The 72,089-nt window shown below is 41.4% G+C and overlaps 1 pseudogene; it reads right to left on the bottom strand.

The window, feature by feature from the left end:
• Positions 1 to 24,315: 24,315 nt before the first annotated feature.
• Positions 24,316 to 24,453, bottom strand: LOC144764480 (U2 spliceosomal RNA; annotated as a pseudogene).
• Between the last annotated feature and the right edge of the window lie 47,636 nt (positions 24,454 to 72,089).

Raw genomic sequence — 72,089 nt, 5'->3', positions numbered from 1 at the left:
TAAAATTTAGTTACTTCTATAATTTTGTTATTTTTGCATGTTTATTTAGTTTGCAGAATCGTACATAACTGGTTTTCCCATTCCACAACAAGAGATGATAAATGCTGCTTTTCTGCAGGATTACAGACTCTTTATTGCAATGAAGCTCATGGAGTTCTCAGGTTAGAGCGAATTAATTTTCAACATTTCTTTTGACAAATGAACCGCTCTACTTTTCTATTTTTAAGTTTACATTTTCTATGTATTTGGGGTTTTCTGCAAATTTCAATGAAGCACAGACTGATTGTTGTTGTTTACACTGTCTCTACTGTTAATTTTTTTATCACTCCTGTCACTAACTTAACGTTTAATTCTTTACACGTTTGTACAGTAGCTCCTTAAATGCGGAATTGTTTGTCTGCCTTCAAATTTAGATTCCGTCGATGATGTCTGTGGTGGATGTAATCGTACCTCCTCAAGTCTTCTGCCCAAGTCTACCGTCCTATGCAATGAGTGCCGCAGATGGATTCATTTGCAATGCATTAAAGTTGACACATCTTCGTTGCCTCCTTCTCGAGGTTTCATTTGTATCAAATGCCTTTGAAAAAACAGGGTATTTATGTAATTTATCATGTTTTTGCAAGTCAGCTGTACATCAACATGTTGTCAAGTCTCAATCCCCGTTCTTTTGTCAGTAGTAAGAAAGTTTACTTCTTTCTTTACTGTTCTTTGGCATTTGCTATAGTTTACTTCTAAATCCATGATTGAAAAATGGTGAGTGAATTTTTTAATATATACTTGGTATTACTTTTTCACTCAATTACATTTTAATCCACATTTTAAAACAACACCCCTTATCGACAGTAGGTACTGTGTGCTTTTAGGAATTTTAAGTGACCTATTTCTATCAGTCATACGGTGCTTGCCTTATGTTCCAGCCTACCTGTTGATAGAAGCGTGATGACCTGATCTCCAACAAAGTCACCATGCCCTCTTTGCAACATGTACACACAAAGAATAAGTATATTTATAATCTTAAGGTGTCTGTATGGGCGGCACACTACAACAATGCTAAAAGGTAGTCATTCTGTGTTTTCCATGTGTTATGCAGTTCCTTACTGTTTATTGACTTTTAACTTGCCTCAGCCCTAAAATCTACCTGGAGAAGTCCCAAAAATGGGTTAATGCAAAATTTGTACTGGAACTATTGGAGTGATACCGAAACCTCCACGCCACTGCTCCTTACATACAATTTCTATGTCTCGCAATTTCAGTTTTGACTTATCGTATAGCCTCTTCAAAATTTGTACTCTGAGCCACCTCTCAAAGAATATAATTTTTGTATCCCACTGAAATACAGTTATGTTTTAACCTTAAATTGTAACACATAATCTGCTTATCCTTAAATGTGACTGCATCACTTTCACCGTGATCAGTCCCTCTATTTACAGTTGACAAACCAGTCATGTAAAGCCGTGTGCAAAGAGTTCTAGTCAACATTAGACATCTTTTTATGTCAATGACAGCCCGCCAACAAAATATCTCCAAAATTCATTTAAACCTCATAACCAATAAGAATCTTGAATAGGCAGTCTGGATGGAAATGTTGACGTAGAAATTGCTCATTATTTCCAGCATTTATTTTGTGTTGTTAATTCACAACATAAATATGTTAAAATATCATATATCGTCTAATGACAAAAAAAGTTTACACAATTAAGTCGTGGCCAAACAGCACACAAATTTGAAGTTAGATTTTGGTGATATCTAAAATTGTGTATCATATATAAATGGTACGCATAACCTAATAAATCCTTAAAAAAGACATCTTTGCTCAATTTACATATATAAAATGTCAGCCAACGTCCATTTAGTAGACAAATGCTATATTAAATGTTAATGTTGTTATGAAATGCAGTTGATATGTAATACTATAATTTAAAAAAAATAGGGAAAATGATACAGTTTGTTATACCAAAAAATGTGTTTAACAGCCAAGACATTACACATACACTGTTTTTTTTTAACCTTTAAAGTTTTGGTTTCAAATCAAACAGCAAATTTCTGTATATACTTTTCAAATCACACATTGCTTTTATGGCAATCTTAATATGATATTGATGAATGTACTAATTCAGACATCATACCTGTAAGCATGGGGAACTCAAGAAATAAGTTTACACACTGTTTGGCAACCAATGGATGCATTATGAAATGATAGTGTTGTCCTTGTATGGTAAATCGGAGATATTTCCTGTGTGCGGTGGGTATCGGTATGTGGAAGTAAGCGTCTGAGCTCCAAATTTGCCAGGTAGTCTCCTTGTCACAGCAGTGGCACTACATTTTGCAGTGTGACCTTTTTAGGGCTCTGAGGTCTAATAATGGTCTTATTGACTTATTATTTTTCAGGATTAGGGAGTACAGTGAGTATACCCCTCTACCCTGATCTACTAATGATACTAGTGTTATAGACCTTTTTTGCAGCATAAGGCTAACCTTTGCCTGCAACAATTATTGGCCGCTGATTGCTTGGTCTTTACGGCTGTCTTTTGGTGCATCCCACATTGTTTGTCAGCTTCTTCGATAACCTTCGAGGGCATTGTTTCACAGCTTCTTCTATAGCCTTCGAGGCCAGACCTCAAATAATTGATAGTGGGATCTCCCACTATATTAACGAGGGCCTCACACTATTTCAAACGCCGGCCGTGTCTTCTTGACCCCGGCAAGAGTCTCTATTTAATGTGCTTAATCCAATTCCACATGTTGCAGTCAATTCAACACGTCTATTAAACCTGTCGACATTTTTCAACATTTAAAGTGATTGTAAGTGGGATCTCCCACTATATTAACGAGGGCCTCACACTATTTCAAACGCCGGCCGTGTCTTCTTGACCCCGGCGAGAGTCTCTATTTAATGTACTTAATCCAATTCCACATGTTTCAGTCAATTCAACACATGTCTATTAAACCTGTGGACATTTTTCAACATTTAAAGTAATTGTAAGTGGGATCTCCCACTATATTAACGAGGGCCTTCACCTCTAGAATACACTATTTCAAACGCCGGCCGTGTCTTCTTGACCCCGGCGAGAGTCTCTATTTAATGTGCTTAATCCAATTCCACATGTTGCAGTCAATTCAACACATGTCTATTAAACCTGTCGACATTTTTCAACATTTAAAGTGATTGCAAGTGGGATCTCCCACTATATTAACGAGGGCCTTCACCTCTAGAATACACTATTTCAAACGCCGGCCGTGTCTTCTTGACCCCGGCGAGAGTCTCTATTTAATGTGCTTAATCCAATTCCACATGTTGCAGTCAATTCAACACATGTCTATTAAACCTGTCGACATTTTTCAACATTTAAAATAATTGATTGCTTGTTCTCTACGATAGTCTTTTTTTCAAGTTTGTAGACCTCCACCTGTTTAATTGGTCAGATTGAGATATGCGTGTGTCCCGTATCCTCTCCCTTTTAACCTTTGTCTGCGGGGGGCAGCTACTTATTGTCATGCGGTACTTGTTCGCCATTATTTCCCTCAGTATATGTCAATTTGTTGTAGGCTTACCTCTGGCTGGAGCTGTCCAAATCCTTCTGGGCCTGTACCTTTATTGTCAGTTTCATTTTTTTTTGTTCATTTTTCATTATTACACTTTTATTGTTTTACATTGCCAAGCACAGCTGAGGCAGTCACAAACTTCATGATCATTTTGGACAACTTGAGGCCAGAGGTTTATTCATTCCTGGAAAACAGGATAGAAGAAGACATTAGGAATCTTCCAGCTCATTCAGAGCTGTGTTTGCCTATTCTATAAATTCAAACTCGAGACCCTTTTCTGAGAAGTGTTTCTTCATTTGGTTTCAATTCAAAGTACAGCCCCTGTCTTAGCTGCTTACTGTCCATTTAGTGATCCAGTGTTCAAAGTACAAAGTACAGGCCCCTACCGGGCCTGTACTTTGATGTTCTGATTGACAAAGTACAGGCCCCTCCTGGGCCTGTACTTTTATTGTTTTCCATTGCCAAGCATAGCTGAGGCATTCACAAACTTCATGATCATTTTGGACAACTTGAGGCCAGAGGTTTATTCGTTCCTGGAAAACAGGATAGAAGAAGACATTAGGAGTCTTCCAGCTCATTCAGAGCTGTGTTTGCCTATTCTATAAATTCAAACTCGAGACCCTTTTCTGAGAAGTGTTTCTTCATTTGGTTTCAATTCAAAGTACAGCCCCTGTCTTAGCTGTTTACTGTCCATTTAGTGATCCAGTGTTCAAAGTACAGGCCCCTATCGGGCCTGTACTTTGATGTTCTGATTGACAAAGTACAGGCCCCTCCTGGGCCTGTACTTTTATTGTTTTCCATTGCCAAGCACAGCTGAGGCATTCACAAACTTCATGATCATTTTGGACAACTTGAGGCCAGAGGTTTATTCGTTCCTGGAAAACAGGATAGAAGAAGACATTAGGAGTCTTCCAGCTCATTCAGAGCTGTGTTTGCCTATTCTATAAATTCAAATCGAGAGCCTTTTCTGAGAAGTGTTTCTTCATTTGGTTTCAATTCAAAGTACAGCCCCTGTCTTAGCTGTTTACTGTCCATTTAGTGATCCAGTGTTCAAAGTACAAAGTACAGGCCCCTACTGGGCCTGTACTTTGATGTTCTGATTGACAAAGTACAGGCCCCTCATGTACTTTTATTAATTTTCATTCACAAGCACAGCTTGTCAGCAGATATTTACCACTTCTGGTTCCATGTATTCAGACTGGACACAATAACAGCACCTCGGTTGAGTCTGTCCGATATCTGCTCTTCCCTCTGCAGTGTCTTCACTGTGCTTCATAAAGATCCGTCTGTCCCCCGGGCAACTGGTCTCAGTTGCACTCCCACGATGCTATCAAAAGAAAGCAAGTCATTTGTATGAAATGTTTCTTTTCTATTTTCTGCAACGGTAACTTCCGCTATAGTCTTTGACAGTAGGACGCTTTTCCTAACCAGGCTCCTGCCCGCATCTTAGCCTCATGTTCAAGGCAGATCACAGTATTCTGTGACAATGGTTTGACTATGACTTCTTTGCACCCGCCAGTGGAACTCCATTCATCTCGACAGAGGCGCTCATCACTTTCAAGATCGGATCTGAGAAACTGCCCTTAGCCAGCCTTATAAGTTGTGTGTGAAAGGTTATTCTCCGACCTGTTCTCAGCGTCCCTCTTTCTTCACAGATTCTTGTGGTGTATTGCTAAATGCTGCGCGCTTGCACTCCAGGCAGCCGCACCTGGCTATCTGGTTCCATTGGATGTGACTCCTGTGTATTTTTTTTTTAAACTCGATAAAATCGTTGAGTATTTTTGATGAACCTAAGTCAGCATCCCCCGAAGTCAACACATCGATTTCAAATTACAGTGACTGTAATTCTAGATATTAAAAGAACCGTCCCATTCTAAGCTGTGTTTGAACATTCTTTCAATTCTAACAACAGACCCTTTCTGGGCTGTGTTTGTTTAATATTGTTTTGACTTAAACTACAGGCCCTTCCTTGGTTGTGTTTCGGTATTTTAAAGTGAAAATACTGGCCATTTATGATGCCTCTTTTGAAATTACAAAGTACAGGTCCCTTCTGGGCCTGTACTTTTGTTGTCGTCATTTTGGCTCTTGTTGGTCCATTTTTGTGTTCCATGGTGGGGGCCAGCACATTTGTTGTCTGCAGTCTTGTCCGCCTTCTTGGCTTCAAGCTCTTTTTTCAAGGTTTATTGCGAATCGGTCAATGCCACAGTTCACGGATCCAATAATGGATGTATCTCTGGGCCACTGAAGTATTGGTCTTACCAGCTGGCTTTAATCCTGGTTTAAAAGAAACAAGTATTGATGGAAATGCAGTCACTAATGCAATTGGATGATCCTTTGCTGACCATCTTGGTCGTATACTATCAATCACCGTCAATGGGAATCTCACGCCCTGTAATCAAAATCATTGGACACGTAACACACACTCCTCACAAGTACTGACCTGTCCATAACCTAACATAATGATATTGTTTGTTTTTAGGTTAATTCATACTAATGTGGGCTGATGGGTTGGTGATCCTTGTCAGGCAACCTGTCAGATGTTCACCTTCTGCTCGAACCATCCGATAGGCAACAGTACACTATATTTATGAAATGTTTTTTTAAAAATATGTTTTAGTTGCACATTCAGTCTTTGTGGTTGTATGCAAGTGTGGATTGCTCTATATATTTTTTTCTTTCCCAAAACTCCTCACAAGTACTGACCTGTCCATACAGCCTAACATTACTTTTGGTTTTACCTTTCACCAGTTCATTTTCTCTATTATTATACACCATTTTTACGATGTCAAACACTGCCCCTGCTTCATATTCAATGTGCACATTTAGGGTCTCATTAGGATGGCGGATGGACTTGCGTCCATCCACCACTCTAGAGGAGGAGGGACCATCCGCAGGGGCTGCGGCAGTCCCTCCAGTGCAATCAGGATGTGACCGCCAGGGTGGCGGTCACATCCTCTTATTTTAACATCGCGGTGGTTGCAGCTTCAAGCTGCACCCGCCGCAATGTTAAAAAAACGTGCACTGAATATGCGTGCACACAGCGGCAGGCACCGCACGGTGCTTGCTTCTTTGTTGGCGCAGATGCAATGGGGTACCATAGGTACCCCCATGTGCACCCTCCTTCACCCAGGGGGCCCGCAAAGGGCCCCCGAAGTGAAGGTCCGTATGCTTTTCCACGACGGAAAACGCGCCGCAGAAAAGCATACATTTTATGCCATGCTAATATGGCTGGCGGTGTCTGAGACACCGCCATGCATGTTCCAGCTTTTCCGCCGCGGTTGTAAGCCAACCGCGGCTGAAAAGCGGCGGACGGAAACCAGGACCCACCAGCCATCCTAATGTGGCGGTGGGTCTTTGGTGAGTCCGCATAGGCAGCTAGTTATTGTCATGAGTTACTTGTACGGCTTTATTTCTACCAGCTCTTTTTTGTCCACCTGACTCTTCGTCCTTCGAGGTAAGCAAGTCTTGCTGTACTCTTCGAATGACAGGCTCCTTTAAGACAACCACTTTTGGTGTAGCACATCTTTGAGAAATAACGTGTGTAAAGCTTCCCTCAGTATATGTCAATTTGCTGTATGCTTATCTCTGGCTGGAGCGGTCCAAATCCTTTTAAAATTAGTGTCAGTTCAATGAATGGGTATGCAACTAGTTGCTGGAAAGGTCCCCAGGGTCCAAGTTGCCCATTTGTGTCCAGATTTTTTACTTTTTATCATAAATAAACGAGAGATTTTTAATCCAGTTGAAAACTATTTTACATATTTTATGATTCAATGCTGGAATCTGGAAGCTTGAATCATGTGGGTTAGCAAAGAATCTCACAGGTAACACTTACTCTATATCCGCCAAGTCCACTTCAAATATTAATTTTATATGAGGTGCTATTTTGGCATCTGGCTGTCCTTTCGTGCCTTAAGCCCATTCAGATTCAATTGACACGTAAGCCTTTTCGCCTTATATCATGGTTAGAAGGGCTTCATCCTACCGTATAATGTAAGCAAGCAAGGTCATTTATTGAGAACAACCTTCTATGAAGTCTTGGCATAATAGTTAACATTTGTTTTGTCATGCTGTTCACTCCGCTGCCTGTTTCATTCTTTGATCGGTGCTTCTTCTCCCCTCAATCCATTCATGGCATTTGTTCAACTGTCAAGGGTCGAGTCACCTTGAAGTAAAAGACAGGTTTTATTTTGATTGCACTTACCTGTTGGGAGACCTGGTGATGTGAATGTACGTTTCTGTTGCAGTGGTTTTCTGTATATTTTTACATGGAGTTTGTTAACTTTCACCATTGACAACCTCCCTGTCTATTTAATGGGCTTAATCCAGTTCCAGCTGATACGATACTGTTCCACTTCCCAGAGAATTATGATTGGAGACCTCTTCTCAGACAGCCTACTCCTTGTTTTCCTGATTCCCAAAAGTATACTGATTAATGTTCATCAGCTGTTCCATTGTGTTTAGATCAGGCAATGTGTCACTTTGTTATTCTTTATAAAGTTGTATAATGTCATCCACTGACATGTCGATCTCCTTCATAGCTGCGGACTCACCATCGCCCTGCTCCATTATTTCTTGACTTCCAGGTATTTTTTTCTACTTCTTCTGCCGCCAAGAGTCACTGTTCTTTCTTGGCTTTGTACAGTCAGAAGACGCTTCAACATCGTTGTGTTAACGGGATCACGGTCGACGGGATCTCCGTTGAGCTGTGTCCCGTTTCCCTGCCCAGGATCCATTTTTGTGACCCATGCCAGGGGTCAGCTATTTTGCCAGATGTTCCAGTGGCCACATTGTGGCCTTCCTGCTTTTGTCTGTTCACCTTGATATTCCTTCTAGGGCATCAACATAGATGGAGATTTGTTCTATATTTTTAATGATACGAAGAGGAAAGTTGTTGTTTTTGTTGAAGCTGGTATAAAAATATTTCATGATTTTCATTCGTCGACTCTTGCCGTCCATTCTGGTATCAGTAAAGCACACAAAAGCATTGGCTCCCGTAGCTTTGTGCCCGATATGTCAACTGATATTAAAGAATGTGTGACGTCATAAGGTGCTAATTTGCAAAGTACAGGCCCCTTCCAGGCCTGTACTTTTATTGTCTGATTTCCAAAGTACAGGCCCCTTCTGGGCCTGTACTTTTATTGTCCAATTTCCAAAGTACAGGCCCCTTCTGGGCCTGTACTTTTATTGTCTGATTTCCAAAGTACAGGCCCCTTCTGGGCCTGTACTTTTATTGTCCAATTTCCAAAGTACAGGCCCCTTCTGGGCGTGTACTTTTATTGTCCAATTTCCAAAGTACAGGACCCTTCTGGGCCTGTACTTTGATTGTCTGATTTCCAAAGTACAGGTCCAGAAGGGGCCTGTACTTTTAATGTCGAGGTGTGTTCCGTTCCCCTGCTGGGAGCCATTTTTGGGCTCCAGCTATTTTGTTGTCTGGGCGCTTGGCCGCCTTCTTGTCTTCGAGCTCTTTGTGAAGGTTTATTGTAAATCTGTGTACGCCAGACATTTTTTTTCAACTTCTTCTTCAGCCTTCGAGGGCATCAAACGTTGCTGTACTTTGCCATGTAGTCTAAGGGAATAAGACGGTTCTTCGTCTACATGTGTGTCCCGTTCCCCTGCCCGGGACCCTTGATGGGCTTCTGGGTGGGGGTCAGCTAATTCTTCAAATATCCAACTTGTCCGCCTTCTTTACTCTCTGGTGATCCTTTTTGATTTTTTGTTCACTCAATCGCCATGTACTGGGATCACCGTCTAATGCAACACTCTAAATTACTCCTGTTGTTCCACATCCAGTTGTGTTGATGTCAGCAGATATTTACCACTTCTGGTTCCATGTATTCAGACTGGACACAATAACAGCAATTGAGGGTCTCTTCTTGACCCCAGCGTGAATCTTTGCATTCATTCGACTGTCCTCGTTGACCCCAGTCTGAGTCTGAGCACTCTCCCATCGCAGCACCTCGGTTGAGTCTGTCCGATATCTGCTACTCCCTCTGCAGTGTCTTCACTGTACTTCATAAAGGTCCTATCAAAACAAAGCAGGCCATGTGTATGAAATGTTTGTTTTCTACTTTCATTCATTTTCACCTTAGTCTTTTTTGTTTTCTGCATAGGTAACTTCCGCTATAGTCTTGGACAGTAGGACGCTTTTCCTAACCAGGCTCCTGCCCGCATCTTAGCCTCATTTTCAAGGCAGATCACAGTATTCGGTGACAGTGGTTTGACTGTGACTTCTTTGCACCCGCCAGTGGAACTCCATTCATCTCGGCAGAGGCGCTCATCACTTTCAAGATCAGATCTTTGAAGCCGCCCTTAGCCTGCCTTATAAGTTGTGTGTGAAAGGTTAATCTCCGAGCTGTTCTCATCCTCCCTCTTTCTTCACAGATTCTTGTGGTGTATTGCTAAATGCTGCGCGCTTGCACTCCAGGCAGCCACACCTGGCTATCTGGTTCCGTTCGATGTGGCTCGTGTGTTTTCCTCTTTTCAAAACTGCATAAAATCGTTGAGTTTTGACATGAACCTAACTCAGCATCCCCAGAATGCAACACATCGATTTCAAAGTACAGTGCTGTAATTCTAGACATTTAAAGTACCGGCCCATTCTAAGCTGTGTTTGTCTATTTTTTCAATTCATACTACTAATGCCTTTCTGGGCTTTGTTTGTTTATTATTCTTTTGATTCAAACCACAGGCCCTTCCTTGGCTGTGTTTCCGTATTGTAAAGTGAAAGTACTGACAATTTATGATGCCTCTTTTGAAATTTCAAAGTACAGGCCCCTTCTGGGCCTGTACTTTTGTTGTCAACATTCTTCCTGTTTTTGGTCCATTTCTGGGCTCCAGGGCGGGGGGCAGCAAATTTGTTGTCTGGAGTCTTGGCCGCCTTCTTGGCTGCCTTCTTGGCTTCAAGATCTTTTAAAAGGTTTAGTGTAAATCTGTGTACGGAAGAGTTGAAGGGTCCATAAATGACTCAATGATGCAAATCCATGCCAGATCGTGTACAGACAAACAATCCCATGACTGGGACCCAACACTCCAATCAGTTTTGTGCAAGTATTTAGTCTTAGTTGGAGTTTGCTATTCAGCTCAAAACAACATATCTGTGTAGTCAGGTTGGAAATCAAACAGGACACATTATATCCATTATTTTTTTCGCAGGTGTCAGTACTCTATGTGCTGATGCTAAATTGGTCTGCCGCCACGAGTCACTGTTCTTTTATGGCTTGTACGGTCATAAGACGTTTCAATATCGGTGTGTGTGAACGTGATGACTGTCAACTTTCAACATTTACTGTCTCCTTGATGTATATTATTTTTTAATTTGCGTCGACCTCTTCCAATTTCTAAAACTCGACGTCAATCTTTTCAATGTTGAATGTCTTCTCCTTCACATGTACATCAATCACTGTTATGTTGATTTGTTCCTGGTTCCTCCCTGTTTGATATCATCCTGTTCTGCTTCCATGTATTCACACTGGACACAATGACAACAATCGGGAGTCTCTTCTTGACCTCAGTGTGAGTCTTTGCGTTCAGTCGACTCTCCTTGTTGACCCCAGTGTGCCTGCTGTATTGCCACAAAAAACAAAAATTTAAGGCGGCACACACTTCATCTTCATGCCTTATCAACCAATCATAGACTAATTTACTCGTGACACAAGTGGCTCAGATGGTCCAGATTCCCCTCTTCACCAGTAAGCACTATACCTAGCAGGGGTGGTAGACGTCTGGACACCATTACCAACAACGTTTCAACCATAGCACTAAGTACAGTTTAGCAACATGAATCTTAATAGGTTGACTGTGCTGTGCATTATTACGGAGTCTATTGGTTTGTTGCAGAATCATAGCCTAATTGATAGTTGTTTTCCTCGCACCAGATGTTGGTGTCGACTTGACACCTTTTGGTGTCCTTGCAGTGACATCGGCGCTCTTCCTGGGGACGTGCCCACCGTTGTGCGCTATCTTGTGATTCTTTTTTGCTCATTTTGTTCTGTGTTCCATATTCCTTTGCAATATTCAATGAAGTTTTTTAGACACTGAGTGAGTCAACGTGTCTTTTTAGATAATTGCCCACGTATGTGCAACAGGTTGTACTGCCTCATCTTTAATGCGGAGGTGGGAGGGTTTGGTAATCAATCCTGCAAGATGTTCAAGTTGCAGAATGAAAATGAGTAGGATTCCAACAATATAGGGTGACAACAAACAGAATGCAGGTGAGTCGGTCACAAAATCACTGACCACACGCAGAAAAGCCTACCAGGGTGGAGCACAAAAAGAGTGACTCGGGGTGAAAGGAAAACACATTGCAGAATATGTTTTTTAAAAACTCCTAAATGAAGAAGCGGTCAATAGCTTTTTACTCTGTATGCAGTATACTAAACTGTGTGTTGTGGAGTGTACATTGTTGTATGGTTATCTTGGTCCACTCGTGGAAGAAACGAGGTAACCTGCCTCCTAGTGAAGTTGCATATTCTGGAATGCCATCAAGGTGTGTCTCACCCCCCCACCGCCTTGAGTCTTTTTGGGACTCTTTGGAGGGGGAACGGGAGAAGCATTTTTGGCCGCTAGATTCTTGAACTTGGCGGCTGTCTTATTGGCCAACTTCTTGGAGCCCAGCTCTTTTTTGTTCACCTTGAATAAACTAGAGGCCTGGTTACTCCCGTTTTGCTCCGAGTTTCTTGTAGTGTTGTCTAATGAGGCGCGCTCCCCATCCACTCAGGCTATCTGGTTTGGTCGGATGTGGCTCTGACCCTGGGGCAGACTTTTACAATCCACCTGCCTACTTGCATTTTCCATTATCTTTAAAAAAATTATTCCATTTTTCCATGCCACCTTTTTGATAAAAATGGGTTAGTCATTAATGTAATTTGATGATCCTTTGCTGACCTTCTTGGTCGCATCGTATCAATCACCGTCGACAGATTTTGATGCAAACATGCCGATGTGCGTCGACACCTTCTTTTTATTTCTCTATCAAATGCTACACCTGTATCAGATTGTGAGTTAACTATGCTTATGAAGGAAGTTGAACATCATGGTTGCTTGGCACAATCTATGCACTCCCAGTGATCAAAATCATTGGACACTTAACGCACACTCCTCACAAGTACTGACCTGTCCATAACCTAACATAATGATGTTGTTTGTTTTGAGGTTAATTCAGACTTATGTAGGCTGATGGGTTGGTGATCCTTGTCAGGCGACCTGTCAGATGTTCCCCTTCTGCTTGAAGGATCCGATAGGCAACAGTACACTATATTTATGAAATGAATTTTTAAAAATATGTTTTACTTGCACATTCAGTCTTTATGGTTGTATGCAACAGTGGCTTGCTCTAAATATACAAGGACACTTATCGTACCACTTTACCAGGTAAATATTAAATAGTTTTATTGTACTGTCTGTCTGTCAACATTTACTTTTATGATCCCTGTGAGATGTTCAGCTCCTTGGCAGCGGGGCCAGCTTTCTGGGCCACTGGATTCTTGGTCTTGCCAGCTGCCTTTAATCCTGCTTTAAAATACACTAGTATTGATGGACATGCGTGATGCTTCAGGTGCGTCAAGTTTGTACACTTTGACCACAGCATGAGCATTTTTTGAGCTTATTGGCTTGTTGCCCTTGATTGTGCTTCCCATGCAGTGTTTGACAAAGACTTTGGAAATTTTGATTCATCATCTTTGATGAATGACAACAGTAATGCCCATCTATGTGTAGATGATGCCAAGAAATTATATATTTTTTGAACAATTCAGAAATTTTCAGTGTGTAAACAAGAATTCAACTGCTGTTCTAGCAACAAGATTCAGGGAAAGAAATAGCTCAGTAACATATTCCAAACAGATGGCACAACAAGTGATTGTTGTGGCATTGTCTGATGCTACCTGCTCCATCATTTTAAGCGTACTCAAGAGAGTAGACCCATCCTAAGGCAGATTCTTAATCTTCCATTGATATTCTTCTATTATAAAAAAGGTTTCCGACCTGTGTGGCGCATCTGCCCAATATCGGCGGGCAGACAGGTTGTTGACACCCTCTTTTGTTGTAATCCAAGTCATTTTCATTGTTCATCTTGAACATCTTGCTGGATTCACCAGCAAACCCACCCACCACCGCAATAAAGATGAGACTGGAGAAGATGTTGCACATACGTGGACAATAATAAAAAAAGACACCTTGTAGAAGGCATATTATCAGGGAATTTATCTCCATTTTTTGGGCTTTAAAAACCCAAAATGCAGAGATAAAACTCCCTCCCTATCAGTAACAGTGTGCTAACATGCGAATACGCATGTTAGCACCCTTTTTCTTTCGCTTCACTTTGCATCTCTAAAGAGATGCAAAGATGGCGTTACAGAGAAAAAAATTAGGAGAACTGTTGATATGCGACATTTCAACTATTATCAAGAATTAGCAACTTTTGTAAATATTGGCGCTAAACCCAAATATCTCCAAAAGCTAACACCATACCTGAGCTGTTCTTAGCCATGTTATCCAATGGAAGGTGGATGACATGGCTAAAAACATTACCTCTGTAATGCATGAATATCATTGATTTTTCAAAGTTATTGATGCATGTGCCCTATTTTTGTTGCTTTTGCGATAAACATTGAATATAGCAAGGTTTATCTGCGAGAATTTCTGGCAATGCTTAGCGTAAAACAATTTGTCGCTAAGTATCGCAAGCGATAAATATAGGTTAATGTTGGTAATATGCCCCTAGGTGTGTAAAAGACTTCCTTGAATGTTCCAACAGAATCGAAAATGGGTAAAAAAACAAACAAAAATAAAGCCCAATGGTGGGAGAGACTAAAGGAAGAATGCCGATGTCACGGGAAGTACAGCAAAAGGTGTGACGTTGACGTCCACATCTGGTACAAGTTAAAAATAAGATTTGGCTACGATTCCACAGCCAACTACTGGACCCCGTAATAATGCAGAACACAGGAAACATATTATGATTCATGTTAGTGCTGTAGTTGAGACGTTGTTGGCAATGGAGTCCAGACGTTTACCAAACCTGCTAGGTATAGTGCTTACTGGTGATGAGGAGAATCTGGACCATCTGAGCCACTTGGGTGATGATTTATTCAGTCTTTGATTGGCTGATAAGGCATGAAAATGTGGTGTGCGGCCTTACATTTTTGGTGTACGTGTGGCAATACTGCAGGCATACAATTTCTTATATACCAGGTAAGATCTTCAGCCCCTTTTTCCACATGAATTGTATTATAGGGGAAATATCTAAAAAGTGATGGTATTCAGCTATGCTTTACACTTTCAATCGCAATGAAGTGGTGGCCAATATTGCCTTGAATTTATAGGCTGAATTGTTTGTCTTTAATTTCATCTAAAGTGACAATGTAGAACGGCAGAGAAGACAATGACATTATTTTTAATTGCTCCGGGGTGATTACAGTATAAGTACACAGATATCCACTAATACAGAAGTAATGCTACAGATGTGTGCTCTTAACACATTGCGAAAGTAAAGGATTTATAGTAAACGACAACTTTAATAATTAGGTACTTAGTTTCAATGAACGCCAGTATTTGTCAGCGAAAGAATAGTTTCAAATTTCGATCAAGGTGCGTGTATATTATAAAAGGTGGATCATAAAAACAAGAATAATTTTTTTTTAAATTAATAGATACCCTTGACTAGATTAACTTTCATGCTCGAGTCATAAGGAATAATCTTGTTGAGCAAGCTAATTGAGAGAGATAGCTAACAGTAAGAACCTGCATAACACATTTGAAACGGCCATGGCTACCTCTGTAGACTCCATTTGGAAGTGAGTACCTCTAGACGCCATTTGGAAGTGAAAGTGCACTTGATTTTTGAATTAAGCCATGCTTCTTCGCACCAGTTTCCGATGGTATTTCTACATGGATCTACTTACACTTTCGGCATCAGTGTTTTAGGGCTAGATGGATACTTACAGAGAACAATTGACATACAGGACAAATTTATCCTATTTAAATCTATCAGGTTAAAAAAGTTGTCCAGTTTTTAAAAGTATTGAAAATATCTATGTAACTCAACTGAATCTGAATACGACATCTGAATAGTTACTCAAAAAGCAGAATAACATTAATTGCCCGGCAATATAGAGGACAACACTTGCATAGATTGCTTAACATTAAAGTACAAGGATTTATTTACAAGCATTAAAGATTATTTATGTCTACAGATAAATGTAAGTGATGAAAATATACGTAACTTAAGTGTTTACATACATTTTTTTAAAGTACACTTCAATGTCTTAGTGATTTATCAGTGTCATATATAATGTCATCAGTCAGTGCTATGTCAGGGCTGCACCCTACAGTTAGGGAAGAGGTGTGGCACCACGTAGGGTGACTGACTCCGGAATCTGGGGATCACAGATCGATCAGCTGCAGGAGATTAGGCCAGCACCATGTGACTGTGAGCAATAGCTTCCTTTATCTTACAGACGGCCCCCAGCGTCCCTTCCGTGTGATTTTGCGTTTAGCAAATGTGAATTATTATTATTATAGTTGCCAAGTTTCCATGTTTCATTTACTAACATATACATAGAAGAATATTTAAGTGTTCATAATTCAATTGTCACCATCTCAATACATTGATGCTAACAAAAGAATGTAGGCCCTTGAAAAAATATCAGGAGACAGCGACCATGTTAATGTACAGCCGAACATGCAAAACAAATACTTACTGTGTAAGTAATTTTTAACATATGTAACATATATCAGTACTAACGAAAGATGACACTAAATGACCATTCTGAAACATTGAAACTATTTTGACCTGTTCTGTACTGTTGTTTCAGTGTTTGTGGACATCATGTTTAGAAATTAAAACTAAACTGGAACAGTACAGAATTTACAAAAATAGTAATTAGTATTTGTGGGCCCACAAATTTTGGTGTGAAGTACAGAATTTGATTTTTAAATGTTACTGTTGGCATTGCAAAGTTTTAAACAATTGTGACTTTTGATACATTCTCAACAATTCTTTACTGTAATGTTTGTATTTGTGATGTATGATGTAAAATATATTTCATATTTATTATGCTAATAAAATGAATTTAATTGGTACATGTGGAAATTATTTAAAAAAATGAAATAAAGAATGATAAAAAATAAATATTGTGACTTCATTGTCAAGTCTTTTCGTACGCAATATGCATGGAGATGGTGCATTCATTTGTTGTGAAACGCACAAACACAAGAGTAGACTGCAACTAAAGAACATTGCAGAAAGGTGAAAAGAAACTACTTTAATAATTTTGGGATTAATATGGCATGCAGAGCTAGCATATAAAGTTGCTTCACATCCTTCTTTGTTTTTAACGAGAAGGGTTGATGAGGTCTTTCAAAAACAATTTGCAAGAAAAATGCAAAAAAAAAAACAGGAAAAACTCTGCATGAACAATGCCCATTGGAGGCATTTTCAGGGTGGGTACGCACAAGGTGGTGTCTAATAATGAATATAAAGTGGTGGATCCAACATGCACTGAGAGGGCAACGACAGAAGAATTATACAGATTTGGACTGTGAGGAGAAAACACTGGACGAGTAACAGGTTAAGTCAACAAATTTGATGGAGTAGTTTCTTAGCAGTCAGTAAAGTTCTGTACTAAGGGTATCTCTGTTATAGTCACAGGATGAAAAATAACTTCAATGAAGACAACTTGACAGAGTAATTTAGATTACGCAAGGGGTCCATACAAATAGGCAGGACTATTCATTAGATTACAAGTATAACAGAGATAACCCTGGTACAGAACTGTCATTACAGATAACAAAGTACTGCATAAGCCTTTGAAAAAGAGGTGGCAAGAGAATGCTGGAAGGTCCGTGGGTGGTGAAGGCTCAGTCTATTAATCTGTGTCCTACCTACTATGTGGAAAATGTAACACACAGTAGCAACCAAAGACTGTTACTTTATGTAACACCAACATTTTTTAGGTTGTAGGAAGTGAATGTAAATGGGTAAAGTACATGTGCACAAATGTACTGGTGTGTTCAGAACTATGGGTAGAGCATGGAAGAGCCAATGTCCTACATTAAACATAAAACGAAGCAAAACTGCATGAAAAGGTAAGACGATCTTCTACAGAAAGCGGAAAATCGGCTGAAGAAGTGTACAAAAGTACAACAAACACAATGTGGAACAGATTGCGATGACAGGTGCAAAAGAACTAAGAAAATGCGGTGTTCCAAAAAAAAAGAGAAAGGTAGAATATCATAAATGCCAAGCACACTGGGGGGTAATAATGTAGTATTACAAAGAAATGTAAGTGCAAAAAGTATATGTCCCAATGTTTCAGGAGCAGCAAAGGAGGTGCAGCAACACTATCAACGCACAATCCCAAAATACAACAGGCCTGTATAAGCTCCAATTTGAGTTTAAGGGGTACAGAGAACCACAGGGAGCAAAAACACTGTCTGCTCAGCAAAAACCACAATGAAAGCATAGTCAACGCACAGTAGCAAACTAGAATATGCCTGTATGAGCTCCCTTTCCAGCTGAAATTATACCTGCCCCCAATCAACTCAAGCCAATCCCTAGTCAACACACACAAAAACCATGGTGAGCAGAAATAGTAGCTGCTCACAGTGAACACCAGCCAAACACTAGTGAACACACACTAAAAACCAGGAACAGGACTATATAAGATCCGTTTTCATTTTGGGGGGGTACAAAAAAGCTTGGTGAGCAGAAATAGTAACTGCCCCCAAATCAACGCAAGCCAAACACTAGTCCACGCACAGTAAAAAGCTAGAACAGACCTGTATAAGCTCCCTTTTCACTTAGGTAAAAAAAAACTCAGTGAGCTGAAATAATACCTGCTCCCCAATCAACGCAACCCAAACTCTTGTAGACACACACTTAAAAGATAGAACGGACCTTTATAAGCTCCCATTTTGACTTAGGGTGTACAGAAAAGCAAACCAGGAACAGCCATGTAAAAGCTCGCTTTTGATTTAGGAGGGACACACTAACCACGGTGAGCACAAATACTACCTGCTCTCCAGTAACGCCAGCCGAACCCTAGCTAAAATACAATAAAAGCACATAAAAGGCCTGTATAAGCTCCCTTTTTATTTAGAGGGTACAAAAAACAACAATAAGGAGAAATACAAGCAGAACACAATCAATGCTAGCCGAACACTAGTGAACACACAGTAAAAACCAAGAACAGCCCTGTATAAGCACCCTTTAGACTTAGGAGGGAGCCAATAACCACGGTGAGCAAAAATATTACCTGCTCACCAGTAACGCCAGCCGAACCCTAGCAAATCTACAACAACGTACAACAGTACTGTATAAGCTGCATTTTTGACTTAAGGGGTTAAGAAAAACACGGTGAGCAGAAATACTAGCTGCTCACAATACACAACAGCCAAAACCTAGTGAACTCACAGTAAAAACCAGGAACAAAAACTCACTTTTGAATTAGGAGGGACACAATAACCACGGTGAGCAGAAATACTATCTGGTCACCAGTAACGCCAGCCGAACCCTAGCCAAAGTACAATAAAAACAAAAAAAGGCCTGTATAAGCTCCATTTTTGATTTTGGGGGTACAAAGAACTACAGTGAGGAGAAATACTAGCTGCTCACAATGAACACAAGCCAAACCCTAATTAACACACAGTAAAAATTTGGAACAGGCTTGTAAAAGCACCCTTTTGTCTTAGGAGGGACACAAGAACCACGTAGAGCAGAATCATCACATGCTCACCAGTAAAGCCAGCCAAACAAAATTCTTGAACAGGCATTTTGTAAACTCCCTTTTTGACTTGGGGAGTAAAGAAAACCACGGTGAGCAGAAAAAGTACCTGTTCACAATGAACACCAGCCGAAACCTAGCGAACTCACAATAAAAACAGAAACAGGCCTGTAGAAGGTCCCTTTTAACTTAGGATGGACACATTAACCACGGTTAGCAGATATACTAACTGCTCACCAGTAACGCCAGCCGAACCCTAGCCAACGTACAATAAAAACCGAGAACCGGCCTGTATAAGCTCCTTTTTATATCTTAGGGGGGGGAAGAAAACCACAGTGAGCACAATTACTAGCTGCTCACAATGAACACCAGCCAAACCCTGGTGAACACACACTAATAAACAGGAACACATCTGTATGAGCACCCTTTTGACTTACCTAAGAACTAGCTGAAACACCCTGAAATCACGTCCTAAAAGCACGGAAAAATAGAAAACACTCCATTATCGCAAACTCTAAATTGGCCAAACACACCCTTCACTTCAACACAAAAATCAAAAGAAATACCCACACCTGACACACCAGACAATCCACACTACCTACATCTCACCCAAGCCTCGTCCCCCCAGCGCAACTGAAAGACCCCCAAAACAATTTCTTCATGTGCGCCAAAACGCCCACTGGATTGCAAATCGTAACCCCGCACAAACATTGCTATTTTCAACACTACCACTGCTCTGATACTCTTCAAACTTGTCTAGACACTAGTTCCAGCGATTACCAACAATACCACCAAAAAACCACAAAATACATCCACTGGAACAAGTACAACTTTTGACCTGAAAACACGCCCCCCTGCAAAAACCAAAAAGGACCGTAAAACAGGCAAATCTAGACCGAAAAACTAAGAAATCCCTCAAAACCTTCCCTACACCAATATGCACGAAACAGAACAGGGCCCTGAGCCCTAGACTCAGGGAACACTACTTAATCACCCCCAAAGCACTAAAAAACAGGAAAAAAGACACATTAAATCCCGTAAAAACACTAAAAAACAGTCACAATCACAGAAACCTAGACCTGAGCCCTAAACCCCTGCAGCCTAGCCCTGAAACCTAGCACACAGCCCGGAAAAGAGCCCTAAACGCGAAAACGGAGACATAAACACCGTACCAGAGCCCAGTCTAAAAACACGCTCAAAACACACCTTCCCTTCCTTCGATTTTGTTCTAAATACTTTCAACCCAAAGTAAAAATTCCCAACCCTCAGCCCTTCTCTCATAATCAATTAATATATAGCTAAAACACACGACAATCGCGCCCTGAAAAAACACAAAATCAGACTTTAACCGGCTTAAGACCACAAAACAAGTGGAAACGCACTAAGAAACTAGACCCACAACACCCCCTTCCCCTGCATCAAATTTCTTCAAACGACTTTTAATCAAAACTAGACATTCACAATTAGGATCCCAGCCCTGTCACTCCACACACGAGTAGCTGGAACACACTACATTCAAGCCGTCAACATTGACAATTAAAACATGCCTACGCCTCAAATCCCGTCAAAATGCCCTTCCACACTAGGGCCAAAACACCACTTCCAGCCACCCTTTCTCTTAAAAACAATTACTACCAACAAACAACATCCCAAACTATCAGCCCAGCTCGCATACTCCGCTAAGAACTAGCTGCAACACACACCAATCGTGTCCCGAAAACACGCCAAAATTGGAAACAGACAAGGCCTCAAATTGCGTTTCTCAAAATATCAAAAATATACAAACCTCCTTCAATTTTCTTAAACACTTTTCAGCAAAAAAAAAACACTCCCAACTCTCACCCTATCTCACCAAATCAGCTAAGATGTAGATGGAACACACTGCTGTAGCCCCCTCAAAACACGCAAAAATCCAAACCCGAACATTTTACTAAATTCGACATTTGACAAACACACCCTTCCGTGCCAGTTAAAAATCCCAAAAATTAGGCACACCAGCCAAAACACTGCCCATACCACTCATCCAAGCCCCGTCCTCCTAGCGCAAATAGAACACCCCAAAACAATTTCTCCAAGCACCCAAAACGCACATTGCATAACATTGCAAATCGCGCCTTCGACAAGAAATGCTTTTTGAGCACTTGCAATGCTTGAATCATCTTCCAGATTACAAGGAAACTAGTTGGAGCGATTACCAACAATCTCAACAATTATCAACAAAATCCATCCACTAGAAAGGGTACGAATTTTCACCCAAACACACGCCCCCCAAAATAAACATCAAAAACGTCCCAAAATTCGACAAAATCTGGACCAAAAAATGCCAAAATCCATGAAAATCTTGCCAACCTCAATATGCACGAACCTGTGTCGGGCACTGAACCCTAGAATCCGTGAACCCTACTTAATATGACCCAAAGCCCTAAAAAAACGCATTTTCACCCACTTAAACAGACCTAAAAACGAGCCACAAACGAAAACAGCCCTCAACTTAAAAACTTAACATAATTAAAAAGAAGGATTAAAACAATATGTGAGAAATAACTTGCTTTAAACCATGCAAATGACATGTTTTCAAAATTAGTTGCATCAATTTATAAGAATGGCTGGCGTAAATCCACTTGTAGAAACTAATGGCGGACGTGGGTAAACACATCGACCGTCTCCCAGAAAATACAACGTACTACGAACAACTCCTCCCACGTCACTTACTTTGCCAGAATTTAGATAATTAAAATGGTCGAATTAAAGAATATATGAAAAATTAAATTATTCAAAATTAGGCAAATGAAATGTTAACAAAATTATTTCCATCTATTTTTAAAAATATTGCTCGCAATAACAACTGTTGCAAAGAAATGGCGGATGTGTGTAAGCACATCAAACATCTAACAGAAGCTGCAACGAACAATGAGAACTAAACAATTGGTCGCGTTAAACACTTTTGCAAAGAAAGAACAGTGTTCCATAATCCGCTGCCCCCCGTGTGGCAGTGCCCCCCCTGTTTTGCGCATGCGTACGCATGCGTACATTACGGCCGATGACGTGGTACCACGCCCACCATCATTCCGTGTCATCATCATTGCGCATGCTCCGTTCAAACATGGCTCGCTTCTCGGGCAGACAGCGCCCGCGGGGTCCTTGTGCCGACACAGCCCATCTCCGTACAAGCAGGACCCCCCACCTGCAGGCCGGTATTAAAGCTGCTACATATTTATTTAAAATGTAAACCGTGTACCCGGGAAGCGTGTTAAACAAATTATTATACGAATGATCACAGTGCATGTTGCGATGCTAAGCTGCCTGCATTACAACATCAGCGTGCCTCTTGCAAGACCCCTCTCCCTTTCCTGCTGTAATCAAATCTCCATCATAAATGGTGATTAATATGACATTCATTAACATGAATTTAGAACTGTTCCAGCCTCGTACACAGCCTCGGGCTGCTGGCGGGGATACAGTGTGTGGCTGCACCCCCTACGTCACGGGGCGGAGAAGGGCAGAGAACACCGCAGGAGACGGTTGCTTTGCACTGTATCCCCGTGTGTGGCTGCACACGTACAAGCTACAAAGAAACAATGAACAACTCCTCCCCCGTGACGTAGGGGGAGGCAAAGCGCAATGGGGGAACGACGGAGAATAGCTCGGTTCTGAGAATAGCTGCACCCCGTGACGTAGGGGGTACAGAGCCACATGGGGATACGATGCTTCTCGGAACACCGGGCCCGGCTGGGCCAGCTGGCTCCATGCAGAATCCGCAACAATGTTGCAAGTCGTCCCCGGTGTCTGGAAGCTCTGCTCTGCAGCTGCGGGCTCCTGCTCCAAAGAAGCCCCCTAGGTCTCCCACAGGCTCGAGGCTTCAGCCAGGTCCCGGGCAAGCCAGGAGTCGCAGGCCCGTCCTCTCCGCCGTAGGGGTGCCCTAGTGACCTCTCGCCAACGATGCTCTGCCCACCTCACCCTAGGAGAGTCAGCCTTGCCCCGGTCAAGCCAGGGAACGAAGGCCCAGGCCCAACAGGATCAGTGGAACAGAGAGTCTCTGTCTGCAGCTCCCCTCACTCTTCTGGACGCAGCCTGGCTCCGGTCAAGCCAGAGATATGCGGGCCCAGCCCTTCAGGGATCAGGGTTCACTCCCAAACCTTCAGCACCAACCAACCACTACACTTGATCTTAGCCAAAAGGCCTCCCGAAGCAATCTACCAGGCTGACCCGGACCGGGGTCGTCCCTCGCACCATCGCTGGCCGCCCTTTCGCCTCTTTTTCTGACTCCCAGCAAGAGCTCAGCATGTCTGGGTGGAAAGGAGGCCCCGGCCTCCAGAGTCCTCCTCGGCTGTCGCCTCATTAGGCATCACTTAGCATACCTACGTTGTCCTCTTTCTAGTATTTGCATGCCCTGCCCCTTCCTGTGCACAGCTTTCAGCCGGCAGTCCGGAAAGCCTGGCAGCCAGGATGCCCTTGACAGATCCCTGACCGGAAGTGGTTGGCCCCTCGCCTTCGCTTGCCCAGGACACTGCTGCCCTGCAGCCTAAGGCCTATAGATAAGGCGTGGCCGTTCAGGGACAGGCGGTGCGGGCAGAGAAGGAGAAGGACTCTGTATTTTTCTTCTTGCTCAGAGAAGCCAAGGGCAGTGTTCACTTGCCTGCCTGCCTGCCTCCCTCCCTCCCTCCATCCATCCTACTGACTTGCTCTGAACCTTCCTCCTTTCGTTTCCCAGTGAAATGGATCCAAAAACCAATGAAACTCTGCTGCTGGAAAATCAGTCTTTTTCCCACGTTTGTCTCTTTTCAAAGTGCAGCGTCTAAATGGAGATGGGAAAAAAGAGGTTTTTTTAAAAAAAAAATACGCGAAAATTAAATAAATAAATAAATAAAGCACGGCCCGGGTGCCGCAAAGTGGCAAATACGTCAAACAAATACATAAATAAGGCAAGACCCGGTGACCAGTTTGCTTTTATTCACACGCAAACACAGTAGCGCAACTTTACAGGGTTTGGTAGTGAAGCGCTGTTTTCGTTTTCTCGTCTATTTTTCAACAGCATTGTTTTCCCCGGGTGGAGAAGTGCATCATTCCTGGAGGTACTGCATTACCAGGTTGATGCGTGGAGTGGGCAGAGCAAGCTCCTATTCCATCTCCCTGTTCCAAAATCAGATATTAAACTGATAAGAACAGATTATTTTGTTTGTAAAAATATTCTTTATTTAAAATTTCGGAGTGTGCAGATACATTTCAACCAATCCCATAGGGTGGTAAACATTTTGACCTGTTTAGGTAATGCACGCAGGTGCACGCAGGCATTTACCTAACGGTTTTCCATCGAGATTATTTTAAAATTGGAGAACACTTTTATGCTAAAGTGTTTCCGTAAGACATTCAGGTTACCCAATCTGCCCATTGCTTTTGTTTCCGATCTTCTGCTTTCTCTTTACCCATAAGTTTAATGTCTGAGTAGTAGTAGGTCATCAATTTATCTAGACATATGTGAATGGCATCTTTAACAGTCAGATTTTTGTGATTAAACATTACTAGGTTCCTTGCTATCCAAAGGCTTTCCTTCCCGGCGCATAGTATCCTCCATAGTTTTCTGTCTTTATTTTTTGGCAGGGAGGTTCTCAGGCCATACAGAATTAGTTCATATGTGACCGTATCAAGGTTTGTGATCCCCTTAATAAGTTTCTTCACCTTTCCCCAAAATAAGTTTGCAAATGCACATAGCCACAAAAAATGTATGACAGTTCCTTCTCCTGGGCATTTTTCAGTCTTTTATGTTGAAAAGTTGTTACCGGTAGGGCATTGTTGACAGCTAGCCAAGAGATGTCCTTCTGGGTGTTGGTGATGTCTTGGTGGTTTACTTTCTCCCAGACTATTTTGGAAAGGTTTTCTGATAGATTGTTGACCATTTCCATTTTTTCCAGATTTCCTATTTCTTTCTTCAGGAGTGTTCTGTTCTCCATGCTGTCTGGGTCTATTTCGAGTGTTCTCAGCATCTGCAGGAATGGCTGCAGACATGCATAAAGTCTATGTTGAAAGAATGCCACTGGCACTGTATTGTCTCTGGGCAAAAGTTTAAATTTGTGCAAGATGTCTCCTGCTCCATACCTGATGAAGTAAGCAGCAGAGTTCCTTTTTTCCCGCACAGCATTTAGGCACAGGCAAAAGAATGTTGTGAAGAAATACAAATAGAGGTTCGGCACATTCTTACCACCGTTTGGTGTGTGTTTGAAAACAATTGTTCTTTTCACTTTCTCCATTTTAGAGTTCCATAGCAAGTTAAACAAACATTTCTGCAAGTGTCTCTGCAATGATTTTTCCCCCAGATAAACCTACACTGAGGCACTTGCAGAAATGTTTGTTTAACCTCCTATGGTAGTATAACTGCTTTGATTACCATGACCTTCCCTGTCATGGATAGAGATCTCTTCCACAATCCGAATTTTTGGCTGATTTTGCTCTGGCTTGGTGGCCAGTTTGCTTGTCCTTCTGTGTCCTCTGAGAAGAGGACGCCGAGTATTTTGGTTGGTTGGACCTTTAGTTGTTTTGACGTCCAGCTTAGCCAAATGGTTCCAATTCCCTATGGTGAGACATGTACTTTTGTCCAGGTTTAGGGCCAGTCCTGATGCTTGCGCGAAGATTTTGGAGTGCAACAGTACTCTCCTGGCTGAGGACGGGGTCTGGGCACAACACTGTGACATCATCCATGTATGCAACGCATTTTGCTACCTCTCCCCTGGCTCCAGGGATGAATACTCCTTTGATGACTTTATCCTTTCTTAATGTGGAAAGCAGAGGTTCTAGGGCGCAGATAAAGAGTGCTGGGGACATGGGGCAGCCTTGGCGGACTCCTGATTTGATGTTCACTTTGGAAGTGAAATGGCCGATCACAAGAATCCTACTTGCATTTGAGTACAACATTGCAATTGTTTTAACGAAGGAGGGGGGGAATCCCATTGTGTTCAGAACTTGGAACATGTAGTTGTGTGACACACTGTCAAATGCTTTCTGGAGGTCTAAAGAGAGTACCCCCAGGGAGTTGTTTTCTTCTAGTGCTCTGGATATGGCGTCTCTAATAGTGATTAGTCTGTCCCAGATCTTTCTCCCAGGAACAGCGCATGTTTGGTCTGGGCGGATGACAGATTTTAGGATTTTCCTCATTCTATTAGTAACACATTTACTTAATATTTTGTTGTCGACATTTAAAAGGGTGATGGGTCTCCAGTTTTTTATGTCGTTTGCCCCTCCTTTTTTGTGTATTAGTATTACTGCCCCTTGGTTGAATGAGGGTAGGAAACTGTTGTTTTTGATCCCTTCTTCAATCATGTTGATGTAGTCTATTGTCATTTCTCTCCAAAAGGTCTTATAGAACTTCCATGGGAGTCCGTCCTGCCCTGGTGAGGAGTTTTAGGTGTTTTCTCAATGACTTCTAGGTATTCGTGCCCTTGTAAGGGGTTGTCTAGGTAGGTTTTTTCTTCTTCAGAGAGGCACAGTTCATAGTGGGATAGTAGTGCGTTTCTAGCATTTATGTCTGATTTCTTTGCCTAGAAAAGGTTTTCATAAAATTGGTGGGTAATACTGACTATTTCTTCCTGACCTTGTTGGAGGGTATTTGTGTTGTCTATGAGGCTATCTAGTGTTGTGTGATTCCTCTTAGCTTTGGTGAAGAAAAAGGAATTACATTTCTTGTCTTGTTCATATTGTAGGACTCGTGAGTTGAAGATGGTTTCTTTTCCTTTCCGCAGATGCCAATACTTTATCTTAGTTCTGGTTTCGCTAATGTCTTGTGTCACCTGAACTCCTGCATCTTTGAGTTCTATAAGGTATGTTAGCTGTTCTTGTAGATCTGAAAACTCTTCCCTTTTTCCTTTAGCTATTTCTCTGCCTTTTGCGGAGAAAAAAGATTTGGTCTGTTTTTACATTTACCCACCATTCCTGTAAGGTTGTGTAGTTTCTGTGTTTATAATTTCTTGTATAGGTATATGTATCATTCTGAGTTTCTAAATTCTGTAAGAGGGTAGTTTTAAGTTTCCAGTATCCCCTTCCCTTTTTATCTAAGGTAGGGAGGGGTATTTTGGCAATCAGAGTTTGGTGATCGCTAAGGCAACTGACTTCTAGGGATGTTGAATGACAAATTATGTTTTTTGATAGCAGGATGAGGTCTATTTTAGAGGCTGTGGAGTTGTCATCTGATCTCCATGTGAACCCTGGTGAGTTTGGGTTGGTGGCCCTATAGACATCCTTAAGGTTAAGGTTTTCCATGAGTTATTTAAGCATGTTTGAGGATTTGTCTAATTTGTATGTTGTATTGGCTCCCAAACGGTCTGTCCTTTTTAGGATACAGTTAAAGTCCCCCATCATGATGGTAGGGTTGGCTCCTACTATGAAATGTTGTATGCTTTCAAAGAGGTCAAATCGATCGTTTTTTGTTGTGTGGTCATATATATTACAAAGGCGGAAGTTATTCCCTTGATAATTTATGGATAGGATCATGGCTCTACCATGTTCGATGACTTCCTCTTTATGAATGGAGAATGCGTGGCTTTTGAACAAGAAGACAATCGCTGCATTTTTGTTGCCTCCCCCTGACCAAAATGAGGGGCCTAACTCCCATTCCTCCTGTAGGAAGGTATAATTGTTGTTGAATGGGAGATTGCATTCTTGGAGGTAAATTACATGTTCTTGTATTAGTTTGCAGTATTCTAATATAGAGGCCCTTTTCCTTTCCTGTTTCAAACCTCTCACATTTAAGGTGGCTTTAGTGACAGCCATTAGAAAAAAAAATGTTAGTGTCATTACAACTTTTAAATGTTGTCTATGTCAATTATTTCGCTTGTTTCTGTCTCTATCTCTTTATTAAGTTCTTCTGGGGTATCTTGCTCGCCCCCCATAAAGGCTTAAAATTCATAAAAGCATTCCTTCCCTGTCTCTGGGGCGGGGACCGCTAAGCTGTCTTGCAGGGCGTTTTTCAGGCCTGACATGTTTGTGCCCTCTGCATCTGACATGGTGGGCAGGTTGGAAATTTTTTTAACTATGTTTTCGTCTGTGTTGGGAAAAAGGCGGTCAAACTCCTCTAGTGTGTGATCTGTTAATTTAGTTGAGCCCCTCCTTTTAAGACGTGTGTGCATTGCGTCTTGGGATAATTTTAAATTTTGGGCTTTCTTCCTTTTGAGGAGTTTCTGGTGTAACTTCTCAGTTTTCTGCTCTATTTTGTTGAAGGTTTTGTCTGCTGATATCTTGTCGTTCGTTATTTCCTCCTCTGTGTTTATTTCCTGTTCTTGGGAGTCTACTGTGCTATTTTAAAAATCAATTTCCTGCGAATTTTTTAGTCTGAGTGATTTCCTTTTTTTCCTTTTTTGGGCTGTCTCCCATTCCTCTTCCTCCTCCGCCTCAGTGTTTTTTAGTCCTAGCCCTGTGATGTGAGTGCTGGTGTCGCTGAGGTGTATGTCTGTACTGTTGCTATTTTGCTCTTGCTGTAGGGTGGTCTCTTGTGGTCTATGGCTTTCTGGTGTTTCTGAGACTGTCTATTTGCTGTGGGTCTGTGCTGGTGCTAGGTTGACCGGAAGGTATTTCTGCCTGTTTCAAGGTTCTATTCTACTTGGTCTGCGGAGAACATTTCTTGTGACTCTGGGGGGTTTTGTTATATATGTGCCCCCCCCTTCATTGCTGTTTTCTCCACTGAATGTTGAGCCGTCGGGATTTTCCCGCAAATTCCCAGATTTTTTGCCATTTGCACAAATCGTGTGTCTGTAACTTTGCCACCGCGCCGAAAGGCGCCGAGGTCCCTCGAGTGAGCTGTCCATCATAGTGAGGAAAGGGCGGGAAGACGTTGCATACCCTATTGTGTGTGTGGCGGGGCCAAACGTGCGGGGCTTCGCCTTCTATGCGAGTTCACATGCCTCTTGTTTATAAAGGGTCAGAGACCGATAAGAGCAGCAGATGAGGAGGAAGCAACCTCCTGGTCACAGGCTGCACACGGGGATTGCGCTTGAGAAACTCGTGGATGCAAAGACCTCCACCAAGGATTACATCTATTATAGGCGGTAGATATGGGAAGGAAGCACATCTCCCTAACCTAGACCGTGCTCACTAGTTGTTTGGGCTGATTATAATGCGTTACTGAATTTGAGCTTCAACTCGGGCACCATTCGAGTTCCCATGCCCCTTGTAGGTGTCAGAGACCGATCAGAGCTCCAGATGAGGAGAAAGCAGCCTCCTGGTCACAGGCTGCACACGGGGATTGCGCTCGAGAAACTCGTGGATGCAAAGACCTCCACCAAGGATTACATCTATTGTAGGCAATAGAGTTGGGGAGGAAGCACATCTGCCTAGCCTAGACTGTGCTCACTAGTTGTTTGCGCTGATTATAATGCGTTACTGAATTTGAGCTTCAACTCGGTCACCATTCGAGTTCACATGCCCCTTGTAGGTGTCAGAGACCGATCAGAGCTCCAGATGAGAAGGAAGCAGCCTCCTGGTCACAGGCTGCACACGGGGATTGCGCTTGAGAAACTCGTAGATGCAAAAAAAATTGCCCGTGAGCGAATTTGCAAATTTTCGACAATTTTGCTGAAAATTTGCAAATTCCGCGAGCGGAACGGTTTTTGCGCCCATACTTAATGTGAAGCCGGTAGTGTTCGGGTTACAGGCTTATAGGAATCTTGTAATAAAAAGTTACTAATTATATTTTTAAAAGTTTTGTAAGTAATGTCTAAGTTATAGTGCAAGGAGGTTCCATATCTGTCTACTGGAGACAAGATGCAATTAAAATCTTCTGCAATGAGGCAGGGCTGATTCCGTTAGGAAAATGTTTAGAATATAACTGTAATTCTTTTCTTCTATTTTTCACTGTGTGAGCATATATAATAATGATTTTTATGTATTTTACCATGACCATTTGTGCCCTCCCTGGGGAAATTATGGTTTATTGAAGTAAAAGAGTTTGCTTGTTTTTATATAAAATTCCTATACCCGCATATTTTTTCCATCTCCTGACCAAAAGGATGGTCCCGAGGCTAATTTTTTTTTAATATGACTATAGTCGTTTGTGTATGGTATTCCACACAATGTCTACTTGGAGTGTTTAGCAGTTTTGGAACATTCACATTCTTTTTGCTGGATTTCTTATTCATCTTACATGGTAAACAGTCAAAATATCGACTTCAAAATATCGAATGGAAAGAATATCGAGTTTTAAATATCGAATGGACAAAATATCGACATCAAAAATATCGTTTTTAAGGTAAGTGATTTAATATCGAATGGACAAAATATAGACAGTTAAAATATCGAAGCATATAATATAGATTATTAAAATTATCGAATTTTTAATAATATCGAATTTTTTATAGTGATTTTTATGTTAATATATGTGTGAAAAGTGTGTATTTATGTTATAAATTATTTTAATTAATTAAATGTGTTTTAATTTTTGCGTAATTTAATTCTGTAGCGGGTTGTGGGTTTATAGGGGAATAGGGTGGGAAGTAATTTAAATATAATTAATTAAATATGTAAATTTATTTATGGGTATTCATTTCTAATTAATTGTTAATTAATGTATAATTGATAATTAAAATATAATTGGCAATTAATTTTAATTCTGTAGCGGGTTGTGGGTTTATAGGGGAATAGGGTGGGAAGTATTTAATTATAATTAATTAAATATGTAAATTCTGTTGCCCTCATCTGAGAAGTGAACTCCATCTCCTCTGTAGATATCTTGCATGTAGTAACGCAAGTTATTGTTGTACAGGGAGCCCATTCCATGGTCTCTCATGTAAGCTGAAACAGATTTGTTTACATGCTTCCTCGACTTCTCAATTTGTGGACAAAATTGGTTTGACCACCTCCATTTCTGTCTTTGGCATATATTTGAATATACCAAGGCAGTCTGAGGAAAAAGTGCCATCAATTGCTCAAAGGTGTCCTTTAAAAGCATTTCCAGACCTACCCCAGTCAAAGTGCCCAAATCATTACCTCCACAGTGCACAATTAATAGGTCAGGTTTGGGCAAATGCATAAAGGTTTTCACGAATGGTATCAATTGGTGACATTTTAATCCTCTGTGGCCAAACCACTTAATTTCCACATCTTGTAAATTGAGGTTAGGTAATTTTCTGTTCTCAGCATACCTGTGAGCCCAGTGAATATAACTATGTCCAACAATCCAGACAGAAAACATGGCGAGAGAAGGTTCTCCTGCAGTCAGATGAAGTGTGGCAATGAAATGGCAGTTGAAAAAATGAGAGTTTAAAATGAAAAAAACTGTGGAGTTTCTGTGTTAAGGAAGCAGTAACAGTGATTGGTGGATTTTGATTGCTGAAAACAGAAAGTTAGGGTGCATGGGTGAGTTCTTTGAAAGATGTATTTTGAATGGTCAATAAATAATCATTAAATGAAATATTGCAGTGGATACGCAGGTGCACTGAGAGTTCAGAGTTCAATTGCAACATTGTTGTGTGAACTTGCAAACACCAGAGGTCTTGCAAGAGGTGGTTGCTATGCAGAAAAGGCATGAAATGGCAGAGGGGGGAAGGGTTTTCATTTGAAAAAAAGTGAGGGAAGAGTTTTGATTGGGTGACATGAGAGATATGTGTGAAGAATTACAGCATTTCTGTGCTTTTGATAGCTGCAGACTCTGGAGTGCATACCTTTTGCTCTGCTGAAGACAAATTGGTGTGTTTCTGAGACTGTTTTCAAACTCAAAGTATTTGCTAAGGTGAGAAAATATTTATTTAATTTAGATAGAGAATAGTGTGCTTTAAGGAGAAAATTATGAAGAAAGTTGTGTTTTTCAAATGTTGCTTTGTCTCAAGTGTTTTAGAAATAGATTTTGTTTCTTTGAGAAAATGTAATTGGAGAAAATGTGAAGTATTAGTACTGACAGGGTGTTTTTCTGCATAGGAGCTGTGGAGTTTTTTCAAATTATGACTTGAGAATCGTTTTTGAGGAAGATGAATGGTTATAATATTTCTGAGAAGGACATAATGGTGTATGCTTCATTATAAGGCAATCGAGTGTCTCTGATGTTATTTTTCCCATTTTAATGTAAGACCTTTCTCTGTGGCGCAAATTGCTTGTAAATATGCTCCCACCTGTGCATGGTAAATTTAGATTTTGAATGTTTGTGTTACATAGCCATGTTAAAAGTGATACAAACATGCTGCAAAGGCAATCAAAAAACGCTTTTATGTGTCTTAAGGACATTTAAAGTAATTTTCCCATGTGCAGTGTTTTGAAATTATGATTTGAAAATTGTTTTTGGGGAAAAGGAATTGTTTTTAAAATTAATAACAAGGACATAATGGTGTATGCTTTTTTATAAGGCAATTGACTGTCTCTGATGTTATTTTTCCCATTTTAATGTAAGACCTTTCTCTGTGGCGCAAATTGCTTGTAAATATGCTCCCACCTGTGCATGGCAAATTTAGATTTTGAATGTTTGTGTTACATAGCCATGTTAAAAGTGATACAAACATGCTGCAAAGGCAATCAAAAAACGCTTTTATGTGTCTTAAGGACATTTAAAGTAATTTTCCCATGTGCAGTGTTTTGAAATTATGATTTGAAAATCGTTTTGGGGAAAAGGAATTGTTTTTAAAATTAATAACAAGGACATAATGGTGTATGCTGTTTTATAAGGCAATTGACTGTCTCTGATGTTATTTTTCCCATTTTAATGTAAGACCTTTCTCTGTGGCGCAAATTGCTTGTAAATATGCTCCCACCTGTGCATGGCAAATTTAGATTTTGAATGTTTGTGTTAAATAGCCATGTTAAAAGTGACCCAACCATGCTGGAAAGGCAATCAAAAAACACTTTCATGTGTCTTAAGGACATTTTAAGTCATTTCCTCATGTGCAGTGTTTTCAAATTATGATTTGAAAATCGTTTTTGGGGAAAAGGAATGGTTTGTAAATTTATGACAAGGATATAATGGTGTATGCTTCTTTATAAGGCATTTCTGTGTCTCTGATGTCATTTTTCCCATATTATATTAAAAGACCTTTCTCCGTGGGCCACATTCATTGTAAATATGGTCACACTTGTGCATGTTAATTTTGGTTTTTACTGTTTGAGTTACATAACCATGTTAAAAGTGACCCAAAAAAATTGCAATGGCTTTCAAAAAACACTTTCATGTGTCTTAAGAACATTTTAAGTAATTTCCCTGTGGGCAGTGTTTTCAAATTATGAATTGAAAATCGTTTTTGAGGTAATGGAATGTTGTTAAAATTTATGTGCGCCATATGCCCCCAAATTTCTTTTTCAGGGGTGCAGCAGGGTGTTCTTGAGACACACATGCACCCTTGGAAAAATTCCTAATTTGCGATGAGCTAATTGCTAATCGCAAATTGCACCTTCATTCCTATGAGCCTCCTAGCCCATGGAAATGAATGGGTAATTTGCAATTAGCAATTTGCTCATTGCAAATTAGGAATGGTAAAGAATTGCTATTTATTCCTTAAAATTTGCTATTTTGGAAATGCAAAATAGTTATATGATACATATGCCGGTTATTGTCTAACAAATAAGAAGCTTAGGGATACATTTATGATGACTGGCGCAATGAAGTGGACATTACTTACTTCATTGGTAGAGCTTTACATGTATTATGTCCTCTGTATTCTTCATCAAGCGTAACTTTAATCTGCAATCCTGAGTAGGCCTCACCTTAAACAAATCTCTGGATAGGCCACACCTTATCGTCATCATGAATTAATCATTTAAAATGCTAGGGACAGATTTATGATAGGTGTATGCCTCTTTTGCGCCACTTACAAAACACTGTCCACGGGGAAATGACTTAAAATGTGCTTAAGATACATGAATGTGTTTTTTTAAAGCGTTTGCAATTTTTTTGGGTCACTTTTAACATGGCTATGTGACTCAAACAGTCAAAATCTAAATTCACCATGCACAGGTGGGAGCATATTTACAAGGAATGTGCTCCATGGGGAAAGGTCTTATAATGTAATATGGGAAAAATGACATCAGAGACAGTGAAATGCCTTATAGAGAAGCATACACCATTATGTCCTTGTCATAAATTCGCAAACCATTCCTTTTCCCCAAAAACGATTTTCAAATCATAATTTCAAAACACTGCACATGTGGAAATGACTTAAAATGTCCTTAATTCAAAATTTGCTATTCCTTATTTTGCGATTGCACTGAAGGATTTGCAAATTTTGCGATTTCTTAAATGCAATGTAGCAAACAAAAAATATGTAAAAAATGACATTAAGGATTTGGAAACTACCACCAACTTCTAGTTTGTGGTAATTTGCGAATTCTTTTCAAAAAGAATTTTTTTAAAAAAAACAAAAGGTGCCACATGACGCCAATACATGCCCTTAGGGCATGTATGTGCGCCATATGCCCCCAAATTTCTTTTTCAGGGGTGCAGCAGGGTGTTCTTGAGACACCCATGCACCCTTGGAAAAATTCCTAATTTGCGATGAGCTAATTGCTAATCGCAAATTGCACCTTCATTCCTATGAGCCTCCTAGCCCATGGAAATGAATGGGTAATTTGCAATTAGCAATTTGCTCATTGCAAATTAGGAATGGTAAAGAATTGCTATTTATTCCTTAAAATTCGCTATTTAGGAAATGCAAAATAGTTTGATGGTACATATGGCGGTTCATCTGTAACAAGATAAGAAGCTTAGGGATAGATTTATGATGACTGGCGCATCACCAGGGATGTGCCAGTCATCTTGCGCCGCTGTTCCGCCACCCATGGTGTGCTGCATTTACAATGCGGCGCAGCATGGGGCAAAAATGGCACAGATGCGTGACGTATCTGTGCTGTAAAGGTGGCGCATTGCTGGAATTGTATCGCAAGTGCGATGCAGCTCAAGCAAGGCTCAGGGGTGCCCCATCTCCACAATGTTGCGTCAAGACCTATGCCTGCTTAAAGCAGGCGCAGGGTTTTGACGCAGCTTTTTCCTATCTGATTGTAAATACGGCACACCATGGGTGGCAGAGCAGCGGTGCACGTTAACTGGTGCATGCCTGGGGATGTGCCATTTAACATAAATCTGCCCCTTTACATTTAAGTATGTGCAGGGGACACAGAGTTGGTGAGGCTTATCCAAGGTTAAGAAGAGATGAGTCCTGTTCACTGAAAAATTAGACATAGGCTTCACCTGCTCAGCATCGCTGGACATGGCTAAATAATAGCTGCAAAATGTTACTCTTGTTAAACAATTTTACTATTATAATCTCTGAGATTTGTCTCTTACTCTGCAACATCTCATTGTTGTTATCTTTCTTTAAAGATAAAGACAACATCAACATGAGCGACAATCTGCAATCAGTTGATTTTGACCTCATCATTGAACTTGTAATTGAAACATCAGTGGATGTTGATCCCTTGGATGATTTAAATCCTGAGGATGAAGAAGAGCGTGATGAGGATGCAGATTTGTCCGAATTATATGAGATAGGGTGGGAAGCTGACCTGCTTGAGCCTATGGAACTATAAACATTTATTTTTAAAATTTATAATAAATAAAAAGTAAAAGTGTAAACCGTTTAATTTAAAAATAAAGACACCTTCAAAAACAGGTTATGTGTAGTGTCTTCAATAAAATATTAAAATATGCTCATAAAATTAGATTAGATTCACATATAAAATAGCACAGGTAACATGAATATAAATTCCATTTCTTTTCTGCTATTTCTGTATTGTAAATTTGCCAAGGACTAAAAAATCTTCTATTTAAAATGTCAAGTAGTGTGTTAAGTTTTTGATCACTGTTATTGATTTACAGTTTGGTAATAGTGGTTAATAACATTTTTTAATATATTTTACCACAGATTCAACTGCAGATCATTTCAACATTTCACCATGCCAACGAAAGAAAGAGAGAGAAAGGCTGCAAAACGTCAAAGACAGCAGGCCAATCAAAAGAAGCAGCAGTCCTCTAACAAAAAGATTTGTCAAGTCACGAAGAAAGCACCGGGTAAGAGTACAAAAACATTCATAAGAAATATGTGTAGTAAAAAAAATATTACTACAGAAAATGTTTCAGTCCATAAAAAGAGAAGGAATTCAAATGGAAAGGAAAGGCCAATCAAAAATGTTACTGCTAGAGCAAGAGATAACTCTGTGCATGATAGTAGAAGGAAACAACAGTTTAGGGACATTCGTAAACGAATGTTCCGCAACAGGATAATTGGCAATTTGTTAAAAAATATTAAGAAAGGTGAACAGAAAGTGGTTTTTTATAAGAGAAAAAAAAAAGTTGAGAAAGTTATTGATCAGGCATTTGAAATTAAACGTAAGTTATTTATTTTGATAATCAATAGAATTAGGAAGCTAAAGAAGGCAATTTATGATTTCAAAAGAAATAGTAGATGGAAGAGAATAGTTAATCGTAGTAATTTTTGTGAAGTTTTTTCTGGAGAATGGATGCATAGTTCAAGCTCTGAGGCATTTTTTAATGAGGAGAGTTATTTCCAGGATAATGATTTGGTGCATGCATTTGACACCAGTGGTCGTGCTTATGAAGTGAAAGATGGTTGTCCAGTTGAAAAAGAAAAACTTGTGACAACAGAGGCAGAAGAGGTGTTAGGTAATGAGGTTTTAGGAAGACGTGCTAAGGGTCCTGTGTACACCTGGAAGTGTAGTAGTATTTGTAGTGTGCGACAGGATTCCATCAATTTGCTTTGTGATTTTGTACGGTCATTTAATAAGAAAAGTTTGAAGCAGAAAATGATGTTGTTGCAAGAATTAGATCCTTGCAGAGTGAGAGAAGTGACAGGTTTGCATGGTCATTCACTGGCTTGTCTTTCCAGGAGAGTATGCCAGAGTGTTTTTCATCATTTCAGGATGCTAGCAGTGCATCATAATAAAGTGAGGAAATTAGTTAGAATGTTGTATTATGCTAAGAGTCCAGCAATTATGCTTAAACAATTATGCGCTGCTCTTTTGCATGGTTCTGAAATAGATGTGAAGAATATATGTGAAGAAATTGAGTTTTGTTACTTTGGAAGTAAAGAGGAGAATGTTGAAATTGACCAAGAAGAAGCGGGTAATGTGGAAGATAGTGTACAGGTTTCCAGTACAGATAATTTCCAGAGGGAAATTGCGACGTTTCAGGTCAAATCAAGTGAGAGGCCAAATTTCACTTGTGTGTGTTGTCGACGCACTTATTATAAGAATCAGACTAAGTTAGTGGATTTATATGCAAAAAGTGAAAGGGAAAATAATAGTGAATGGAAGGATTTCACAACATACTTGATGGTAGAAAATTGTTTTGATTTGGGATTGGATCAACGTGTGTGTACTTATTGTTGTAACAAATTAAATCAAAACCAGATGCCTGCTAGAGCAGTTCATAATAATCTGGAATTGATTGAGATTCCTTCTGAATTGAAGGATTTAAATACTTATGAATCTATTTTGATTCAAAGTATCCATCCCTTTCAGGCTATTGTAAGAATGGAGCCAAAGACAGGGAAATTGCCTCCATCAGATTTACAGAGAGGATTAAAGGGAAGAGTTGTTTATTTGCTTCTAGATTTGAAGAAAAACATTAACACAATTGGAGTAGAAAAAGTGGACGAGGACCCTCTGGTTATCTTAGTTAATGGGGTTCCGACAAAGAATAAGAAAATATGGCAAGATTTAGTAGATGTTAGGAAAGTTAAAAAGGCAACATTGTATTTGAAAAAAAATAATAAATTCTATAAGAATGTATATGTTGCAGAAGAGGAAGTAAGTGAGGAAGAGGATAGCGATTTGTGTGCTGGTCAAATTGAGAAAGTAGAACCCTCTACTAGTGAAGAAATAAATGAACATTATAGTGTTCATCCTTTGCATTCCAAGGACGTCATGGGGAATGCTATTGAGTTGTTTCAAATGAAACAAGCCAAAGGGAGTCCCATTAGTGTTTGGGAGGAAAGTTTGGAAGCTCGGTGTTTCCCACAGCTTTTTCCAACAGGTCAGGGAGGAAGATATGATGAGCGACCTCATCAAATTCCTGCTTCTGAATACCGGACTTTGCGATTGTATGCAGGAGATTCTAGGTTTCGACAATGCATTCCTTATTTGTTTCATCTCCTGTTTGAAAGCGATCTGTCTGGACTGTCATATGCAGTGAACCACATCTTGAAAAGTGGTATACAGATGCAAAACATCTCGGCAAGTGACTTTATGGATAAAGTCAATGTCCAAGACAGTATTTTGGATTCTCACCTGATTAATCTCATGGCGTGTCAGCGTGGTACTAATGAGTACTGGTACCGTCGTCATGGTGATTTAAAATGTATGCTGAGGAACTTAGGTACTCCCACATGGTTCCTCACTCTGAGCTGTGCAGAGTATGGCTGGGAAGACTTACTTGAATTTCTACGAGAGGCAAATGCTAACGTAGATAACATCGAATTCAAGACACCCGGAGAACTGTGCTCTTTGGATCCGGTCAATGTATGTAGGTACTTCAATCATAGATTTGAAGCTATGATGTCTTTCATCATGAATAAGAAGAATCCACCTCTTGGAGAGGTGTTGGATTTCTTCTGGAGAAAAGAGTCCCAAGCAAGAGGTGCTCCTCATATACATATGTTGTTGTGGATCAAGGATGCACCTAAATTTGGAACGGATCCAGAGGACTCAGTGATGAGTTTCATCCAACAGTATTCTACGTGTGCTGTTCCAAACGCAAAGGAGAAGAAAAGCCTAAGAGAAAAAGTTCTGCGTTTCCAAAGCCATCGATGTGGAAAGTACTGCCGTCGTAAATTCCGAAACAAGGACAAGTTCTACATCAAATGTCGTTTCGGCTTTCCACGACCGGTGATTTCTAAAGGAAGAGTAAACAGTTTGATGTCTTCGCTGCGACATAATGTGATGAAGAAATCACCTAAAAACACATACAATTTGAAGAGGAACGAAGAGTCCAAGTACATCAACGACTACAACCCGGTGATTTTGTCCATGTGGAATGCTAACATGGATATACAGTTTGTGGCTGATAACTGTTTGGCTGTGGCTCGGTATGTGACATCTTACATCACCAAAAAAGAGAAGACAGAATTGAAGGATATGTGGGAGGACATTTCCCATGAAAAGAGCCTCAGCAAGAAGTTGTACAGTTTCAGTCTGAAGATGTTGTCGCATCGAGAAATCGGAGCTTACGAATGTTCTGACCGGTTGTCTTCAGCAAGTCTCTATGCCAAGTCCAGGAGTATCGTTTGGGCGAGTGTTGGTCTTGCTGCAACGCGTAATCGAGTTCTCAAACCTGTGCGGGAAATTGAGTATTTGGCGGAAAAGGAGCCAAACAGTACCGACATTTTGAAGACCAACATGTTGGATACATATTATCCAAATCGAAGCAGTCACCTCGAGAATGTTTGTCTGTATGAGGTTCTGCAAAATTACATATTTAAGAGGAACATCAAAGAAGATACTGAGAAAGGAGTGTATGCTGTAATAGGAAGTGAGGGATGTCTGGTCAAGCAAAGAAAATGCCACTTGATAAACCATCGAAAATTGAGTGGCGAATCTCCTGAAAAAAAGGAGTTTTTCTATTTAGCACTTTTGCAACTTTTTAAGCCTTGGCGTGCAGAAGAGGAACTGCTTGGAGATTTCCTTTGTTACGAAGACTCTTTCAATGCTGCCAAGGAGACCATAGAATGTCCTGCTTTTCCCAAATATGTAGAAATGTTGAATGTGGAAATTGAGCAGGAAGCAACGATTGCAGCCAAGATTGCCAGAGACAGTTCTCAGGACAGTCAGAGTTCTGCTTCATTGAGTCAGGATCCACTAGGAGGACCTGTTATCGAAAATGAAGCTGCCACTGCTATGAATGAAGTGGAAAGAGCCATGGCACATGCTCAGGAGGATGCGGTTAACTTAGAAGAGTTGGAAAGACAACTCAACGTTGAGCAGAGGAAAATATATGACGAAGTTACCATGCAAATTGATCATGGATTAAGTCATGACAAGAAAGAGTGCTCATGTACGTCGTTGAAGCCTGTCCGACTGTACGTGAGTGGAGAAGCGGGAACTGGAAAAAGTTTCCTTATTAAAGCAATTTCATGTTATTTGCAGGAAAGGACAGAGTCATCGCTGTCTTGTGTTGTCACCGCTCCAACTGGACTGGCAGCACATAACATTAAAGGGATTACTTTACATCGTTTACTGATGCTGCCAGTGGAGCATGACAACAAATTAGAATATCACAAGCTATCTGGAGATGCTTGTTTTGAAGTTTCAAGAGTCTTGAGGAAAATGAAACTTCTTATCATTGACGAAGTAAGCATGGTTTCCAATGTCATGCTTGCCTTTGTGCATTTGAGAATGCAAGAAGTTCTCAAAACAGAGTATGATGTGTTATTTGGTGGCAAACACATCATTGTTGTCGGAGATCTTCTGCAGCTGACACCAGTGAAAGGGCAACCTGTGTTCAAAATGCTCACGCATGAAGATACCAGGAAGTGCTTAGGGAGCATTGGCAACGTCAATATATGGTTAAACTTCAATTATGCTGAACTGCATGAAAATATGCGTCAGGCAAAGGATGAAGTTTACAAGACTATTCTACAAGATGTTAGAATTGGAAAAGTGACCGAGCATGGGAAAGAAGCTTTACATGCACGATTACTGACAAATTTATATCCAGACCAAGATGTTGTGCCTGAGAATATTTTTCAGAAAGTTACTGAGAAAAAATCTGGAATATGTTTGATGCCAACTCTTGCAGAATGAGCCAAATTCAACAACAAAATGTTGCATTTAGAAAAGCAAGAGATTGTGAAACTGGAAGCTATTGACAGAGTAGAGCATATGGGATCAACAATTATTTTGTCTGAGAATCTGAAAACAAAATTGGATTCATTAGAGAAGAGTATATCTAAAACTGCGGGTTTTGAAAAGACTCTGAATGTGTGCTTGAACTGCCGTATAATTTTAAGAAGGAATTTACATGTTGAAAGAGGTCTGGTAAATGGATCAATGGGTAATGTTGTTGATTTTGTGAAATACAGAAATAGAGATGGAATTGAATTCTTAAAAATTAAATTTGATGGCATTGAGGAAGTACAGCTAATTGCTCGTTGTTCTGCTAGATTTTTGCTTGTAAAAGACTTATATGTTCGTCGTAAGCAGTTTCCTGTTTGCTTGGCATATGCGGTGACAATCCATAAATCGCAAGGTTTAAGTGTAGACTGTGCATTGGTGAATATTGGCAGTTCTGTGTTCAAGGAGGGTATGGCATATGTGGCATTGTCACGAGTTAGAACTTTATCGGGATTGTACTTGATTGAGTGTGATGTCACAAACATTTGTGCGGATCTAGATTGTGTTAAGGAATACAATAGGTTAAGAAGAGAGTATGCGCCACATTTGCCTCAGTATCCTTTGTTTGAGAAACGTGTGGTAGGCCGGAAACGAAGAAATGTGACCAATACTGGGGAGGTTGTAGCAAAAAGACGAAAAGTCGATGAACCTGAAATTATAAGCAGAAACAAAAAGGATTCTGTTGAAGATGTTGTTGGTTTTCAATTTGAAAACAGTTCTGGTGTCAACTGCTATGCTAATGTAGTGGTTAATGTTTTGTTTTCTCTAGAAAATGTAAAAGAAGAGATTGTGGTCAATTCTGATCAAAGATTTTGCAGTTTGTTAAATTCTGTGTTAGAGAAATGTAGCACTGATAGAACAAACATAGAAAGTGTGTCTGAAATTCGAAATCTGTTAGACAGATGTTCAGGCCAAACACAATTCTCTCAAAATAGTCAGCAAGATTGTCAGGAGTTTTTAATGTATATGCTTGATGTATTGCATGATGAAGGTGTAGATGTAGATCACCTGTTTGGGCTTTCTTATCAATGGCAGCATGACTGCGAGAACTGTAGGGTATCAAGTACTACTAGTGTAGACTCAGAAAGATTTATATATTTAACTTTGCCAGACAGTAAATCAGTCTCTTTTAATAAGCTAGTAAAAGCAGCTGATCACAACATGGAGTGTAGCCAATGTAAATCTGAAATGATGTCCACATTATTTATACGAACATATGGCCAGTATGTCATTTTAATGTTCCAACGATGTAGGCCTGATGGAACAAAATTGACAACTTTAATTAAAAATGTTGTGGCTACACAGTTGTCAATATCAGGAAGGACTTTTGTAACTGTAGCAATTATATATCATGATGGTCCTTCAATAACATCAGGACATTATACAGCTTATTTAAAGTGTAGAAATGGCTGGTCATTCTGCAATGATTCTGTTTTAATTTTCAAAAAAAAATTGCCGTATGACCTTAAAAACTCTTACCTGGTGTTTTTAAAACCAAAATTTTAGGGAAAGAATCTCGGGATGTGCTCTGAGGAATTTCAAGAAGTTCTAATGGCTCCTACACGATTTGGCCTTGAGGATAAGTGTAGTACAGAGACATAAGTTCTTACCATAACACTGGACGTCATGGAGAAATACGTGCACTTTGAATGAGTTCAGAAAAACTGTTTCTTTTTATAAGCTAATTGAAGCAGCCAATCAAAACATGGAGTAGAGGGAATGTAAGTCTGCAATGCTGTCTACTGTTTTACATTGCTTTGTCATTAAAAGTGATGTAGAGAATTAAATAATTTTACTAGTCATAAAGGTAGTGTAAGTCTGCTTCATAGTAAGCAGTATCAGTGTGATAGGAAATGTAGAACATGATTGAGCAAGAAGGGGAAGATATTACTAGTCCAGGATTGTGAAAATGATCTTCAACATTTTAATTGTGAAAGTTGCGGAAATACAACATGACGGGATTGACTTAAAAGAATTCTAAGAGTTATAAATGGCTCAGACATGATTTGGCCTTGTGGAAACGTGTGGTAGCGAGCGAGAAGTCATTTATTGTATGTAACATGTTTTTGAAAACGATGGAGGTTTTCTTTCAGAAAGTGGCGGGTTGAAAGTAATAACAGCACAACAGAGTGTAAGCTGTTCATAGGACATCCTTGGCCGTCATGGAAAGTAAGTTAACTTTAAGGAGTTCTGAATTCTGATTTGTTATGTTGTATGGGTTTTTTAAACACAATCATTTTGATTGTGTTTTTTTTTCCCCGCTGTTATATGATGAATACCTTCAAGTCACTGTTTTAGTGAAATTTGATACATTCTGAGAACAGCAAAAATAAACCATTTAACATGTATAATTAATTCTGTTCTGTTTGCATTTATGATGTACATGTAGAACTGTGTAGGAGGTATGGAGAAGGTGAGGCTTCTGTAAGGGTCAAAGTTGTTGCATACAGTGCTAATATTCTACGTAGTCTTTTATATTTCATTACTTTCACTGTTTCTGACTGATCTAAAAAAATTTTTTTTAAAAGAACAGTAAGTATAAGGGAAGGAAAAAGACAGTTATGTTAAAAGAAACACAGCTATAGGGAATAAACTAGGGATACTGTTACCCGCAATCCTCTGCTGATGATGTCACTGAGCATGTCATGAATGATGTAATATGTGACATCATCAGCAGTGGATTACGGGTAATAGTATCTCTAGTTTACTCCCCTATAGCTGTCTTTCTTTTAACATAACTGTCTGTTTCCTTCCCTTATACTTACTGTTCTTTTTTTTTAAAAAAATGTTTGGGTTCGCTTCCGGTTCGCGTACCGGGGAGCGAACTGGGAAGCGAACTAAGAGAAATAGAGGTTGGCACAGTTCGAAATATTGTACCAATTTTTTAATAACGGGGAGGTAGTTCTGAAAAGAACTTTTTTTTTAATTGTTTTTGTTGTTTTATATTTTTTTTATTATTTTTCTGAACATTTTTTTACTTTTTTTGAATTTTTCTGAACAGTTTTATATTTTTTTTGTTTTTTTTTCGGAGGGGGCAACGAAAACGATTCATTGTAAAGGGCTCAACAGGAGCAACAAAACAAAAAAAAAGAATTTATTGTTTGGGGCGTTTCGGACAAACATGAGCATGATTGTCAATAGCTCTGTTGATCAGAGTGATGCTACTTTCTCCGTAGCAAATGAATCCACTGCAATGTACGCAGACTTCTTTTACTTCACGAAATCTCGTTTGTATATTTGGCACCATCTCCCTGCCCTCTGGTCCCGTTACTTCCGGTACAACAGATCTTCTGGCCATAATAGGGAGATTATCTAGGTCGTCCTGTTCCTCTTCTTCCTCTTCTTGCTGAATTATAACTTTAGCAGGTGGTCCACTCTTCCTTGGATGTGGTGGAGGTGGTGGGAAAGCACCAGCTGAAGCTACTAAAGAAGCCATTGCTCATTGGTAACAAAGGGTCTTTCTCTCACAATGATGAAAGTCAGAGTGAGGAAAGAAGGAGGGATTTTCATCATTTGGGAAAAACAATAGTTCTCAACCAATGAAAAGTGTTCATTTTAGATCATATGACCTAGTCTTACATCATTAGGAAACCAAAAGTGAAATGAACCAATGAAAAGTGTTATTACCAAGTCACATGACCTGCTGTGTTTACGTTACGCGCTTTGCAGGGCCTCCCGGTTTGCTTCCAGAAACCTGTGCTTTACGACTCGGTAAGCGTGCCAGTTCGCTAACGTAGCACGTCATATGACGTATCACGCGACAACGCGAAACGTCATGCGGACGGGAGGCGTCACGATGTTGTTTTCTAACGCGGCAGTTGCGGTAAAGAAACGTTTACCGGCTCGCGGTCTATTTCGCGGCATCAAGGTCAGCTAACGGGAAGCTTCCCGATTCGCGAAGCGGGAACGAAGAAAAAAAAATATTTAAAAAAAAAGTTATTAATAAACATATAAAATATATTTTTGGATTTAAAGAAGAATACATTTTACAGCTACAGATATTAGCTGTTAAAAAACCAATGAAATTCACTGAAAAAACCATAGATTATAGACCATATATATTTAGGAATTAGCATTTACAAAACCTTGAAAATTCACTGAAAAAACCATAGGTTATAGACCATATATAGTTAGGAATTAGCATTTAAAAAACCTTATTTTACTCACACAAAACCATTGAAATTCCATATATAGTTAGTTGCACTAACTATATATCGCGCACCCGCAATCCACTGCTGATGATGTCACATATTACATCATTCATGACATCACTGATGACATCACTGATGACATCTCAAATGACATCACTGATGACATCACTGATGACATCTCAAATGACATCACTGATGACATCTCATTTGACATCATTCTTGTGCTAATACGATAAACCTCTTCAGACTCTAATATAACCTTAGATACACTCAGTGTATACAGACACTCACACACTGTCACTCATCCATGGACTTACTCACACACCTAGTCAGTCATGCAAAGAAACAATCTCACCTCCATTTCCTCAACTATACAGTTATACACACCTTACTTATTCAAACATATACTAACACATATTTACTCTCTTATACAATCCCTGATACAAGTTCACAATGATCCATACAGCCACTCACACATTCAGTGGCTCTCATGCACAGTTATTTATATATGCCAACTCTCACATGTACTGTGTTTTACATATGTACTTACTATGACATGTAGCATTGAGATATCCATTCACTCATCAATACACTCATGCACACAGTGAACCACCCATGTAGCTTTTTCCACATGCACTCTTGAACTCATACACCTAGTGAATCAACTGCTCACACATCTATGCACAGAGTCACACACCTCCCAGCCACCCCCACACAAACTCAATCTCCCATACAAATACTTGGGCAACCAATCAATAACACATATAGCCTCTCGTATAGCTAATGATCAACACATGCAGCAGTTTACATCACAACAGACATACTGATGCACACATTCAGACAGTTTAGTCACTAACCCATGCATTTAGTACGACACATGTATTCACTCACTCATACAGTCAGTCACGCACTTACTAAATCCTTCATCCAGACACTTATACATCCACTCATTCTTCAATATATCAAACATATTTAAACTTTACAGAAACACACAGTCACTGGATGATGTCATCAGTGATGTCATCAGTGATGTCATTTGAGATGTCATCAGTGATGTCATCAGTGATGTCACTGACCATGTCATGAATGATGTAATATGTGACATCATCAGCAGTGGATTGCGGGTGCGCGATATATAGTTAGTGCAACTAACTATATATGGAATTTCAATGGTTTTGTGTGAGTAAAATAAGGTTTTTTAAATGCTAATTCCTAACTATATATGGTCTATAACCTATGGTTTTTTCAGTGAATTTTCAAGGTTTTGTAAATGCTAATTCCTAACTATATATGGTCTATAACCTATGGTTTTTTCAGTGAATATATATATATATATATATATATATATATATATATATATATATATATATATATATATATGTATATATATATATATATATATATATGTATATATATATTATATATATATATATATATATATATATATATATATATATATATATATATATATATATATATATATAAAAATATACATTTACCTATGCACTAGATAGATAAATAGATAGATAGATAGATAGATAGATAGATAGATAGATAGATAGATAGATAGATAGATAGATAGATAGATAGATAGACAGATAGATAGATATATAAAGATAGAGAGAGAGAGAGAGAGGGATTTCTTTTCACTAACTATTAAGTACCTTTATAGTTAGGTGATTATGTCAGTGACAACATTAGCGTTTTGAACTCAAGGAAACACAGAAATGCACCAGTTATAGTTGGCAGAGCTCATTATAACTTGTGCCCCCACCCATCACTGCCTTTGACGCCACGTATTACATCACTGGTGGCATGTATATGACATCACTGATGACATCTCAAATGACATATTGATGATATCGCTGATGACATAATTAAAGCTTCTTTTGAACACTTTATTTTAAAGCCCCCGGTTCGGCCGAATCCCGGTGGCATGAAGGAGGGGGGCTCAAGGGGTCTCCACTTAAGCTTATAGAAAGCCCCAGGGACTACCACCTCCCCGGGGCAGTAAACAATAAAAATACTTTGAATACGGGTGGCCCCCCAATGCCCTAGGACCTCCACCTCCCCAGGACACATGTCATGAGTGATGTAATATGTGAGGTCATAAGCAATGCATTGCAGGGGTGGAAGTAATATTTATCTCAGGTAACTATAACTGCTGAATTTCACTGGTTTTGTATGAGTGAAATCTGAGCGTAACTATAACGTCCCTGTAACTTTTGGATTTATCAGTGAATTTCTATGGTTCTTTAACAATCTTTCCTAAGTATAACATCCCTCTAACCTTTGTTTTTTTTTGGTGAATGTCAATTGTTTTTTAAATGTTGTTTCCTAACTGTAACTTTTGAGAATGGGTGTGTGAGAGGCTGTGTAGGTCTGTGAGTGGGTGTGTTAGTTTCTGTATGGGTCTGTGAGTGGGTGTGTGAATGATTTTGTAGGTGTGTGAGTGTCTGTATGGATCGGTGAGTGGATGTGTGCGTAGCTGTATGGGTCTGTGAGTGGGTGGCTGTATGGGGTTGTGAGTGGGTATATTAGCAGCTGTAGGGGTCAGTGACTGGATGAGTGAGTAGCTGTATGGTTCTGTGAGTGATTGTGTGACAAGCAGTGCGGGGGTGTGACCGGGTTTGTGAGTGGCTGTATGGGTCTGTGAGTGGGTGTATGATTGGCTGTATGACTGTGTGAATGAGTGGCTGTATGGACCTATACGTGGGTGTGTGAGTGGCTGTATGGATCTATAGGTGGGCATGTGAGTGGCTATATAGGTATATGAGTAGTTATCTGGGTATGTGAGTGGGTGTGTGAGTGGCTGTAAGGGTCTGTGAGAAGGTGTGTGAGTGATTATGTGCATGTGTGAGTAGGTATGTGAGTGTCTGTATGGGTCTGTGAGCAGGTATGCTTGTGGTTTTGTAGGTGTGTGCATGGCTGTATGAATGTGTGAGTGGCTGTGGGTGTCTATGAGTATATGTGAGAGTGACTAAATCGGTGTGTAGGTGTGTCAGTATCTGTGCGAGTGACTGGCCCAGAAAAGAAAATCCATGGCCATATCTCCACTAAGAGTCCACAGTTTTGCTGAAAAGGTCTACCCAACTGGCATACTTTCTACTGGTTTATTAGTAAGTGGTACCTTGTTGGGTAAATGTGTAATGCATATACCATCCTACAGGTGCATCATGGATCATGAGGAAATGTTTCCAGGGATCATTTATTTTATTTGTATTTATTTTATTTTATTTTGAAAGTTTTATAGAGCGCGAACAAGACCCTCACGGATATCAAAGCGCTTTACAATCAGTGAAGGAGAGTTATGCAACAAAAGAGCAACAGGTAAATTGCGTATACATAGCACAATGTAAACAGTAAATCAAAACAATAACAGATAAATCAAGTATATAAAAGAGATATCGGTAGAGGTACTAGTGAACTCGTAGTTCACGGATAGTTATGCAACAAAATAGCAACAGTTAAATTGTGTATACATAGCACAATGTAAACAGTAAATCAAAACAATAACAGGTATATCAAGTATATAAAATAGATATCAGTAGAAATACTAGTGAACTCGTAGTTTCCTTAGAGAGTGTTCATGTGATTTTTTCCATGAGAATCGCTTTTACTTCCTTTTTGAAAAGTGCCATAGATGTAATAAGTCTGATTTCTGGGGGTGTTGCGTTCCAGATCCTAGGAGCCATCCCTGAGAAGGATCGTTTATAAGTTTTCGTCTTGTTGAATCTGTCTGGCTTCAATAATAGGTTTTCCCCGCTTCTTGTGGATCTATTACCACCAGAGATAGTCAGTTTCTGGGTGAGGTAGCTGGGTGCATTATGGTGTATGGCTTTGTGAGTCATGCAGGCAATTTTGTAGGTGAATTCTGGCTTCCAATGGTAGCCAATTCAAGGCTTTTAAGTCAGGGGAGATGTGGGAACTTCTTTTCGAGCCTGTGATGAGACTGGCTGCAGCATTGAAGGAGGCTCTTAGTGGAGCTGTGGACGCTTTGGGGAGGCCGCAGAGAGAGACGCTTCCATAGTCCGCTCTGGGGATGACTAGAGCTTGAACAGCCGTCTTGAAATCGAAGAAGGGTTACAGCTTTCGCAGTGTATTAATCTGGAAATTTGCCCCCTTTGTAGTGTTGCTAATTTTTTTATGCATGTTGAGGTTGCAATCAAGGGTTATACCCAGTGACTTTGCTGAGTCAATGATGGTTGGTTGAACGTTGAATGCCGTAAGGTGTTTGAACCAGTCATGCAAGAAAGGTATTTTGGTGGGTAGAGCTATAAAGAGGAATTCAGTTTTTAGTGCATTTAGCTTGAGATGGTTCTCAGCTAACCATGACTGGGTGTTCAAACACATTTTGTTGAGCCCTATGATGTCCTCTGGTGTGTGTATCTTAAGGTACATATGTGTATCATCTGCGTACATGTGAAATTGTACGTTGGATGCCTGCAATAGGACAGTGCGCGGTTCCATAAATAAATTAAACAGTGTTTAGAGCGGACCCATGTGGGACTCCCAAAGTTACTGGCACGGATTTGGACAGGGAATTGTTGGCCTTGAACTTTTGAGTCCGGTTTTGAAGAAAGGAGGTAAACCAATTAAGCACTGACCCTGATAGGGTACACAGACAAAATATCGAAAATAAAATATCGGAAAGACAAAATATCGAAGTTTAAATATCGAGATACAAAAATATCGAAGGTAAGTAATATCGACAGTCTAAATATCGATATTGGCATGATATCAGTAATATCGAAGTTGTAAATATCGATGTTAATAATATCGAAATTAATAACTTTGATGTTACTAATATCAAGTTTTAAATAAATTTAGTGTATATTATATTGTATTTATTATGTTTTATTATTTATTTTTAATGTTATTTTATTAAATATTGTCTTTTACTACTGTAGCGGGTTGTGGGTTTATAGGGGAATAGGGTGGGAAGTAATTTAATTATGTTAAATTAATTATTAATTAGTAGGAATTATTAATTAATTAATTGAGAATTAATTTTTAATTATTTTTAATTAATGTATTAATAGATAAATATGTTCTGTAGCGGGTTATGGGTTTATAGGGGAATAGGGTGGGAAGTAATTTAATAATAATTAATTAATTGATATATGTTTGTACATATTTTAATTAATAATTAATTGGTCATTAATTTCTATTAATTAGTTAATTAATTATTATAATTTTTACATATTTATAATTATTAATTAGTTGGTAATTAATTATTAATAATTATTTAATTACATTAATTATAGTAATTTTTTTATATATAATTTATTGTTATTCTTAATTAATTAATTGTGCAAAATAATATTAATTATTAAATTAAATTAATTACAGCAAATGTGCTAATATATTTACTTTATTGTTATTGTTAATTAATAATTAATTGGTAATTAAATAATATTAATTAATTTTGGGTACAGGGGTATTTTTAGGGTTTAGGGTCAGTTTTCAGTTCATGGGTACAGGGGTATTTTTAGGGTTCAGGGTCAGTTTTCAGTTCATGGGTAAAGGGGTATTTTTAGGGTTCAGGGTCAGTTTTCAGTTCATGGGTAAAGGGGTATTTTTAGGGTTCAGGGTCAGTTTTCAGTTTTTGGGTAAAGGGGTATTTTTAGGGTTCAGGGTCAGTTTTCAGTTTTTGGGTAAAGGGGTATTTTTAGGGTTCTGGGTCATTTTTCAGTTCATGGGTAAAGGGGTATTTTTAGGGTTCAGGGTCAGTTTTCAGTTTTTGGGTAAAGGTGTATTTTTAGGGTTTAGGGTCAGTTTTCAGTTTTTGGGTAAAGGGGTATTTTTAGGGTTCAGGGTCAGTTTTCAGTTCATGGGTAAAGGGGTATTTTTAGGGTTCAGGGTCAGTTTTCAGTTTTTGGGTAAAGGTGTATTTTTAGGGTTTAGGGTCAGTTTTCAGTTTTTGGGTAAAGGGGTATTTTTAGGGTTCAGGGTCAGTTTTCAGTTTTTGGGTAAAGGGGTATTTTTAGGGTTATGGGTCAGTTTTCAGTTCATGGGTAAAGGGGTATTTTTAGGGTTCAGGGTCAGTTTTCAGTTTTTGGGTAAAGGGGTATTTTTAGGGTTCTGGGTCAGTTTTCAGTTCATGGGTAAAGGGGTATTTTTAGGGTTCAGGGTCAGTTTTCAGTTCATGGGTGAAGGGGTATTTTTAGGGTTCAGGGTCAGTTTGGGGTTTTTGGGTAAAGGGGTATTTTTAGGGTTCAGGGTCAGTTTGGGGTTTTTGGGTAAAGGGGTATTTTTAGGGTTCAGGGTCAGTTTTGGGTTTTTGGGGTACAGTCGTACAGGGTAAAAATAAAATTAATTTAAATTAAATCAATTAAATGAAATTAAAAAATATAAAATTACATTACATTATTAAGTTTTTAATTTATTTTAAATGTATATGTATTAGTTTTAAATTTTTAATTATGTTTTAATATTTTTATTTAATATTTGTAACATTATATGTATTTTATAATTATTTTTACATTATTATTAATACATTTAAAAAAACGATATTTTTAAATACGATATTTTTGTACTACGATATTATTTTTTCGATATTTTTGTACTTACCTTGTTAGGGATAGGATTCCTATATTTTTGACTTCGATATTTTTGTCCCGATATTTTTGTATTTCGATATTTTTGATTTCGATATTTTGTCAGACATTCCCCTGATAGTCCCATTCTGTGATTCAGCAGATCTATCAGGTTCTCGTGTTTGACAGTATCAAAGGCTGAGGAGAGGTCTAATAGGATGAGTAGGCATGAACCATTCTGATCAAGTATTTGTAGAGCATCATCAATTACGTGTGTCATAGCTGATTCAGTGCTGTGACCTGCTCTGAAGCCAGATTGGTGTTTATCCGGAAGATTGACGTTTTCAATGTGTTTTGTCAATTGATGTAGTACACATTTTTCCAGTAGTTTGGCTAGATGAGGGCTATTGGAAATCGGGCGATAGTTGTTAAGGTCCATAGGGTAAGCTTTGTTTTTTTTTAGGATGAAACCTGTCCTACTTTGAGGATGTCAGGAATGCAGCCTTGATGGAGTGAGCTGTTGATGATTTTGGTCCAGAGCGGCAGAATCATTGGGGTTAGGTCTTTAACGGCGTTAGCCGGGAGAGGATCTGAGGTGTGATTGGCTGGCTTGAGGGTGCTGAGGATCTTGCCTATTGCTTCTTTGGTGTACAAATGAAAGGAAGACTAAGCTGCGTCGTTTTTTAGTTCCAATTTTGAAGTGGCAAAATGTGGCAACGATGGAAGAGTAAGGGGTGTTTTGGGGTGCACGCTTGAATGTAGAATAAGGTCCTTGAGTAGGTCTTTCTTGATATTTTCAGTCTTTAGAATAAAGAAGGTAGCAAAGTATTCGCACGTGGGTGCAGTACGAGCGGTATCTTGTGATCATTGAGGTTCATCCTTAGATTAGGTTTTGATTAGTTCAAAATGTTTTTTGGGGCGGTTTCTTGTTGGTCTAGTTGGTGGGTAAAAAAGTCTGCTTTAGTGCGCTTGATCTTTCTTTGATACGCATTTCTCTTTTTCCTTAGAATTTTGAGGTGCTTGGCGGATGGCACTGATCTCCAAATGCGTTCGGAAGTTCTAAGAGAGCGTCTGTCATCGTTCAGCATGTCATTGTACCAAGGTTTAGAGTCTTTCGAGGATACTCTCTTTAGTTGAAGAGGAGCAACCTCGTTGATAACCGAGGTCATCGAGTTGAGGTAGTGGTTGGTGAGGTCGTGAACGTTGGGGAGGCCAGCCGGGGGCTTGAGTAATAATGGCTGTAGGCGGGTAAAGAGTTGGGGTTGAGTTTTTTCAAGTCTCTTTTCCATATCTTCGGCTTGGTGGATTGGGCTGCGTTGAGTTTCACGGTTTCCCTAATAGAGAAGGTGATGATATGGTGGTCTGACCAATCACAGGGTAGGATTGAGTCAAGCTGAATGGAGTCATTTTTGGAGATTATTAAGTCCAAGGTTGCACCTTTGTTGGGTGTGGGGTTGTTGCAAATTTGGGTGAGGTCTAGCGCACCAAAGAAGTTTTTGAGACTGTTGACCATAGAGCCGTTGAGGTCATTCCAATGGAGGTTGAAGTCGCCTAGGGATATTTGAGTGTTTTGTCGTAGAGTGTTCTTTGTAACCAAGTACATAAAGTGTTCCGTGAATGTGAGGTTGTCGCCGGGTGGGTGATAGATGATGTGTAAAGGGCAAATTGGAGTACCAGTGCTATTGATGTCAATGCACAGGTATTCGCAGGTGGGAAGTGTAGGGGATAAGGCTCTGTTTACTGAGATGCTGCTGCGATGTATGCACGCGATTCCTCCCCCAAGCTTACCGCTCCTATCCAGTCTGATGATATCATTATTTGGTGGTACAAGAATGTCCAGGAGGGGCGTGGAGGATTCAGGTAGCCAGGTTTCTGTTAACACGATCAGGTCAAGCTCCTGTGCAATGATGAGGTCGGCAATGTCTACTGTGGGTCTAGAGGCCGATCTACAGTTCATAAGAGTGCATCTAAGACGTGGTGAGATGAGGGAAGGGGTGGGATCGAGTGTGAGTGTGATTCTTCTAAGATTATTATCGTTGATTCCTGTATTGATGTGTATGGGGGACCTGTGTGGGTTGGGGGAATAGTCGGGATGGCCGTGTATGCGGGGAGATAGGGGTGGTGAGAGGGGGTATCAAGGAATGCAGAAGGGAGCGTATATCACTCTTCGAAAGTGGGTTGGTGCTTTTTATTGGGCGTTTAGGGAGATTGGGGGCTGGCATGGAATTCCAGATAGAAAGAATATGATTGGGGGTGAGTGGGAGGCGAGTTAGGGTCTTACTTCATCTAGATCTAGATTTATTTGCTGATTTAATGTACATTGTTTGTCTAGATATCATCTCTTTAACAGTGTGGAGTTCCTATTTGATTTGGTCAATTGCGGACATTATCACATCCAAACTAGCATCTGGTACTGTTATGAGAGAGGTAGGTGGGTGTGATAGCTCATACGGCGTGGGATCAGGAGCGGTTGTGAATGGGGGTGGCTGTGATATGTGTGTTGGTGCTTGTGCCTCAGCTTGGATTTGTTAACAATCTGTTATGGGTGGACATAGAGTTGTAGATGGTGATGTGTATGTGGTTGGGGGATATGTTAGTGCGGGTAACTGAGGTGTTGGAGTGGATTGCTGGTGAGTGGGCGAGATGGGTGTAAGTGGGATCTGAGTTTGGGCTGTGGTCTGAGAGCTATCGGGATGGGGGGAGGGGAGCCATATGTGCCGGCCAGATTTCTGTATGGTGGTGATGGGGTGTCTTCACGTATGTTGTGGAGTGAGGTGTAATGTATCGGTGGGGATGTGTGGGTTCTATGTTGGGGTGGTGATGTGAGGTACAGGTGGCGTGGTGGGAGGGAAGAGTAAGGAGGAGGAGATGGTGACAGGGGATAAAGCAATGCTCGTTCTTGGGGGGAGTTCGACTCCAGTTGGGGGAGTGGGTGTAATCTCAGTCGCGTTAAATGAAGATAACATGTGGAGATTAATTTGCATGGGATGGGGGTGTTGGTGGGAGGGGTAAGCTGGTGGAAGAAGAGTGTGTGTGTGTTGTCGCGGTAGTGCTAAGGGGAGGAGACGTGAGTACGTAAGGAGAGGTGGAATGGGGTGCGTTGGAGGGGGGGTAGTCTGGGAGGGAGGGGCATAAGGATTCAATGCTTGTGGAGGAGGGGGTTGAGGTGGGATAGGGGTGGCAGAGGGGGAGGAGGGTGTGGTGACATGTGAATTGGCTGTGGGAGGGGGATGGGTGGTAGTGAGGGGATTGGATATATGGTCGTTATTGATAGGGAAGATGTTCTCTAGAAGATTTAGGTTGTGATCCGTGGATTACATGAGGATAGTTCCGTTATTATAGATGGTAATGGTTGCTGTAGCTTGGAAGAGCTGTGATGGTGCAATAGAGATTACAAGGCCGTGTGGATAGTTTCTAGTGGAAGAGATTGAGAGTAGTGCTAGGAATGCTTTCCGCCATTGGGCTCTTTGTTTGGTTTTTTACCGTTGTGAATAGAGAAGTAGGGGTCTGCGAAGAGGGTTTGGGATGTCATTTTATGAAGTTGTGCTTGAAGCCTTTGGCGGCTTTTTGCGTAAGGTGTGGGGGATAAATGATATTGAATGTATGTTTGCCTGCGGGTTCCATGATGCGTGTTTGCGGAGAATGAGAGGTGATGCGGCGTTGTGGATGTGTATGGGGTAAGGGACTTGTAAGGGGATGGATGTGAGTTAATAAGGGCCAAAGGGTGGGAGTGCGTGGGTGAGAATATCCACGTCTGTGCAAAATAGGCTAAGGTGTATGAGTGGGTCTGTGGCTTCAATGATATGTATAAACTATAAGGAGGGGTGGGAGGTCAGATGTCGTGGGAGTTTATTCTGAAGGTGCAGACTAGGAATAGATAGATACCTGAGAGGGGGTGAAGACATGGGCTGGAAGGGAGCGAGGAATCCTCAGGAGCTGTCTGGGTCTATGTTGAATAATACTGCAGCACTTGGGATGATAGGTACATGAGAGGGGTGTAGACATGGGGTGGAAGGGATGAAGGGTGGGAGTGCGTGAATGAGGGTAGCTGCACCTGTGCAAACTAGGTTAAGGTATATGAATGGGCCTGTGGCTTCAAAGATATGTAAAAATGTTTATGGACTTGTGGGCGGTGGGAGGGTGGGAAGTCATATGTCGTGGGAGTATATCCTGATGTGGAGACTATGGATGATAAATACCGGAGAGGGGGTAAAGACATCGGGTGGGAGGAAGCGAGGAATCATCAGGAGCTGCCTGGGCCTGTGGTGAATAATGCTGTAATAATAGGATGATAGGTTCAGGAGAGGGGGTAAGGACATGGGGTGGAAGGGAAAGAGGAATTCTTTAATAGCTGCCTGGGCCTATGGTAAATGAGGCTATAGCATTGAGGTGTTGCCGGTCTTGAATGGCGAATCCTTAGCCAAGGACTTAATGCACAAATGTATAGTCCTCTGTTTGTTTTCAGTGCAGGGAGGGAGCCCATGGGGTCCTGTTTTTAAACCATCCGGCTGAGGGGGAATAGTGGAGGGGGTCGAGGAAGTCCTATTACACTGTTTAGTTGCTAAAGACTATGGTCCTCTTGCCCTTACAGTGGCGTAGAAAATAAAAAGCAGTACTGTCGAGACCCCCTGGGAGTAGCCAAGGGTGGAGGAGGTCCGATGTCCTGGTTTTAAAACAGTCGGAGATTTTGCCCTAGGTAAATAAGTGAAGTAGCCCTAATTCTGAGTATAAGTAAACACGCAGCCATTTTGCCAGGAACAACAGCAATGTCTTCAGTCATAGTGCAAACAACCAAAAATATAAGTGAGAAATAGATAGAAATCTAGTATTGACACGGCAAATGTAAAATATAGTCTATGGTTAAAAGTCTGAGCCAGCTGAAGAAATAGGTAAAAACTAACTTGCCTTTGATCACGTTGCTGCCTTCTGTGTGGAGGCTTCGAAGTTGGTAGAAAAGTGAAGCTTGAATAAGCTGTGTGGGGAGTAGGGCTAACGCGCTATCGACATTGTTGTGGGACAGTAGTTGTTGTTCCGGAGAGGGCGGGGCTGAACCGCAACCTAAATCGGAGAGCCGCCGTCGATCCAAGCCGGGAGACAGCATGAGGAAGGGAAGACAACGTGAGGAAGGGGAGTCAACTGTCCAATCATGGAGGCGTACTGTTTTTGCTGCTCTTTGCTGCTGCTGTGGGGGGGCTGCCTCATCCTGCTCCTCCACGACAAAACCACGATGCAGCAGTGTGCCTGGCCGTATCTCTTCAATCTGAGCCTGAAAACTCTGCGGGGCGCCCAGACGGCACTGGGACGCGAGCCTCCCGGTGCTTCCAACCAGATCACCAGGCCTCTCCCGTGCGCATAATGGATCCGCTGCTAAGCCTGCCAACCCAGCGGGGCGCCGCTGGCTCGAGCATGTGTGCATTTCAGCAATGTAATTTTTCCTCATGCCTCTTTATCTAGAAATCACATGAATCCTTCTCTAGAGAAGACAACCAGACTACAAGAACGGAAAATCTCAACTAAACAAGGGTACTTCCTGTTACCTACTAAAAGGAAATGCTTCGTTGTACTATTTCAATTGAAACTGATGAGAGACTCGCCAACAGTGAATCACCTTCCGCCTCCTCACCCACGCGCACAAAGCCCTACACGACCAAGGCCCGAGCTACCTCAACAACCGGATCAACTTCTACACTCCCACGCGCCTCCTCAGATCAACCAGCCACGCCCTCGCCGCCGTCCCCCGCATCCGAAGAGCGACAACAGGAGGAAGGTCCTTCTCCTACCTAGCTGCCAAGACCTGGAACTCACTCCCGTCCGACCTGCGCCTGACCCAAGACCACCTCTCCTTCAGGAAGAAGCTCAAGACCTGGCTGTTCGAGCAGTAACGGCACCCCCCCATCCCAGCGCCTTGAGACCCTACGGGTGAGTAGTGCGCTCTATAAATGACCTGATTGATTGATTGATTGATTGATTGAAAGACCAGTTGGGTCAAAAAGCATTGGTGCGAGTGTCTGGAATAATAAAGATTGAGGTGCCTGCCACGGGGATGGGGATAACCTGCCCCTCCTATTTTAGAATGGACATGTATTCTGCCTAGAATACATGCTCCCATTGTAAAGTATAGGCATTGTTCGGTCGCATCCTAATTGGCCGGTCAGGACCCATGATGGACACGATGTCGGTCGGAGTTTGTAATAGGGCCCTTGGCATTTATGCCTCACAGATCCTACATGCAGATACCTCTGACATTATCTATATTGTGCAGGTAACATGGGGCCCCATTACGATGTTGGGCTGAAGGCCATCCTACTGCTCACTGGTGGTGCCTTGTCTGATATCTTAGGCATCAATCTGACCACCATATTAGGATACAGATCTGACTGATACCTGTGGGGGGTATCCACTCCTCTTCCAAAATGCTCAAAGAGCCTGTTGGGGCGGAGAGCAGATCATAATCCCCAAAATTGAGGTGGTGCCTGCTCGGGTCCCTATTTGGGGATTATGATGCACATTTCCTATAGCTTTTCTATGGTGGTCCATTGAGGCTGTCAGAAAGGGACTATTGGTTTTGAGGGCACACCCAGCCTCCGCTTTGAGGCCTGGGGTGCACCTGTGGTGCTCACCAAACATACATGCAACACATGGTGCCTGCCACATGCTGCAAGGATGTTCAAAAACTGCAATTTTCCTATTGTGGCCTGTGGTGCACCTGCAGCAAAAGCCGCAATAGGAAACATGCACTTTCCAACCACCCTGAAGGTGGTCCCATCTCAATTATGGAAGCAGGACTTCTGACTCCTTGTTGCCGGATGGGCGCTCATCTGACCACCATTGTAACAAGGCTCATAGTTGTTAGACCTGGCATTCTTGGCGTTTTTCCCCCAGACATTTTGCCGTCTATCCTCCTGTTTTGCTGACTGCATTTTTGCAGGATTTAGGACTCTGGGGACTTTACTGTTGCTACCGTGCATGTGCTCTTACTCTAAAGCATGTTAACAATGGCTTATCCAAAATTGGCATATTCAAGTTACAAATACGTTTCTAGTAAAGTGCACTGTTTGTGGCCAAGGGTCTGTAAATTAAATTCTAGCAGTGGGCCTGCAGCACTGATTGTGCCATCCATTTCAGTAGTCTCAGGCCTGCCACTGCAGAGCCTGAGTGTGTAGTTTTAAACTGCTGTGTTGACCTGGCAGGTTAACCGTCTTGTCAGGTGATTCAACTGAAGTGACTCCAAGGGCTTGCTGGCTTGCCCCCTGTTCTGAAGTCTTATTGGCCATCAAAGACTTCCGAAAACCCTGCTACAGCCTCTAAACTATGTAAACTGTGAGTCCTGTCTGGCCATGTGGTGCCAGTCCAATCTTGAGCCCTTGCAAGCTGGTTTTCTGGCAGTTTTCTGCAAAATCCATGCATCTCTGTTGTTGCGCAGGCTAAAACCGATGCATCACCCTCGACACCAAAGCATAGCTGCTGCCGCAGAGGATAAAACAAAAGACACACAATTGATGGACGGAATGCAGAACAAATCAAAACGTTCCCCCCCAGTCATTAGATCTGGGTTAAATCCATCATTCTTTTTCTCACCATGCCACTCCAGTTTAGACCTGGCCATATGCAAATCAGTCTTTACCCTGTGCCTCATGGGAACAGTCCAGCCTGAACTGCCAAGCCAGGTCCTCCCTGGACAGGAAATAAGCAACCTAGGTCCGGTTTCGGGGTTTCACCCATCTTCAGCCAGGATAGCTTGATTCCAGTGGCACAGTGCGCCCAGGACCCACGTCTGGGCATACCTGGCGCACTTAGGGCGAGAAAGCAAAAGACACACAATTAATGGACGGAATGCAGAACAAATCAAACCATTCACCCCCAGTCAAGAGATCTGGGTTAAATCCATCATTCTTTGCTCACCATGCCAACCCAGTTTAGACCTGGCCAAATGCAAATCAGTCTTGACCCTGTGCCTCATGGGGCACAGGGTCAAGACTGATTTGCATATGGCTAGGTTCAAACTGGAATGGCATGGTGAGCAAAAAAACTATGGATTTAGGCAGAGATCTCTGTACTGGGATGAATGTATGACATTGTTCTGCATTCTGTCCATCAACTGTTGTTTTTGTATTTGGCACCCCGAGTGGGACGGGTATGCTCAGACATGAGTCTCGTGCTCTCCATGCCACTGGAATCAAGCTATCCTGGCTGATGAGGGCTGAAAGCCCGAAACCTGCCCTAGGATGCTTGATTCTAGTCCAGGGAGGACATGGCTTGGCAGTTTGGGCTGGACTGTTCCCATGGGGCACAGGGTCAAGACGGATTTGCATATGGCTAGGTTCAAACTGGAATAGCATGGTGAGAAAAAAATGATGGATTTAGGCAGAGATCTCTGTACTGGGGTGAATGTATGACATTGTTCTGCATTCTGTCCATCAACTGTTGTTTTTACAGAGGATAAAGACATCACATCTCCGGCTGCGAGGATTGACTATGACGCATTGTCCACATGTAGCGCTGTGTGGGGCTGACGCATTTCCGAATCGCGGCTTGACAACGACGCTTCGCCTATGAATCCTAAGGATTGGAACCAACGCATTGCCTCCTTGCTCCACGTATTTCACCCTCAACGTTTACGCATCCTCCAACCAAGGTACATTTTCATATGAATACGTTTGGTCCCTGTATCCGACCCGCGCTCAATCACAGTCGGCCTGAACTTGTGGATTTACCCCAGTCAAGCAGGAACAGATGTCCCCAGTCTTTATGCTTTTAAGCACTATATTTGCAAATCTTCTTAAAAAATTCTTATGTCTGGTTCTACTTATTGTGTTTTTGTCATTTTGGTATTGTTTTGTTCATCAAATTAAGCTCCATTTTGTCTAACCTGGTGTGGATTATGCTTGTCTGGTGTTTCCACTGTTTCCTCTATTAAGTATTTCAGAATACTTTACACATTGCCTCTTAAATTTAGACTGCATGCTCTGTGCTGCAAAGCTACCAGAGAGTGAGCACAGGTTGATTTATGATATGCATCTGACTTGCCCTGACTAGGACTGTGGTCCCTCCTTGGACAGGGTGCATACCTCTGCCAACTAGAGACCCAATTTCTAACAATAGTTCTTGTAAGCTTGTGTGTAAGATATTTTGAAGCCTGTGCAGTTACTTAACAGTTTGAATATTTTAGGATATATCCAATAATGTTTAAGTGTAGCTGGAAACTGTACAACCAGATGTATACCACATAAACATCCTTCTATCTGCCTCATCGCCTGTGTGTCACAGCAATTATCAAGTGCTTGTTTTTCATTTGACACATTTTGTACAGCTTTGTAATTCTGTAAGTCCTAGAATGCAGTTCATTAAAATAATCAGACCCATCTTAATGTGATACATGTAACATAGGGTTCCTACTTGACTGCATTAGGGAAGAATATGTTGAAAATAGCCATACAACATTTCTCACCTGAGCTAGAGAACACATTAGATGTCCTAGTTTTCTAACAATACCTTTATATTAAATGCATAGCTTGGAACACTTTACCTTCCTTTCCTCTTCCTAGCTGACAATGGCCTTCACATTTTTTAACCAAGAAATATATTCCTCCTGTGATGGCAGGCTCTTTTTTGTGAACAGAGAGGGGTTACTGAAGAGACCCTCTCCCAAGATAAGAATTATACAAGGAGATACACAGGAGAAGGAGTTCCCCTCTCTCTATATTCACCTTTCCATCACTCAGGGCGCTGATTGTTTTCATTGTAATAGGTGGGATTGTGTTTAAATTTCCTTACATCTGTGTATTATAATATGTAATATAGGGCGTGTTTTAAGCACTTAACAGTACAGAGAACGTTTCTTCTTTTCTTCAAACAATTCGGTGTAAATTCTTGTTTAATGTGTTTTTAAAAATGTTATGTAGGGTAATAATGTATTTGAAATTCAGTGTGATTAGTGATTAAATGTGGAAATGTGATTTATTTTGATTTAAAAATTTGCCAATATTTATTGAACGAACATCTCTCCTTAAGCAAAAAAAACGGTGAAAATGCACTTTTGTCTTAGGAAGATAGCATAAAAAGTACTTTCCATTTAAACTAAGCCTGGGCAGAGTTTGCGTAGCGGTGCTACGCGGAACTCCACGAAGCTGCAAAAAACTCCTCCATGCTACGCAGAGTTCCAAAAGCAGGCGCAGTTCCTTGTCCTGCCTGTTCACGTGACATTTCCCAGCGTATGTCAACTTGGATTGTGTGTTCATGGGGAAATATCGCGCAAACTTCCCCACACAGGCATTGCCAAGCGTGTACATCTTGTTTTTTTTCTCTGTTATGGTGCTGTGGCCTGATTTCAATCCTGCCTAAATCTTTTCAATTCTTTGTTCTCAAATGTTTTTTCTGATTTTTTAAATGTAATATTCTATCTCTCTTTCTTCTAAATTCTTGTTATCCCTGCATTATCCTATTTACAAATGTTGTTATTTTTTATATTTCTAGTGTTTGTCCTTACATTTTACACCAAACTGCCTCTGTCTGTACTAGTCTGTCTGTAGCTGGCTTTCTCCTGGTTTTTCAGTCAACTTTCCCTCTCCCCTGATATATTTTGTTGACTGCTTAGTGGTGGTACTGTAAGACTCAGAGAACCCATTGGTCCCTACTACTACTAGTACTACTACAAGATTGCATGCCCAAGTAAGATATTCTACGCATGTTTGTTGAGATGAGAAGGCTTTCTTTTACTTTCTCATGCTTAATCAGTAAAACAAACGTTGTATCTTTACCTCATTTGGGCCTAGTATTATATATATTAGCATCAGTTGATGGTGAACTGATTACCATGCACCATGGCTGGAATGAAGAATTGAGGAGTAGGAGGAGGACGGCACCATAACATTTTCGAACCAAGTACACCTTATGTCTGATTGCCCCAGTTGCCCACTCTTATTATTTTTCAAAAACTCAGATTCCCCATTAGCTCTCGCCACTCAGTCCAGTCCTTTACAGGTTGTGTTCTTGAGATGCATTTCAAAAATTGCCACCAACAAAATGCCCAATCGGATATTTTATTATTTTTGATAGGACATACTGTACTCTGTACCCAAATTGAAGTGATGTGTGTGGTGTATGTATTTTCAATATTGCTATGGAAATAAATAAACAGGGGGAGGCGTATATGCCATGGCATCTAAAACATGTGTAATGGTTTTTTTCAAGGCGTATCAACCACCATTGCCAGGGCCAGCAAGAACAGCGATGCCAGCCAGCAGGGGAGCAGATGCGGCAGCTGCAGGGGGTGAGCCAGCAGCAATGGCGAGCGGTAGTATGGCATAATGCTTGCTTATTGACAGTTTGAATTCATACACTCGCTGCAGGAGTGTACACTGTACACTGTACTGTTGAGACTAAGTTGTGAACAGTTGAAGACTTATTGAAGAATTATCATATACAGTGGGAGTTGATTAACTAATGGCCTCTTCTATCTTAAACTCCACAGAGAAAATTTTATGAAGAAGACTCAGACCTTGATGGGTTGAGAGAAAAGGGAAAGAAGGATGGAAGGAGGAAGGATGGGTGAAATGTAATGTGACTGGCAGAGAAGGAAGCATGGGTGATGGGATGATGTAGGTGGCTGATAGGATGCATGGCTGGTTGAAGTATGGGTGAAAGGTGAAAGAAAGGATGCCTGCCTGGGTGGGTAAAAGTGTATGGGTGAAAGGAATCCTCCGGGGGTTTAATGGGTAAACCTAAAGCAAGGACGCATGGCTGGTCAAATGACAAATGTGTGTTGGTGAAAGGCTTATTGAGAATGATAGCCATATTTGGATGGGTGGATGGTATTCAATCATAGGTGAAACTGGATGAAGACAATGTAAGATTTAAAGTGTGCCTGAGTAGCCAAGCCAAGGGTGATAACATAATGCTAGAAGAACAATGCAATGATAAATGGAAAATTCTTTTGGAAGAAGAATAAACATGGACGTTTTTTTTTATCAAGGATTTTGATTTTGGTTCGAGGTTGTATTTAGGACTGCTCCCTTGACTCACAGTAGTTTACAAGCACAACATATATATTATGTACCCACCCATCATCAATCGCCTCCATCCGATGCCCACACCCTACACATGGCATTTTTTGACAGTGTCAGCCATGGGTGGTCTATCGGCTGCATGGTTACAAGAATTTCAATAGTAGTACCTAACGAGACATTGTGACGTTTATCATCATTCATATTAATAACTATTCATCTTCCTTGTTGTAGACTAGTCGGGGTGAAAGTGAAATTGAGCATATGACATTTAACAGATCATGGACATAATGGAAAAAGAGATAATTGTGTAGTACAGCTTCCCCACCTGCAGACAGAAATAAAGTAATGCAAGTCTGCGACACAAGTATGTTTGTCTAGGGCTCAAGCTGAGATGGCATGCCAACAAGATTAATTTAGCTATACAAGAGAGAGAGAAGAAGAATACTTGTCTACTCCATAGTGCCTAATGCCTGAAACTCTAATCTCATCCAAATCTTAGGGGCCGTGGAATCGAGGATACCACAAATGTCATGTACTGCTAGTGCTATCATGTCACTTTATAATTTTATGTGTTACTGTTTTTCTAAGAGTATTAGTTACAATTTGTCTTTTTTCTTTCTTGATATAGCTACTCCGGCCAATCCACCATCTGACAGGTGGGAGAGAGCAGCCAGGACTCGTCAAAGGACGCTAGAGGCCATAAGAGCAGAATATTGGCAGCTGGTGGTCCTTGAGGAGGAGGAGACGTGGCAGCAGCTGCAGCCTCCAATGCCCCGGGCTCAGGCCAGGACCCAGTAGTGCCTCCAGTGGTACGGTGCTGTGGTCGTCCAGCCACCAGCCGCCACCCTTCATCTTCAAACACTGCTGCTCCCCCATTGGCACTTCGATCATTTCAGCGCGGCATACTCCTTAGGATGGCATAACTTGAAAGCCTGATAGAGGATCGTTTTGAGAAGTTCAAGAGGAAGATCTCATTCCTAGCCCATCGCTAGGCCTCTCTCCTGCCCCTTTTGTAATCTTTTCTTTGGTGGGTGGGACCTGCTGGGGAGAGGGTGGGAATGTGGAAGTTGGGGAAATTGTTTTGGGGTTTTTGGAATATTTTTTTACAGACATTTGTTTGGACAATTTGGATTTTGGACTTTCGTTGGACATTGTTTGGCGTAAGGGAAGGGGTTGGTCAGGTGTTGTGGGATTTTCTTCTAGTTTTATGTTAGGGGAATACATTTTTTATTTTACAATACATATGATGTAAATCTTTTTTTGGGTGGTTTACTTTCTTACTTTGCACTGTTTCCTTCACAGCAGGGCCAGAGACAATTTTTGAAATCTGGGGATAGTGTAACACACCAACAGATGGATGCTGTACCCTCACTTGTCCTACTACTTTCTCCTCCTAGTCTATGCAGTCTGCAACTATATTAACCCCTATAGATTGAGGGTGACTAGAGTACGACTAGAAGAAGTACAGTACAAAGAAGACGAATACCAAACCAGAAACCATGATAAGCAATGCTAAAGTAAAATAAAACAGAATGGTGGGCTAGCCAAGTAAAAGTTATAAACTGAAGCTGACTCAAACTATGAAGTGGACAAGCGTAACCTTTAGTGCTGGAAGGATTATGATGCTGGAAATTATGATCAATTAATCAACCATGGGTTTGTTAGAGCAAGTCTGCTCACCTGTAAGGGTCTCAAGGCGCGGGGGAGGGGGGTACAGGTTCCAGTCCATCAAGGAGGGGGTCTGTCGAAGAGCCAGGTTTTGAGGTTTCTCATGAAGATGGGGGTGATGTTGTCTGCCTGAGGTGGAGCGTTAGGGCTTTTCATGCACTGGCTACGATGATGGGGAAGGAGCAGCCTCCTGATCTGATCTTTCTGGCACAGGGAACCGCAGTGTAGGAGAGCTGGGCTGACCGTAAGGTTCTTTGAGATGCATGGAAGTTGATTCAGCTGTTGAAGTATGCTGGTCCGGAGTTGTGGAGGGCTTTGTGTGCATGGGTGAGGATCTTGAAGGTGATGCTTGCCTCGATGGGGAGCCAGTGGAGTGTGTGCAGGTGTTGAGAGAGGTAGCAGTGTTGTGGTAAGTTGAGGACCAGCCTTGCGGTGGGATTCTAGATGTTTTGTAGCTTGCGGGTGAAGTTTTTGTTCATTCTGGCGTAGAGTGCGTTGCTGATAACGATGGCATGTGTTATGGTTTTTCTGTGTTTGAGGTGGATCCATTTGAAGGTCTTACGTTGGAGGTGGAGGATGTGGAAGCAGGAGGATGTGACTTAGTTGATATGACAGTCCATTTTGAGCTCGGAGTCTAGGATGATTCCAACGTTACGTGCATGGTCTGTGGGGGCGGGTGGGCTGCCTAGGGCAGTGAGCCACCAGGTGTCGTTCCAGGCGTCAGGGTGTGGACCCATGATGAGTACTTCTGTCTTGTCATGTTACGTTGCAAGCAGCTGCTTTTCATCCATTTGGTGACAGCTTCCATGCCTTTTTGGAAGTTGTGTTTGGCTGCATTGGCTTCGTTGGACAGGGAGACGATGAGTTGGGTGTCGTCTGTGTATGAAACAATGCTGAACCCGTAGGTTCTGATGATGGGGTGAGGGGAGCCATGTAGACGTTGAAGAGTGTTGGCTGATAGAGGACCCCTGAGAGACTCCGCAGGTTGTTGGTGTAGGGTCAGAGAGGAAAGGGGGGAGTCTGACCTGCTGAGTTCTGCCAGAGAGGAAGGAGTAAATCCAGTTGAGGGCCTTGCCCCAGATACCTGCGCTGCGGAGGGGGGATTTCAGTCGACTTGCTGACGGATTGGATGAACTCCTTGAAGAGTTCTTTGCTGTTGTGTGCGTGTGTAGAGATTCTGTCTTCAATTGCAGCTTTCCTCATGTTTCTGATGAGCTGGTGGTGGCAGCTTTGAAGTTGTTGTGGGCTTCTGTGGACTTGGAGCTCCGAGAGGTCTTCTCGAGGCGGCGGCAGGTACGCCTGGACTCTCAGAGTTTGGGGGTAAACCATCTGGCCTTCTTGGCATGTGCATTGTTGTTCTTCTTGAGGGGGGCTATGGTGTTGACGCTGTCGGTGATCCATCTGTGTAGAGTTCTGGCAGCAGTGTTGGGGGCGCCGTCTTCCGTGGTGGTCGGGGTGGAGTTGCTGAGTGAGGAGGTGAGCTGGCCGTCTGTGATTTTGGTCCAGTTTCTTCATGGGAGACGGTGCTGGTGTCTGTGGATGGTGGGTGTTCTGAAGGTGAAGTGAATGCAGCGATAGTCTGTCCACAGGAGTTCGGTGGTGTGGCTGAAAGTGATGGAGTTTCCTGCTGTGAAGAGAGGGTCGAGGGTGTGTCCTGCTGAGTGCGTGGTTTCGGTTACGATCTGGCGAACTCCAATGTTGTGGAGGTTGTCTATGAGGGATTTGGTGTTGTGGTCTAGTTGGTTGTCGAGGTGGAAGTTGAGGTTTCTCCCAGCAGGGTGTAGTTGGTGGATGCGATGGCATGTGGGGAGATGACATCCGTGATAGAGTCGGTGAAAGTGGTGGTAGGACTGGCCTGCAGCTTGAAGTGCAGGTGTTCCATCAGCGGAGGGTGGATTTGTGGACAATGGCGATTCCTCCTCCCGGGTGGGTGGGGCGGCATTTCCTGGAGATCTTGTATCCTTGGGAAATGGCGATGGTGATGTCCGGATCCGAGGTGGTGTTGGTCCAGGTTTTGTTGAGGAATGCTACATCTGGGGCAGTGCTGTCGAGGAGGTCACAGATTGTGGTGGCGTATTTGTGGAGTTATCTTTCATTGAGTAGGATGCATTGCAGGGTCTTCGGTTTGGGGGTGTTCTTGCGGTTGAGTTGTGCTGGGTCCGTGTTCCTGGTGGTGCTGTAGGTGTGCCGGCGGCAGTGACAGCGGAAGGGTCTGTGGGTGTTGGTTGGTGATGCTAGCTTGCAGTTGTTGTTGCGGCCAGGGTTGAGGGCATGGAGTGACGCTGGGTCGTAGCATTGGTGGGGTGGAGGTTCAGGGTTCCTGGCGCTGGTCACGGTCAGGTCACGGATGGGCACAGACGGGCTTGACTTTGGCACGCCTTTGTCATGTCCACTGCGGGGCGGCCATTAAGTAGGTGTCCCGGAGGGCTGGACAGCTGAGAGGTGGGAGCGGGGAGGGGAGCTGGATTGGGCTGGTCGCGCTGGTCATGCTGGGGAACGGGTCGCGGGGGCAGCAGCGGTGGGGAAAACAGTTGGGAAAGGGAAAGGAGGAAAAAAAGGAAAAAGGAAATAAAAGTGGAATAAAGCTAAAGCAGAAAAGTGCAGAAAAGCAGAAAGGTGCAGAAAAGAGGATTAGATGAGGGTAAAAATGAGTGGAAACTGAGAGGAAAGCGGAGTGAGAGAAAGTAGACATAGGTCCACTGGATAACCAGGAATGAGGCGCAGGTAAACCTGCGGTTGGAGGAGGGCCTCGAACACTAATACTCGAGAGTGCAGGGGCTCGGGGGAGGCCTCACTTAATGGTGGAGCTGCGAGGGAGTGAGAGCAATTTCACTGACAATGAGGAGGATTATATTTCTCCTGAAAACATTTGAATATCGAATACTGTGCATAATTTTGGCAGTGTGCGTGAAATATACACTGAGCAGAAGGCGATCCTCGCCCTGCCTTGAGTTAGTGTCGCTTTCACCACATCCGCCCCAGCAAGCGTGTGATCAATTAATGTTGTAAATTTAATTTAGTCACACCTAAATAAATCACACAGCCCGGAAGAAGGGGTTTAGGGTTTCAATGAACGGATGGGAAGGGGGATTTGAGGGAAAGGTTTGACAAAGACAAACACTACACATGGAGAACACATTCATCTTTGGCAGCCGACCATTATAAATCTGTTATGCGAGGGAAAGGAAATGCATGCATGATGATGAGTAGTACTAAACTAGTACAGTAACAGGACAGGAAATGATTAAATTGTCTGTCTGGCCCCAGAGAGACCCAAGTTACATTATGATCTGTTGTGCTGGGCTTTGCGAGATCACAAATAAAATGTAAATATCTGTAGGAGTCAAATAAGCAAACATTAACAACAATACACACAGTTGTAATGATTGAAGAGAAAAAAATGATTCTGTATTGCAAAATTGGGAGTTTCATCGCTGCATTCCTCTTGGACTATCTGTCAATCTTAGGTGCTTGGTGGATGCTGTTTGGTAAAGTAAGTGTGAGTTGTTTTTGTAGTATGACGCAGGGTTAGGGTAAAGGGCTTGTAAACGGAAAAACAAAAATGATATTGAAAGATCAAGGAGAAAAGTAAAACTGCATAAGGACTCGAGTGCAACAAGAAGCCTTGCAGAGGCAGCATGGCTAAATTATGTATTTTCAGGCAGTTACCTCCAACAACAAGGCCCCCACCCAGCCTCCAGTTAGCTTTGAATTTGCGCAAGACAGCACTGAGCACACATGCATACATACACACAGCAACCTAGCATTTTCCAAATGAAGTGAAAAATCAATGCACTGCTGTCAGTCACACCACACTTGTTACCACCACCACTACACAGACATGTAGTCTGGTGTTGTTGTTTACATTTAGGCCACTTCAAAGTCATCATCATCCAAATCGGTTGGTTTCAGTGAATTTGAAAACTTCCATCTTCTTCTAGTGCAATTTCTTGAAGTAGTCATACTCACACCCATGCCCTGAGTCATTCCATCAATCATCTCTGATCCTCCTGAGTCTGACTATGAGTATGGTGCCAAAGTCCATACTAACAGTGCCCTGAGTGAGTCCCAACTCGTTTTGACTCCAAATGCAATGAATCTGCCTGTAGTAGAACAATTTTGATATTGAACAACAAGAAGGGAAATATTGACTTGAGTCACTTTTTGTGCGTAGAATAGACTAGTAGACTATAATGATTTGTGTTTGCAAGCTTTGTATTATCTAAGTGACTGGTCGAGTCTGTCATTGAGGAGTATAAATAAAGAAAACAATATCTAGGAGCTAAGAGGGAATACAGAAAGGGTCGCCCTCCACTCACACACTACAATGCAAATTAAGACCCAATCCACTGGCGTACGCCTATATGAGTGACTAAAGGGGGGTTAAAAAAAATCCTACTCCCCACTACTCTCTTATCCACCTTATAAGGAGAAAATGCACTGTCCTCCGCCAACGTTAAAAGACCTGTTTTCCCGGGCAACACCAAAGAACACCCACTAGAAGTGCACCAGACTATAATTGGTCACACAAGTCCACACCAAACATTGGACCCTGCTCTTAATAGAGTAAAAAAAAATGTGAGAGAAGCAAATGACCCCTCATGGAAACACCACCAACGGGGTAACTGGTATGCAATTTCCAGACAGGCCCCTGTCTCATCATCGGTAGTCACTTGCTTCTCAAACAAAAATAAGCGGAAAGGAAAGAAGTGTCCAAAACAAACAACATATAAAGTGACAAATAGTGAAGTGCAGAAATATCTGCTGGTGACAAACACACACAAAGGTAACTGAGTGCCTAAAAACACACACACAAAACACACCCGTCCCTTAACCAATTTTATTCATAGGGCGGTGATTGTGTGCTGTAAATATTAAAAAGGCTGGTAACTAATCATGCCTACCATAACCTACTGCCAGTGCCGACATGTTTCACTGCTATGTTGCGTTAAGCAGTTTCATCAGGGCTGCACTCGAATGCTGCCACTTCACTTTTTTTGGACACTAGTTCTGTAGCGTGCTGCCAAGAGAGAACAGGTAAGGAGACATAATTAAAAACATGCAGGCCTCCGGGAGGCAAAGAACGCACAACGGGAACACTAAGTGTGGTAAGGAGTAAAATATTACCAGGGGACAGCCAAGCCACTCATACCAGCCGCTCCTGTTTCATCAAGGGCAACAGGCACTTCTAACGTAAGTATGTCCCTTGTTTCTTTCGTTAAAAATCGTTATCTGCAGGAAGTGAAAAAGTAAATGAGTTTGTATAATGTATTATCTAGGGCGTTGATCTACTGACTTCCAGTATCCCCAGAGATACACCGCTGTTTGATTCAAAGGTGCCCATTCTAGGGCAAGCCGAGACCGAATGCCTCAGCGCTGCCATCACGTAAAAATATCCCTCGTATGCATATCCTGGGGACCAACCCCCCGGGATGGTCAAAAACCGTTACGCTGTTTGTTCAAGACACAGCTGTGCCACAACTACATACTGTGCCCAATGCTTACTTGAAAGTGAAAACAAAGAAGTGCTCCCACTCTCAGATCGAACGTTACAAGTCCTTCATTCAAGAACTGTAGCTCTGCGCAGTGATTACGCCCGCTGCAACCAACACACAACACACTCCAAAGGTCCCCATAATACTTCCCTGCCAAGTTACTCAGGAACACCTCCTCACCGTGACGTGCCAGGAAGACGCCCTTCCTCAGCAGTGCCGGTGGCCCGTCCATAGAGACTAGAAATGCATGGAGTCGGCGGGACAACGCCCATCACGTAACAACACGTGATCACAGCCTTGAATGAGGCGGCCATCTTAGCCTAGTCACAACAAACGGATCTTTATGCATAACTGCATGTATTTTGACTTACTTCTCCCCCAAAGTAGTCCCAAGGTGCCATATTATTGGGAGTCTACTCTCCAAACCATAAGAGGTTATAGGTGGCTGATGAGAATGTGCAGGGGGGGCATATACTTCTACCTCCACCAGGTCTGGATGTTTGTACTGCCCTCCGTGTCTCATAACTGTAACTAGAGGTATAACATCCCTCATATTGCCATGGTCATAATGGCCACTAATTGTTAGGTCAGGGGTATCCAACAGAACTCTTCAGAAAGTGTAGTCCTCCCCCCGTATACCAAACTACACCTAGGAGAAGCCAATTCAATATGTATTATGTTATGCAGATCAAAGGTCTCTACTGGAGCAGAGTGCCAATCACAGTTTAATCCTGTTCCATTCTATGATCTCGTTGAGGCCAATCCTATCAGTTTTCTCGTTGTAAATCCAGCGTGCTTCCTTAGCTAATAGGATCTCATCAATATTTTGAGGGGAACCCCTGATCTTCTCAAGCACTGTCCACTGGAAAGTATGTTTCATAGTAGAGCAGTGTTGGACCAGCTTAGTTGTTAATTTGCCAGCTCTGATAGTGCTCAAATGTTCTTGTATACGCACTTTGATCTTGCGAGAAGTGAGACCTATATAGTGTAAACCACACTGGAACGTTAGCCTATATACAACTTGTGTGGAATTACAGTTGGTAAACTGATTGTGGAACCACTCCTTGCCCGATGTAAGTGTCACGCTTTTGCTCTTCCTAGTGAGTGGACATACCGAGCATGTTCCGCAGGGAAAATGGCCATTAGGTATGGTGGAGTTGTGATCAGT

The sequence above is a fragment of the Lissotriton helveticus genome, chromosome 6 (assembly GCF_964261635.1).
Source record: "Lissotriton helveticus chromosome 6, aLisHel1.1, whole genome shotgun sequence".
NCBI classification, from domain to species: domain Eukaryota; kingdom Metazoa; phylum Chordata; class Amphibia; order Caudata; family Salamandridae; genus Lissotriton; species Lissotriton helveticus.
The sequence above is the reverse complement of the archived record's forward strand: the minus strand, read 5'-3'. Positions and strand labels throughout refer to the sequence as shown.